Source organism: Gymnogyps californianus, chromosome 6 (genome assembly GCF_018139145.2).
Source record: "Gymnogyps californianus isolate 813 chromosome 6, ASM1813914v2, whole genome shotgun sequence".
Taxonomy (NCBI): Eukaryota; Metazoa; Chordata; class Aves; order Accipitriformes; family Cathartidae; genus Gymnogyps; species Gymnogyps californianus.
In genome coordinates, this window is record NC_059476.1 from 11,264,228 (window position 1) to 11,336,316 (window position 72,089).

A 72,089-nucleotide genomic window follows, 5' to 3' on the forward strand; every position below is an offset into this window, starting at 1 on the left:
TTTTTGGTCTCTTGAGATTGGTGATGATTTACATGAGTATCCCTTGAGTCTTACTGCAGTGCTCAGGATAGGACATTTTGACTGATTTTAACTGTTCTGGTCTCTCTGTCCCTGCCTTTGGCCATGCTTCTGAAAGTGTCTGGCATGACTGCTCTTGTTTGCACTTCTCCCCCATCTTTGTATGCCAGATAGCTTTTGCCATCTTCCTGACCTTGCTGGGTAAACATTGCACTAACACAGCTTTTGCATAGCATTCATTTGGTTTTGAAAAACATCGAAAGGCAAAAGAAATGCAAGCAGGTAAGTGAATGAGAAAAAAGAAATAAGATGGGAGGCCAAATTAGCACAAAGCAGTGGGGGGATATGCTCTTAGCACAGACCAGAAAATTACCATGGAGGGGTGTGGGCTCTTCTTCAGTGTGTGTATGATGCTGTGCAGATATGTTATCCTGAACCAGGACAGAGGTGCCTGCCTGCCGCCGTGCATGTGTTCAGTTGTGGGTTTTAGTACACCCATTAGCTAAGCACCCACCTGCAGATATGTGAATCAACAGTGCAGCGACAGTGAGGATTTGCTCACTCGGGTTCTCAGCTCTAGAAGGGTCTGGTCTTTCTGGACCACTTGCACGGTGGACCTGACTGCATCGATTTTGTTCCCCACAAGACTCTATGCTACTCATGTCTAATAGGTATTTAATAACATGCATGGGCTCAGTAAAATACTTTATCTGCTATTAGATTCCCTTTCATTTTCACCACGTTACCACCTGGTGGATCTGCATCAGGAAAGACCAGTGCATTTCTTTCCAGTTTGAAATACTTGTCATTCCTGTGGTGGCTCGTTTCTGAGTCACATCTTTTCTAATCACTATGAAACTAACATTAATATAGCAACAAGCAATTAAAAAAACCCAGAATCTAATTGGCCCACACTATCAATTGAGTGTGATGCCAGGGCTGTAATTAACTATGCAGTGTTTGAAAGTGTGTTGTGTCCACCACCTGCCTCCCCGTGCTGAATTTCTACTCCCTGTGTTGTTCTTACAAACCCAAACAGGAGTAAAAAGCAAGGCTCAGAACTGAGACATTTCCTGATTGAATGTCAAGGAGGCCAGGAATTCTCCTGTGATATGGTGGCATGTCTTCTGCTGTTCTTGTTGAAACAACCCACAGTGGTGGCTTAAGTTTTATGATCTTAACATTGAAGGCATTGATTGTTTCCAAAACAAATTGCCTGCCACCTTCTTTTGGGAAAAAACTAATTCTCTCCCACCTGTAAAATAGGTAGCTGGTAATTCACTTATAGATTATGCTCTGCTTTTATGTGATAGCAGTTGTTTTGTCATAGATGTAATGGCCTAAAGATACTGCTTTACTTATATCATGTTCATCATTCTCTTGTAACTGCTTTTGGTTAATAATCTTTGGCTCAGGACCCTGGTTAGTGGACAATATACCTGACAGCCAACACCTACATAAACTGGTTATCTGAACAGGATATAGCTGACTGTATGGGCATAATTTCATTAACTTCAATATTGTTCCCTTTAAACTGGCATATGAAAGGGAATTGCCAATGAGTCATGTGTTATTTGCAGATTATTGCTATCCAGAACCTGGTGCCAAGGAAACTAATTTATTCTCTGTTATTACTGTGTTATTCATTGCATTGTGCAATAGATCAATTCCAAACATAAATACATTGAGTAGTCCATGGATAGGAATAAATCCTGTTACATTCAAGTACGTACATGCTACATGCTAGCCCTGGCACAGGGAATCAGAAGTCTCATGTCGTTTCTTTGTATTTTTCATATTCTGTTACTAGTACTTTGATGCAATTTTTTTCATTTGGCTGCTTCATTTTTGATGGTAACTGTGAAGAAATGACTTGAACAGAACATTTTGGACTTTGTTCTGAAACTCACTATGCTCACTGGGGGTCTCTTGTGTATTTTTGAGCTCTGGGTATCTTTGACGGTTGCATAAACTTTTGAGAGGACGTAATTTCCCCTCGACTTCCCCACCAGGATTCAGCAGTTAAGGTATGTTTATTTTTGTATTGGTTACGTTTTGTTAGGTGTAGAAGACAGAATCACTCTGTGTTATTATGTAGAACATATTCCTGTTTCTTGCAGCTCCTTGCATTCAGACTGGAGGCACTCTGGGAACTTTGGTGTAGTACAAAACCCCTTTCCAGGCCTTTGTGGCCAGTTCAGTAGGGATTTCTGCAGTGCCTTGGACCTCTCCTAAGGCTCACTCTGTGATTTGCGCAATGGTTTCTGTAAAACAACTTTCTGATTCAATTTGAGACTACTCATAATCAAATTCCACTACTGGTTTCATCAGTCCTCAGACAGTGCTGGTAAGGTCAGTCATTTAGAAGCAGATTCTGCCGTCCGTTTTACAGAAAAGTAGCCAGCAACTCATGCAGTCTTGCACTGATTGAGATCTTTGGCTTCATGTTAACTTAAGGACAGTGTGAAAGACATCATTCCATGCAACCTTTTTTTCTACAGTCTCTAGAGGCTTTTCTCATTTCCACTGTCACTCTCTGGGCTGTATTTAAGCAGTGCTGTGGGGACAGGGAACAGTCCTTGGGCACAGACCAGCCGTGTGATCACAGACACGGAGTATCACCCTGTGCCTTTGGCTGCCCTTGAGCCTCTGCCTTGTATTTTTAGCTTCCAGCCTCCTTAGTGGAAGAATTGTCTCTTCTTACTGTATTTGTAGCACAGTGGGTGGATTAGCAGTTCTGCCCACTCCTCCTCTGGTCTGTAGTAAAAAGTAAATATTAAAAAATGATTCCTTAATTGTGATTAAGGAAGAATTGTATTTTCTAACACGTACATGACAAGGCATCCTTGTTTAAGGGAATTTGTTTGAACTGGCATCCCAGCTTGGATGTCTTTGTCATACAACAGGTGCTTCAAATCACTAACCTCCTGCAGTCCAAGCTGATATTTATTCCTGTTCAATGTCAGATCCTTTTGCTTGGCATAGCAGAGCATACAACGCAACCCGCAAATTGTGCTGGCGAGCATATTTAATCATACGTCAGCAGATTACCTATAATTAGCTCCACCGCAGCTAGATCCTCGGAGATCTTCAGTGGGAGGATAATGTCTACTCCAAGGACTGTAGCAACCCTGCAGGGAAGATGGGAGCCCAGCTGCAAAGTACTGCTGGAGTAGATTTAAGCTGGTTAAAGCCTTTGATGATCAGTTTGAAGTTGTTTATAGTTTCATATTTCAAAGTCCAGGCTTTGACTTCCTTGAGCTGTTCCAGTGGGTAACTACAAATATCGCAGGGCTTCATGTCAGTCCTGTGCATCTAGATAAAATCTTCATTTATTTGCTTTGTACCGTACTGTCGAGGCTTGTCAGCTGGGATGGGGTTTACCCTGCCCATCACTAGAAGTCAGTGGTTTGTCTATATTTGGACTAGTCACCTTAAACTGATTTTGTATTCAGTGCAGAGAAACAGGGTCCTTCAGAGCCTGTTACAAGCAATGCATCTGAATGTTTGAGGCATCTACCTTGGGATCAGATGAACTGTGCCCTAGAAATGAATGTTTCTTTCCAGAGTGAGATACAGATATAGCTATCTAAGCTTAGCTGGATGAAACTCACCCAGTACGTTTGCCCTTCAGTCCAGTTCGGCTTTTCTGTAGTCTCTCAGTAATCTCTCAGTATTAGCAGCTCTAAGCAGGATGTAGGATGATTCCTCTATGTTGTAGGAGGCACAGAGAAAGCAGGCAGAAAAGCAGGGTGTGGGAAATCATTTATATAACTTGTTCAGACCTTTAAGTCCACTCCAGTTTTGTGTTATTAATGCTTTTTCAAAAAAACTCCGAATTATCATCCCTTCTGAGGGTACTAGAGCAACACCTGCTACCTCGTAGACCTTGTAGGTCTAGTACATGGCCAAGGAGACAGAATCACAGCTCCCCTTGGGCTAGAGCTGGGGTTACAATATTGTGGTCATGATATATGCAATATTGTCCCAGATGATTAACTCCTCTAGATTAAGAACCCACAATGTTTTTTTGTGTTGCTATTTCAGACTTTCCCACCTGATTAGCACCAAATCTGTTTTCACTCATCTGAATATCTAGTAGTCACATTGTATCTTATCATATCAGCAACTGGATTTTCCTAGGTATTGGTATCTAATAATCTAATTTCTTGTAGGGATATATTTAAGAAGACTAAAAACTGAATCTTCTGATTTGGAGTGAGCTGTGTCTATGCCTGCCCCCCCCCCCAACTGACCAAGCTGCATCAGGATCACTTTTGTGACTTGAAAATCAAAATGAAATGTGTATTAAAAATAGAAGCAAGGAGACATATCTGAGGATGAGAATAAAGGTCAAGAATATAGGAATAAAATCAGGAGGGGTAAACTGATATATATTTGGGAGGGTATAAAAAAAGCAAGAAGAAAAGATTCCATAATGAAAATGTAAAGGAAAGAGAAGGGCAAGTTAGAAGTTTACTACTTAACATGAAACGAGATCAAACAGCAGATGATAAGAAAGTGAAATTATTCAAGGCTTTCAATCTGAAAGTTAGTTGTGTCCAGAAGTTTAGTAAAATTAATTCTAACTATGTGGTAGGAGCTTAAGTCAGAAAACAGAAAGAACAGGTTAAAGAATATTTTAAAGCATGCATATAGAAAGAACCAGAATATGAAAAAACTGCTCTAGGATATTTGAGGAATTAGCAAAAGCAGTCACTGAATCGTTAGTTATCTGTGGTAGTTGTGGAAAATGAAAAGACACAACACATTTCAGCTTTCTCAGCACCATTCATCAGTAGATTTCCATCTCCACTGAATAGTGAATAGTGAACCTACTTTTTCCTTCCTCTTACTCATGCACAGATTTCTTTCTTATTGCCTTTTATGGTCCTTGCATCTTGAATCTTATTCTTTCCAATATGCATATCCAGGGGTTGAAATGGAAATTTTGAAGGCCTGTTACAAACATTTAGACATGCTGGTGTAAAAATGTGAGAACTCCTCATAGCCTTCATTCTGCCCTATTTCCTCTCCGTGGAAAGTGCTGGTTTGAAGTATGGCACAGCAGCAGTTACCAGCTCATCCCAGTTGCTGTGGAGAGGTGTCTACTGCAGTATATTGCTCTTACACTTACGCTGAATGCTTGTAGATTTTTGTTACTCCCACTGCTGTATAGTTAAAATGCACGTATCTGTCTAAGCCTGCCATTAAGAGAACTGAAACCATACACGCATAATGAGTTGGAAGTGAATTTCCAGTCTTGCACCATGGCTCCTGTGAGCAATACATATGTCACAGGCCTCTTCAGCATCACAGAGATTCCTCTCCTGAGAGAGGACTGTTCAGCTGAACAAATGTTGGAGGGTCAGGACTTGAATTTATAGCTATATTATCTATTCATGCTTTTCTGCCACAAACTGCCCTGCATGGCTGAACTTACTGGAAATATTGTCATGTGTATGTGCAATGCTGTCTCTGTAAAGAGAACAGAGAAAAGTTAGTCTGTGTTCACAGATTTGTCCGAAGATTTCTGAGCAAGAAAACCGCAATGCTTGTCTATTCAGAAATATCGCTGCAGAGACCTGGAGAGATGCATTTTGGTGCATGAACTTCTATCTATCTCAGACAAAATCTCTCAAGTTGCATTATGCCAGGGCAGATGTTGCAGAACATATAACCTAGCCAAGGATCCTGGCACAGAGAGGAATATGAAGACAGGAAGCATTCGAACTACATCTCTCCTGAAATACAATGATGTCATTGATAATACACTACTAAACTGTGAGCTCATCCTCCATCTCCATAAGGCAGTGTTGCATTATTTCTAAGCTAACATCTTAATTTTTCAGCAAGTGATTGGGTCAAAATTACTTATGTTTTTGGATTAAATGAGAGCTGAACAACAACAAAAGTTCCCATAAAGACTAACTTTATATAATACTTGCCATCCATTCTTTCATGCAAAAATATCCTACCAGCTCTAGTGCAAGACGTTATTAAAACCTGTTAAGAACATTTTAGAATTGGTTGGCTCTTACATCTGACCACACCATATTAAGGTTAATGTATTAAATTAATCTTAAAGCTCACATTGGTTACAGCTGAAATAGCGAAGATATTTAGCATGAAGATATGAAAGGTGGAGCCCATAACTGCCCAAAGTCATCTGAGTGGGTGCCTTGTGTGAAACTGGCACTGTTGCCATCAATTCCAGTCCAACCCCTCTGATTTTTACGAAGCTCAAATTGCCACCACTAAAAGTTGAAATGTATTAAATACCTGCTGAAAACATCCTTCATTACATTGCTGCAATGGTGCTGCTGCAGAAAGTGTCTTTGGCATCTGGAATTTCATGACATTTTCTTCTTGTATGCTTTTCCTTTCGTACCTTTATTGGTCACAGGTTTTCTGTCATGAGGGTTTTGTCCAGGTATCTACAATATATCCTTGTGACTTTAAAACCAAGAATAAATAATAGAAGTTGGTTTAGAAAATAAAATGGTTAAAAAAAATTTTTCATAATGACATCTGAAGCAAATTACTGTTGACTAAGCTTATTGAGCATGAACACGTATTGACATCAGTAAAATCATAGAATCATAGAGTACTTTGGGTTGGAAGGGACCTTTAAAGGTCATCTAGTCCAGCTCCCAAATGATGGGAGATACAGTAATGCATCGTGTTAGAAGGATGGTACTAGATGAAAAACATTTAGATTAAACTGGAATACTAGGTGTTTTAAGGGAAAAGATGTCAACATACTGAACACATTACTTTTCACTGCCAAGTGTTTTCCAAACCCATTATTAATTTTGAGCAATCCAGCCTTGCTTATTTCTTTTGGCTACTGTTGTGGTTTAACCCCAGCCAGCAACTAAGCACCACACAGCCGCTCGCTCACTCCCCTCACAGTGGGGTGGGGGAGAGAATCGGAAGTGTGAAAGTGAGAAAACTCATGGGTTGAGATAAAGACAGTTTAATAGGTAAAGCAAAAGCTGCTCGCACAAGCAAAGCAAAACAAGGAATTCATTCACTACTTCCCATCGGCAGGCAGGCGTTCAGCCATCTCCAGGAAAGCAGGGCTCCACCATGCGTAACGGTTACTTGGGAAGACAAATGCCATCACTCCAAATGTCCTCCCCTTCCTTCTTCTTCCCCCAGCTTTATATGCTGAGCATGACATCATATGGTATGGAATATCCCTTTGGTCAGTTGGGGTCAGCCGTCCCAGCTGTGTCCCCTCCCAACTTCTTGAGCACCCCCACCCTACTCGCTGGTGGGGTGGGGTGAGAAGCAGAAAAGGCCTTGACTCTGTGTAAGCGCTGCTCAGCAGTAACTAAAACATCCCTGTATTACCAACACTGTTTTCAGCACAAATCCAAACCACAGCCCCATACCAGCTACTATGAAGAAAATTAACTCTATCCCAGCCAAAACCAGCACAGCTACCAAGGCCCATGAAGCTGTAAAGGCTGCACGGGTGATGACGTGGGTGCGCGTTAACCACGTGTGGATATGTGGATATGATCAGTGGATCATATATTTTTCTCTCTTGCAGGACTTAGCATTCAACAGTCTTAAGAGCTTCTCCAAATAATAGTTAATTATCTTTCCCAACATCCTACCAGGTTGGTAAGTATTTTGCCATTTTTCAAATAAAGATAATTATAAACATGTTAGTACTTTCTGACTGTATGGTATCATATGGGAATCATAAAGGATTGTATAAAAAGTATTATTCCTCCACTTGTGGCAAAGCAGGTGTATAGAGTTTATGGACTAAGGGGCATACAATGTGTTAGCCAGCCAGCCAGCAACGGGTACCTCTACAGGAGAAGCTACCAGGTGACATCCAACCATCAGCCTGAACTTACATCACTCATAGTAGATGTTAACATGTCTGTGTCCCACACAGAAATCTCACTGCTGGCCTCAGTAAATTAACAAGATCATATTAATATGTTTATATTTTGGGGATAACTTTTTGATGCACATAAACAGGTATGTTTTACTTCCAAATCAATTTCAGGTATAACGCTGCTTTAAAGCATGTTCTGATAGTCTAACTTTGAAAACCTAAAGGCACGAGTAGGTTAGTGACATCTTCATCTAATAGAAATGAACTCAATTTCATGGCCACATGGGCAATGGGGGAAATACAGTCTTATTAGCCACTCTATGATTAAAATAATTGACTAAAATAGAAATTTAGAAGTCTTGTTATGAAATACATTTATCTTGACAGCCATAGCTGAAGAGCATTTGAAGTGCACCAAAAGAAGCTGCTATAAGTCAAACACCAGTTCATTTCAGCCATTGGTTCATACCAAATAAAACCTCCAAGATGGGACTTCTTGACTATTTTAGCATAAATGCTTGAGAAACGCTTGGATACTTTGGGAATGGGGTTAGGTGTTGATTTATATAGAAGTGGTCGGTAAACACCTTCTACTGATCAAGAGCTTGTGAAGCTTGTGCAATGATCTGTTCTGCTTCAAACTGCTGACCTGGGATAACCCATGTAATCTGTCCACCCTGTTTGAGTGTTGTAAGAATAGCCGTATGTTCCTATATATTCTGGCATCATAGTAATGGGAGCCATGTAAATGCCTTAGCAAGACAGATAAAATAGTAGGGGACAGAGATCATCCCTGGCACGTCTCCTGGGTGCCTCCCCTCTAAATATGAATCATGCTTCATCCAGGCAGATTTGATTTATGTCCTTGTTCATGACCACACGTTTGGCAGCATTGGCTGGATGTGGTGAGACACTGGTTATTTTGTCAGTAGTGTTTTGCATAAAAGGAAAAGAAAATACAGTTAGAGGTGCCCATACAGTGCTCAGGATACTTGCAAGCAGAGGGAAGGTTAGGAAATAAATGGTTCTCAGGTGTCTTACAATGGGCAAAGTGAACTGAATTATTTGGGGCAGAGCAGCTTAATTTCTGTCAGAATCACTGCCTGCTTTACAGTTATCTTTTTATGTGTTCCTTTATTGTTGCTTTTTAATCAAGGAAGAGAAATCCACCATTAAAAATAAGTCTGTGGAATGATGTTTTGTATTTATCTGTTAGTTAAAGCAATGCAATTAGGATGTTGTAGACGACAGACAATTCTGGAATAACCAGTACAAAGAAGCATTTAAAAAGTTAAGAGATGAAGGTAAAAGTAATTCAGAAGATAGTAAATAAATGCTTCATCACATTTCCCATATTATTCTGTACTCATAGATCCTTAGTTTGTATGCAGAGGTTTTAACCATGCATATAGAGATAAAATGGCAGTTTGCCAATAGTAGGCAAGGAAAGAAAGCAGCCTATATGACAGTATACTGGTTTCCAAACTGTAGGTGGTAGAAACCACTTTGGAAACCTATTTCATTAAGAAAAAAATTATGTTCCTGACCAACATAATTATAGTGTTTTCAAGCATGGCTGAATTGGATGTAACTTGTAGCAAAACATCAGATTGAGGAAAACACCTTGTTCAAGAAAAACATGCTTTGGTGATTAATCCCATTGACACCACTGCGCTCTAAAGGGCTTTGACAAATGGAATTTAGTTTTAATTAGGGAATGAATACAAATATATTCTGGTAAATTGAATTGTTGGCGTATGAGGAAAACTGATTAATTTTTTTTTTTTAACTGGGTATTTAAATGAGGGAAAAGGCATGTTGTGAGTATTTAAGTTATTCTCCTTTTTTTCACCCCCAGAAAACAAAACTAAACCTTAACCTGGATAATCATGTAAAGAATGTACTTTTTAAAGCCGCGATTTGACCTCATTCTCCATGAAGTCTGTTGTCCTCCTGGGGCTCTCCCTCCCCCGTGTTTATGTTCTCATTCAATAACAGGAAACAATGCTACTCCTCACAAGCAGTAGGATGTGACTCTTTGAGCACAACTCCACATACATGTCTTTTAATGGCCCTGCCACTTTGCGCAGCTCCTGCCCCTCCGTCGGTTATTCCTCCCACGCTTCCACTGCCTCTACGGTTGGAGCAGCATGATGGTTTTGATGATGACTTATTTTTCAGGTGGATCCTTTCCCCCATGTAGCTCTCTGCACACCTCCCAGCTGAGGGATATATTTTGTCACTAGCGAGTTTTAACCAAAAAACCCCAAAGGAATGGTGTATTTTCTTTCTGTTGAGAGAGGAAGGAAAAACAATGGAAAAGGTGAATCAGGTGTCAGCTTTTCAGGTGATTCTTAAACCTGGTCTTTGGGCTTTGTTGGGTAGGCTTTTCAGTGACTGAATGAATGTATTTAAGTATTTCCAAGTGATTGTGTTTGGAGAAATGGAAGCCTAAAAACAGGAGACTCAACAGGGCAAATAAAATGCCTCCTTAGACTAGTGGGTTAGAAGTAAAGCTGGATGGGTGGATTCTTATCAGGCTGTGAAAAAGGTGAAAACCAAACTTTCCCTGCTTTCAGCATTCCTGTCCCCCTGAATGCAGCCCAATTCTGTGTGCCCTAGTCATCCAGTACTACTATTTTACTGCTGTTTGAATATATTTGATTCAAACACATTACCTCTTCAACCATTGTGAACGCCTCAGTCAAGGAAGCAGGCAATGCCACAGATTAAAAGAAAGCCCTGTAAGTGTCTTCTTCCAGGCCTGACGGTGTTTAAAATACTTGAGTGTTTTCTAAAGATGTAATGTAGTTAAACTGTGATAAACTATGCATCTTTCAAAAAGTATTTCTCACCACACAGTTATATCTTGCCATGCATGTGAGTCTTTTATAATGGCTGAGGAAAAACATTCTGTTTTGTTATATCAGTAGAAATTTGGAGTCATCCCAATTTCTATTGATGTAAAAGTGACCAGAATCTGTCCCATAAAACAGTTTGTATAGCACTTCAACTTCTGCAATATAAAGTATCTAAAAGTGGTCTTGGAATGCTCCTTTTGTACAAAATTAAATTTATCAAGAAATTACATCAACTTTAAAAAATATTCTGAAGGTAGTACCAAGATAATTGGATATCATTTCTTGAATTTAGAATGTATGTATCTACAGGCATGGCTGCCTGAATTTAGACATACCCTGTGACCTGAGTTAACACCTGAGATAAAAGTATTGCCCAAATTAACAGTTATAATTAAGGGACACTAATAAACTTTGTGCACAGAGAAATGGAGTATGTTCTTCACCCGTACTAAACTTGGGAAAGCTACAAGGTCCTGGCATCATGAAGACATACTCAGACATCAAACTCTAAGCATGTGAACAGTGAGTGAAAAACGGGATGACAGGAGGAGAGAGGCCCAAGTAACCACAGTGCACAAAAGTATCTGTTTGCTAATGACCTGTTTGTTTTAGACCAAAAGTTTATTATTGCAGTCAGTAAAGATATGAGCTGAATTGCACACACATTTTGTGGCAGTGTTGGTCAAAGTTTGTATTAACAGGTTTTGAAGGTGGTTTTTTTTTAAAAAAAAAAAAATTTACAATAAAAAGCCACTTTGTGGCAGACTGTGTTAAGGCTACCAGCAACTGAAATGCAGAGCATCCCCTGAAATGCACTTAACACGAAAAAATGTTTTCTGCAGGTAGAATTTGCTTTCTGGCACTGCTTTGATGATTACTCAAGTTCCTGTCTGTGCCATGGATTTTCATCTGTTGGTGGTGTTTGCATTAAGTTGTGTAACTGCTTCTTAATGCCTGTTACGTAAGGATGCATAGATTGCAGCTCCATGAGATATCCTGCACAAATCACAACTGATAATGTAAGCATGGTTTCAAAGGTTACTCTCGGTTGAATTAATTTTACATTAATTAAAATCCTCCCTGCATAAGTCAAATGCTTGATTAATACAGAAGTGTACAGTATAAGTTCAAATAGGGCTCAGAAAGTAGGTAGCTGTGGTTGTCCTGTAATATAGTATATCAATTTTGTGATATTCATACCATATACCAGTGTGATGCAGCTTTCCTGGTCTGGGTGGGAGTTTTACCATTGGCTTTTGCCATGCCATGATTTTACCCCAAGGATCTCAGACTGTATCAGCTAAAACACAATAACATGTAGATAGAGAACACATCAGTAGAAGACATAGTCAACATTCACAAGGGGGTTTTTATTTATTTTATACTACATTTACTGTGTTAGCCCTTTTTCTTGTATTTAATTTTGATTAGGCTAAGTCAGGATCTGTACTGAGGAAAGAGAGTCTAAAGATGTCTTGGACGTTGCACTAAATACAGAATTTAGCCTGGAATGGAAGAAATGGAAGAGAATGGAGATGAGGAAAGGAATCTTAGTTTAGCAAAAATGAAACAAGTATTTAAATCTAAATCAGAAGGATTATAGACAGTTGCAATTTGAAATGTTGTTAGCTGTAGTAACACTTACCTCCTTTCCTTCTCTAACATTAATTTAACACCTTTCTAAATGATTAATTTGAATTCCCATAGCAAACCCCACAAGTTAGATTTAAGGCATTTCTCCACTGGAGTGCTCCATCAGCATATATTTTCTGGTGTGGTCCTCTGAAAATGCACACCTTGCTTTGTATGGGGCCTTTTTCAATTCCGAATATCAACTGACCACACGAATATGAGATGTGGCACACCTATGGTCAGGAAACATCTGACATCGATTTACCAGAGGAATAGATAGAACAGAGAAGCAGAGAGAGTGGATCATGCTACTGACCACAAAGTTGCAAAATGGCATTCGGACTCTTTGATCGTGCATTGTTCTGCTTCCAAATTTTGCAAGTACAGAGATACGGATGACTTTTTCTCCAGATCTGCCTGACCCAGGTTTTATGAGATTTAACAAGGCCTAGATTAGAAAATAAATCATGTTTCAAAATATATTGGCTCTCACTTTGAGAGCTGATCAGGAATAGATAACATACCTATGCTAGTGCTTGAAATATTAGTTAAAATATAGTAACTAAGACATTTTTAGCAACAAGTGTTCCTAGTGTAAACAAACTATGAAATTTTGCTCCATGTTTCATCATACTAGGATTACTGATACTCCTGGCCCATATGTACTAATGATCTACCAGAGGAGCTGAAACTGAATGAGGAATGGCCAAAAATGTCAGGATGATCCCATGATGTAGGTTGGACTTGAGGCTGATATTTGCCCCACAATCCTCTTGGAAGGCTGTTCCAGAAATTACTTCTTAACTGCATAGGAGCCTTCTCCAGTTTCCAATCTGGCCAGTGCTTCCCAAGTGTTTTTTTATTCATTAACTTAATTAGCACATTCTAAACTTGTGTCATATAAGAAATACTAAATACTAGCTATCCACAAACACGTATCTGAGAAATGTCACAGGTGAAAATGCACAGAAAGTTCTATGAAAAGAGCTAGTGGGGAAACACCACTCAGCTTGAGTGGTGGAGCTCAGTTTGATCTTGGAGACACCGCAGTAGCACAGATAGATAGAAAATGAGAAGAAAACTTTTTGCAAGGAAGACCCTGAGGCAGATGCATGCCCAGTATATTCTGACCACTAAAGCAGATTTCTGAATGCACATTCAAAGTGCACTGGCCTGCTCATTACTTTTTATATTTCATAAAATCAGACCAGTGTAGTCAATCCATAACATTGAAAATTAAAAAGATCAATCACAAAATGCGGAAGTGGTATCTATAGTTTACTAGTTTTTTTCCAGCTTCTCAGAAGAAATAAGACACTGTCACTTCAAGAGGCTCCTCATCTTGCCTTTCAACCTGAATTCTGTCACCTGTTACACCAATTTTATTTTACCTAAACTACTGTGAGACTTTTAGTAAATCATGCTGATGGATAGGTGCTCCAATTTGCCCAATGTTTTATGCTGGATGAAATGGGTTTTTTGTAACTTTGTGTCTCTGAAAGACAGGCATTTTAAAGGCAAAAGCTGATATAACCTTCTCTTGTACCTCAGGTTAAGTTGATTAGGTCCTAATGAAAGGCATCAGTCATTTCTCTTCCCCAAAAAGACCTGGCTCAAAACACCTCTGTCCTACAGCCTAGGGTACTTTGTTGCAGGGAATGTGTAGTCTAATCTCTCACTGCCCGTAAAGGTAAAACAAACAGGAACCCTCCAGAAACCACTGTTGCTTTATCCCTCCTATGGAGAGAACGAAAGGGGAAAGTGCAATAAAAATAAACAAGGCATATATGATCCTGCATGATCCTAAATCTGAAAGAGCTGTGGAGTGACTCAGTCCTAAGCCTACAAACAGCTTCATGAAACCGGCCTGTCATGCTATGCCCCATCTAATTTTCCTGAAGCAATGGTTGGTCATGTGTGAAATACCAAGCTAGTAATATGCACTGTTCTTTTATAAAGGGGAAAGGCCAGAGCTGCAAAAACATCATCTCTTAGCAAGACATTATATCCTTTTCAAGACCTCTGCCATTCCAGGTGAATATCCTGGCATAATTAAGTAATTTAATAGTATAGGGTATACACATAAAAATATTTCTGCTCTCACGAATGTATAAGGTACTTGGGAAAGTATTAGGTTATGCTTCAAACAGTTAAAAAAAAAACTAAGTAGGATTTTATGTTGTGAGTTGAATATCTGTTATTTAGTAACTGAAAGGTGTGCTTTTGCCAGGTCAGTTGGTATCGTTTTGCTCAAATGATCAGTGATAGTTCGTGAAATCTAGCACTGCAATACAATTGTTGGCCAGGTCTTAGGACTTAAATAAGGATATTTTTCTGCAGTTCCCAGATCCAGGAGACACATAAGTGGGAGTGGGAAAAAATGCTTTTGTTTGGGAAACACACTGTGGGAAAATTGCTCAACATGATTTGAATGTCAGAATTGGAATGTAACAATTGGTGTAGCCAGATTAGTGCAAAGAGAAGGCCAAAGACAAAAAATGGCTTTTGTCAGGGTTCTCAGTTAATTTTGTAGGGCTGAAACAAAATGTATAGTTTACTTTTTGTTGGTTGTGTTTATGGATAAAATTTCAATTACATAAAGTTAATTATATATATCTATGATAAACTAAAGCCTGGAGACCTTGTATTTTTTAGTGAGACTGACATAAAAAAAAAAGAGAAATATGTCTAGACATCTGTGGGAAGTTTTGGTTCCTGTTTGCTTTTTGCAAAACCTAAATCAGCAAATCCATTTTGTTTGTCTGGGTAAATTGGGGCAGGGTATGTTGCCCTTTGGAGATGGCCCTCTGTTCATCTGCAGAAGAGATAATCATATAGGAGATTGGAAAGTATTGGGGTTGTAAAGCCTTCATTGGAATATATGGCAGTCTGCATCAATAGAACGGATGCCCTGACACTCTCCTAACCCTCCCAAGGTGTTTGCAAAAGATGTCCCCAAAATTCTGAGAAAATTTCCCAACGAACAGGTCTTATGTCTTGCATGTCAAAGGCATTAAGACTCTTCCAGTGGCAACTCCTCGATTAAGGTCCCGAATACCTGTAATAGCGGGGAGGAGTGGGACATGATGTGATTCAACACCTGGGTCGTACCATCTGTTCCAAAGACTTGTGCACTGGCGGTTGAAAGAGCTGTCTGTGATCCCAACCTCCAATACCTACACTGCTTTAAATTATAAGATATGACAAGTCCTTCTAAAGCCAACAACTGCACAGAAGAGCAAACCTGAGCAGTGAAAACCGCCTCCTTTTGAGGTACTGATGAAAGACTTGCCTAGCATCTCATAATAATTACAGGTTGTGTTATTCTAGAACAATTTGCAATCCCTCAAGGATGAGTCACAGCAAATTTGATAAGATCACGATTTTGTGATTTTTTTGTGATATGCCGTTTTTTCAAAATGGTCCATACTGCCCTCAGCTCTCAGATTTCTTTATTTCTATTCATTGATTGTTTCTTTGGAGGGATAGAAAGCAGCTCTGCATTCCTGGAGAGGGAACCAGATGAGAAGAAACTCATCTTCTGTCTGTCTTCTGCAGGGAAGTTGGCAACAAGTAGAAGTCCATTGGGCCTGACGTAAAATAAAGCCATTAGTGAAACTTGAAATATCTGCAAACACAAACCTGGATTTATCCTTTATGTAACCAGAGTCCCCCACACATACTGATTTTTAATGATTTACAGATGGGTAATATTTTTGAGGTATCCAACAGTATTTAGGGCCTATATACAGTAAATTAGTTGTTTCATCTGTTATTTTTCAGATAAAATCAACTCTTAGATAAAATGTCAGCTTTGCAAATACCCTCAACAAACAAAAGCAGAGAACTGAAATAACCACCCTTACAAAATGTACCCCTTATTCCCAGCAGGCACGGGGAAGCTTGCATTGTTATGGCAGATAATTGCTTAAGGTCAGAGTATGGGAGGATCTTGTTCCAAATTCTGTCAGTCAGTGTTCCTAAATGAAAAATGCTGGCCAATTCCTTTGGATAGTTAAGATTTTCTGATTTGTACGTAATATGAGTATGTGTGTAATTGCTTGATAGAGAAATGGTGCTAAGTTTGCAAATGTAAAAGTTAGTTATACTGGTTTTAACCCAGTAGTGCTTTCTGTTAGAACAAAAGTCTTTTTTGTACTAATGTGAGTAACAAGTTCAAGGGAAAAGCTAGGAGCAGCTTGGGCTGAAATGCCCTTATCTTTTCAAAATTACAGTGATAAATACAATATTTGAATGAGAAGAAATTACAGAAACACAATGTCCTATATTACATAGGAGAGAGTCACTGTACTCTTAATGAATTTTGCATTTGTTCTCAAGGTAAGGGAGATTAAATAGAAGAGAAGGAATCATTTGTCTTGAAAGGAGATATAAAGTATACCCAAACCATTTCTACGTACAATCTTATCAGTCCGTTTCATGGCCACTTGCCACTCTTAGATGCTCTTAATACATTGTATGCCAAAGGCAATATTGCTGACATAGAGTTCTGCAGCTGCCAAATTGCATATTCATTATTGTTCATAGTCATGTGAGGTCAAGTTCGGTCACTGCAAACAAAGAACCTTTGTCTGGATCTTTACTCCCTCCTCAAGCAGTTTTTGGTTTCCTAACTTTTGTAGCACTCCACGGGTTGAAAGTTTCTTTTTAAAGAGGATGCTGTGTACTCTTTTGTAAACATGTCTCCATTACTAAAAGTGACATCATGGGAATCGCTGGAAGCGAGCTGGGAGCACAGACCCGGGGTAGAGGCGATGTAAAAAGAAGTCCCCCTCATCCTTTCTCCCTCCTCCTCCCCACAGCATTGTCTAGCAAACAGGTACTTTGTTGAACTCCATTGGAAGCATCATGAGGAATTTAAACATAGGAAGGACTAATCATTATTTAAAAAAAAAAAAACGAGTCCTGCCAGCTCTTTCTCATCTGCAGGCTGCTATGCACAATGTGGTCAGCAGCTTATTCACACAAAGCCAGGGTTCTGCTCATTTGCCATCAGATGCAAATTACCTCCCTGGTCTCATTGGCACAGTAAACACCTCGGTTTAAGAAGTTTAAAAAGATGGATTGCAAAACTTAGGCATGCCTCCGCTCCTACTGAGATCAGTGGCAAGCCTCCCATTGACTTCAATGGAAGCAGGATAGAGTCTCTCTTTGCTGGAAGCAAGACCCAGCGGTATTTGAGCTTTTTGGAGCACATGCAGCTCTGAAAGTCTGTTCCTGTAGGGCATTCCAAAATTTTTCCCATTTGCTTGATTCCATGGCAACACAACATCACCACCAAGCTCTCAATACTGAAATGAGATTTTACTACTAAGCCTGAGGATTTATACAAGTGGATCCTGTAAAAAGATCTTGCTGAGCTGCAATTGCCATTGGACTAATTCTGCATCCTTTTCAAATAAGTGACAAAATTATCTCTGGATTTATTTTACAATAAGCCAAGAATTTTCTAAGGTTAGAAAAACAAGAAAACTGCTCTACAATCATACCAGAAACAACTTTTTTTTTTCTTTGATTACACAGAATCGCTATGTTTGAGTAAAACACTGTATCTATTTACTATTCTTTTCAAAACAGTCTAGAGAATAGCCTAAGCAGTTTTCTCATAAATGATACTAAAATCAGACTCTAGAGACTGCATAAAATTATGATAAAGCCATTGAGGCTTTTCTTCTGATTTTTGTATTACTTATATCACAGAAATAACTGGTTTGCAACCCGAAAAATATATCAGTGTAAAAGCGTGCAAGGAAGAAACATGCCAAAAGATCCATATTAGATTCTGAATGTACTATAGTTCACCTTTTATAGAGGGAAGCAAAGCAGACAAGCTTGCTTTACACTCAGGGGCTGAGAGTTTGCTCTGAGTTACGTTATAGCACACTGAAACTGAGTGCACTGTTTGATCCCCTATTTTTATGCGTGGAAGGGGAAAAAAAATCAAAGTGATTCCATACCTAGAGAAGGTAAAGTTGTGCATAAGCAATATCGATGGTCCTTTATAATGTAAAGTACCTACTAAGAAGTTCCCAAGTAACAATACAAATGCAGTGGAGCAATGACATTATTAGACAACACTAATAAGAATTTTAACTGCCTTATGTTTCATGTATTTTCTTAAGACTCTTAGACATTGCCATCTCTGTTACATTAAGTTTTCATGTAATCCAGTTGTTGAATCATCTCCTCCAGTGTGATTTCTGAGACAATTCTGCCACTTTAGTCACAGCTCTGGCTTCCCCCATTGCACACAGTCTTACATAGACAGACCCATCCTGGAAGCAATGATCAGGATGTGGGCTGCAGCATTATATTGGGACTTTGACTCCTTCTGTGATCGGCTCTTTATGCAAAGAGAGTTACAAAAATACATGACGTAACACTGGATTTCACTTTTCTGAGCGGAGTTTAGAGTTTCCCCTTCTGATGCTTCCGATGCACCTAGGACAAACTCCACGCAATCCTGAGTGTGGGATCGGAGACGGACGTCTCCTTCTCTGGGCTCCACAACTCCACCAAGTCAATGAGATGTTCATTATGCAAGCGAAGCTGAGATGAGGATGTAATAACTGAGATCACACAAATCTGACAGTAGCACTGTGATACTCTGTCAGTGAAACCCTTATGTATTTTCTTTCCATATCGATGGCCTCCTGGGCTAGGCTCTGATTAGCGAAGCAGTTACAAATCCACTTAGCTGCAGTAGACCCAGATGAAAGCAGAATCTGCCCCTTCTTTCCCGGCTGACCTTCAGCAAATCAATTCAAGAAAAAGTTGATATAAAGTCAAAAGCTTTGTTATAAAGCTGGACAGTTATGGGCTTGTATTTCAGAAGTGGCCAGAGATTCTGGCTATGTTGCTTTTCAAGGCTAAAACTTGAAAGTGGATGTTTGGCACTATTTCAACCAACTCTCCTTCACGAGAACTGACACGCAGAACCGCTAATCAAATCTGAAATTCTTGGCCCAGACGATGAGAAAACTGGGAGAAAACTTTAGTATGGGAATGTGTTGTAAGAAATACAATTAGACATTGTCCTTTCTCTATACAAAATACAATGCCCTAGAAAATGGTGCTTTGCTATACACTGCGCACAAGTGCTGCACTGTATATTATGCAGAAATACAAACTTTTATATGAGTTGTACATTTCACTAGATCACAGCTTATTGTATTTTTTAAATGTGAAAAGTAGATGTTTTATATTCCAAAGTCCACCTTGCAACAAAATATTTTTTCTTGCTAAACTTTTCTTTTCTCACTTTTCTCACTTCTAAACTCACTTTTCTTGCTAAACAAGAGGAACATTGAGGTCCAAAATGTCTTCTGACCCATAAACTGCAGAATGCTCTTCATAAAGTATCAGCTCTACTACCCCAGTGATATTCCCCGGGAGGCACTCAGTCGTGGGAAGTAGGGCAACTCACATATGCATGTAGCAGTTTGCTTTTTGTCTATCACATCTCATGCATTTTCTTTTATGTGTGAAAAGCATTTGTAATTCTTACTTGGCAATTCTTATTTGTAATAAATTCAGAATTACATCTAGAAGTGAGACCTCTAGAAGGAGAATATCTCCTTGGGTTACTTAAATTTGTAAGCAGAATAGTTGCATTAGCGTAAAACGATGTCTTGCATTTTGTCACTGTTCCTGTGTTGCACTGTTTTGAATAACCATGAAGACTTGGACATTCAAAGAAGAAATGTAGGCGCTAGCCTTTCCATAGGTCTGTAACTCAAGCCACAGAAAGACTATCTTTAAATAGCCCAAGACTGCCAAAGCCAAAAAATACCCTAAGCCCATGTTTGTTTATATGCAGCAATCTCAATCAACATGTACTTTTGCACTCAGTAAAAGGCAAACTGGCATTGCTGCAAGGCCAGGTAGGCAGATCGATACCTGTCCCGAATTTTCTGCAATTGTTCTCATTTCAACGGCAACTCAGATGCAGCTCAGAGTCGCTGCAAACCCACATAAACACGCTTTTACATAACTTTTCCAGGGTTTTTCTTTTTAGCAGCTCTGATTTGAGAGCAAAATAACCGTTAGTCACTTCTACCGCCAGAAGGAGAGGGCGGGCGAGGCGGCTGGGTGGTGGAAACGGCTGTTCAAGGATGCCCCTGCCTCTGCGGTGGCTGCAGACGGTGACACCTGGCACCGAGGGGGAGAGGCCGCGCTGGGCTGCGGTCCAAAGCTGGGGCGGCCGGAGCTGCTCAGGGCAGCGCTGGTGCCGGCGTGGGGACGGGCACCACAGCGGGTGCGCGGGGTTGGAAAGGCGTCGCCGGGAGCGGGAGGGGTCAGCGGCGGGGCCGCGGGCCTGCAGCCGGCGGGACCGGGCGAGAGGCAGGCGGCCGCGGGGCTGGGCGGGAGGCGGTGGGCCCGCACCATGGCGACGGGCGCTCAGGAAGTCGCGTCAGGCCCGGCGCCGCCGCGCGGCCCGGCGGGCGGACGGGCACGGGGGCAGCGACCGCTGCGGCGCCGGCGGTGCGGGTAGGGGTAGGGGCCGGGGCGGGGCCGGGGCCGGGGCCCGGTCCGCCGGTGCTGCCCCCGGCGGCGGGGCAGGGCAGGGCGAGGGGCTGCCGCGTGGCGGGAGGGGGCGGGCCGCCGCCAGCAGCCGGCGGCGGAGCGCGGAGCCGGGGCGCGTGGGCTGCGCGGCGCCGCGGAGGAGCGGCCGGCCCGGGTGCGGAGGGCGCGCGTCACGGTGCCCTCTGACGGGGGAGCGGGGGGAAGCGGCGGCGCTGCCGGTCCCCGCGGCTGCCGTGGAGCCGAGCGGGGGGCGAGTGGGCGCGGGGAGCCTCGGCCGTCCCCGCGGCGGCGGCGGCGTTCGGAGATGCGGGGGCTCCGGGGCCGGGGGCGCTGGGCCCTGCCGGGGCCGGGGCCGGGGCCGGCGGCTGCCCGCGGTCGGCGCCCGCCCCTCGCGGCAGCCGGGGGCGCATGGGGACGGCCCCTTGGCAGCGGGCGCCGGCGCTGCCCGGGGACGCTCCGCACCCGGTACCCGCGCTCAGCCGTCGTGCTTTTATTTATAGGAGGTCTTGCGAGCGTGCGGGATACTCGAGCCCTGCTCCCAGCCCGTGAGGATGGCGTGCCTCAGCGGGATGGCAGCGTGAGCGCCGCAGCGGAGAGCGGGCACGCGGGAGGGCAGATTTTGAGAGAGGTACGTCTAAAGTTGCTGTTGCTCGAACAGGCTTTTAATGACGTATTTTTTAAAGTCAATCTTTTATGTATGCCGGCGCAGCCAAGGTCACCTTGAGCACAAGGAGGGCGCGCTTTGCTTTCACCGTTTAGGTGTTCGTGAGCCCTTTTTTTTTATTATTTATTGCGTGGTTTAGATATTAATTTGCCTGAGCACTAATTAAAAAAAAGGCAAATTGAGCATAAGAGCCAGCAAAGAAAAAAGGATAACTTCGGTACTTAGGCTGTGCAAAGATAAGCGTGTGTGTGGCTATACTAGCTCAAACTCCAGTTTGTATTGGGAACGCTGTAAGTGGAGGTATTATTACAGGAGAGGTTTGTGTCTGCTTGGGGGGACAATAAGAAAGACAAAATGTTGGACTAAAGTTTTAGGCCTTGCTCTTGCAAATGTTGGCGTACCGGGTGGGAACAGTCTCATTCCTGATGGCTCGTAGCTTGGCTGTAATGTAAGTTTCTTTGCAGTGACAGATGGAAGAGACGGTATTGCCACTTTACAGTTTCTCTAGATGAAAATGCTGGGATTCCGATTTCAGTGGCTCTCCGTAACAAAGCAGTTTAATTTGTAGTCTTTTGCAGAAATACCATACAATGCTAAGTTGTTTTGATATGTTTGGCCTACTTTCTTTTTTCTTTGGCCAAGGGAGAATTATTTACTGTGCTTATTACATGAACTATAAAACTTCCATTTTAAAATAATAGTGCAAGTTTAGACTTCTTTACTGCTTTTTAATCCCACAAGCCCGTAATGTCACTTATGTCAGCAGCACGTTCAGATTTAGGGGTGTGCTTTTGTATAGAGCACTCCTTCCTCCGAGGAGTCTGCAAACTGGTTTGACTACAGCTAGATCAGACACATAAAATATACTGTGAGATATAGGATTGGGAGAGAACATTAATTAAATTTTTTGTAGATAATAGGTGTCCTTGAGAATCAAATGATGAAAGAGTGAGGTCATGGAGTGCAAGAGAATAGTAAACTTTTGAAAGTGGCTGAAATGTGTATCTTTGTGGCTGAATGGTTTAAACCATGCAGTGAAGAACAGTGGGAAGGCATAAAGGGACTATACTGACCTGTAATGGGAAGAAGAGCAGGGAGAGAAAAACATGCAGGTAGCTGATTGGTGTGCTGTGTTTATGGAAATCAAATGTGCTGGGTTTTTTATCATTAAAATCATGCTGATTTCTGACTGTAATGAAACTTCTTCAGAACCTAACTTCTACTGAAGGGTGCAAAAATACCAGTTTGCTAATTTTTTTGCTAGATACCCATCACTGAAATTGTGTGTGTGTATATGTGTTTCTGTGTGTGTATGTGTGTATATATAGATGTATGTATGTATGTTGTTATTTTGCAGCTTCTGATCTTCAGTTCAGCTCCTGTGTCATGGATGAAACTGCTTTGTCCCTTGGAACAATAGATGTTTCCTATTTGTCCACCTCAGCAGAGTGCAGTATCAGTAGATGTAAGCATTCCAGTGAAGAATGGGTAAGTAAAAATTATGAATGTTACTGGCCGTATTTATCTTATTTTTATTTCAAGTCGAAGGTGGACTTTTTTTTATTATTATGAAGAATGAAGATAAGGCATTACCTCTCTCATGCGTGATACAGCTTGGTTTTAATTTAACTTGAAATGTAAGGAGGAACCAACAGTTCAGTGCTGTGCCAAAGACTAATGTTACTAGAGAAGAAAAACCCTATCAAACCTTATTGATAGTCTTACAGTCTTCTGGTGTGATGTTACTAATCGTTTTATATAGCAGTAAATGTGCAGAATCCCATTCTGGAGTAGACTGAGGTCAAGCAGAAAGTCAAATAGAAAGCTCGTTGCTGTTCGGAAGGATGTAGTTTGAAATGCTCAAGTGAAAAGGAGCGTGAAGCTAAAGATGCATGGTCATGTAGCCATTGTAGCTGGAGCTTTTCATGCGATACAGGAGACTGAAAATGTGGTGGATATAAAAAAGGAGCCTATTAAAAGTCTGTGTCCTCTGTTGAGTGAGTCTTGGGATTTGGAGGAGACGAAGGGGGCAGTGAGCAGAGAGGGCTGGGTGGAGCAAAAAGAGCCACATGGGGACTGGGCTGGTACTGGTTGGTTTGGAAGCATAGGTCAGGAAGAATAAGACACGGCTCTGGAGAGGAGGAGTTTGAACTTGGTACAGAAGAAGATTTGGAGACATGGTCAGAGTTGAGGGAAAGGACAGATGTCCTGGCAGCTGGCTTTTCTATCTAGCTAGATGTAAGTTGCATCGGACAGCAGGCTGCGGTAACTAAGAGATCTGTGAGAGAGTGGGATAAAGGCAGGTGAGACAAAAGAGATAGGAAGGAGGTTTTGTAAGAAAGTGGTGGTGAGTTCAGTCAGGGCTTGGAGGCAAGCAGAAGGGAGACAGTATTGTTACAAAGTTGGTTGATTTTGGACTTAGCATTATGGAAGGTGATAGAGAAGGGATTGGGCCAGGCTTGGCATCTTGATGCTTGTTTATTTCAGATGGAGGACTTAGCCTTGGAATAATTGCCAATTCATACCACTTGCCAAATGTGATATATGCACATTTTAGTTTTTAGGCATCTTTAGCGTTGCTTTTGACTTTCTGGTTGTCTCTCACTGGGCTGACTTTCTAGCTGAGCATGTGATGATCTGTATGTGTGCTGTCCAACCCTTATGCTGGTTTAAGGTATTGGTTCTACCCTGCTTCTCTTCCACTTAAATGTGCTATTTTAAACAACGCATTGTTTTGGTTTGGTTTGTTTCTGTAACTTCCCTTTTATTAAAAACTTGGAATTTACGGTTCAGAAAATGGCAGTCCAGTGCTCATTCTCAGGCAAGCAATAATTCAGTAGACTTTAATGGGAACAATCAATGTCTTTGTAAAAATTGTAGTTAAGTATATTTTCATTGTGTCCTAACATAGAGAATGTGTTCTGTGAACGCAGTTACTTTGGATTTTTTGGTTCTGTAATCTTTAGAAAGACAGCGTAACATTGGAGACGGCACAGTGGTTCCTTTTTCATATCACTTTGCATGAAACTGCTGAAAAAGAGCCCACAGAGTCAACAGAGTTAGTATTTTGCGTACATTCAGTCTTCTTGCAATTTTACAGGGTGATGTCCAGTTAAAGCTTAAAATACATTGCTCATATTACAAGCACCCTTACATTATTGAGAGTGTAATTTACTGTTAATTGCTTCCACTTTTGTCCGCTGCCAGTCTCCTTGCTGTTTCTTATTAGAGTTATTATTTATTTTAAAATTTTGTGTGTCAGCAAATGCTGCAATGCTTAAGATACATAAGTACAACACTGTGATTTTGTTTTTATTTTTTAAAATCACATCATCTGGAGATAATATAATTTATTTTAAAAAAATCTTGGGAAAATTTGTGTTAGGTTTACGTAATTTTGGGGGGTAATTTTTTGTGTGTGTGTCTGGCAACTCCTCTTACTCAAAGTTTTCACATGCCCGGTAAAACATGTATTTCTGGATGTTTACACAGTGGTATTTTGTTCTGCAGGGAGAGTGTAACTCTAGGCCCACTCTCTTCCGATCTGCCACTTTAAAATGGAAAGAGGCTCTGTTGAGCAGAAAAAGGCCATTTGTGGGACGATGTTGCTACGTATGCACTCCCCAGAGCCGGGTAAGAAGATTACAGACTGGATTATGTTTGACAATAACACATAGTTGCAGTGTAATGAAGTTTCAGTAATTTTCTTACTTTCAGAATTAAGGTCACAATGTTCTTACTTCATAAAGGAATATAGTTTTTCACCTTTGTTTGTAGTTATATTTTCTTTGTCATGGAATTAATGGATGACACAGACCTGTTGTGATGCTTTGTCTCCCCCTTTTCGGTGCAGACTTATTCCTTGCACAAAACTCTCCAGCTCTTCAGAATTAGCACTAGGTAATTGTATGGAAAAAATTACCTCCTCTGCTAGATTAATAATGGCAATTTGGTGCATATGAAAGTGTTAAGGCTTACCTTTAGGACACTTAAGTCACTATCCACAGAAAAAGTACAGTTTTGAAAGTAAGCAATATGCTTCCCTTCAAACTTGAAGAGATCAGTCCTGTGCTGGAGAAGACAGGTTGGTTTCCTACACCTGGCTGATTCCTGGCTTCTCTGCCCAGCCTGGAAACAAGGAGTGCCACTTAGGGTAGTGGGGATGTTTGTCTGCTGGGAACAGTGTCAAGATGGTGGCTCTAGAGAGGTTGCAAAAGCTGATTTAACATGTAAACTTTATTGAACTGCATTGGGCAGGCTTTCCATGAGCTGAAGATGCAAAATGCTGATAAATGTCATAATATAGTTTGCAACCAGTTCATCATATAATTTGACTATGTGTACACCCCGGACTTTAAATTGCACTCAGTTACACCTGGACTGAGCTCCATGATTGGCTGGACTAGAGTGAAAATTTGCTTGTTTCTTTGACCAAGGAGAAGTTGTTATTTCACTCTATTCCTATGCCAGAATAGAAAATTGCATCAACGACACACAAATGTGGGATAGAAATCCAAATGTGCTGTGAAGGCTCTGTATGATACGGGCGACAAGACAAGCAATTAGGTAAATGGACTACTTCTAACAGACACTTAAGTGTTTTGACTTGTAAAAAGGTGTGTAGGAATCCTCAACTTAGGGCTTTATACATTTAGTAATTAGTCTGTTAGTAATTTAGGCTGTTCCTCTCAAGTTGGGAATTACGCTTTAAAAATAAAAATCTTGTTCAGTATTTTTTCCATTTAATAAGAAACTAATTACCTATCCTGAGATCCCACTTAGGAAAGGGGCATGACCTGATTAAGCCCTTTATTGCCTTCTGCCACAAGGAGAAAATACCATCCTTGCAGCAGACAATAAGAAACCAGATCCTCTTATTAGACTCCAGATATTTCACTTTTTTTTGAGCTGCCTGTTTCGTTAATTCTCTTAAGGAAAAGGGATGGATGAGTGAGACAAATTTCCTTAAGTGTGTTGGCCAAACTAACAGCTTGCTGATGCTGGGAGTGGGAAGTCTTGCTTCTCCCTCTTGTTTTCCTTCCTGCTCTCCTGAGGGCTGATCAGGTTCACTAATCAAGCAGAAAACTACTTACTTTGTTTATTCATTTAGTCTGGCTGTCTTAGTTTTCTGCCTTGCCTGAATGAAGTTGGCTCGTTAAGGGGTGTGATGAATGCTAGAAGTGGTGTAAGTTAAGAGGCGAGGGATAGTGTTCAGTGGGAAAGGGTAGGATGTGGTGGTGGGAGCTGGGCTTCTTCCTCACGGCAGCAGGGAGATGCTGTATCAGCTCACTTGGTCTCACAGAACCACATCCTCTGCCTGACATAGGATCAGGGAACAGTTAAGTAAGGAAAAGCTAAAGTGTGACATTACAGCTGGAGGATGAATTTCACAGAGCGAGGTTATGACCTAACAGTTAGAGCACTGGAGTGGACTTGAGCGTTCAGTGGTACTTAACTTTGTTGCTGATTTTTTGGGAGACCAAGAACAATTCATTTCACTTCCCTTTGCCAGAACATTTCATCTAGCTTTAAGATCCACAAAAAATTACCAGTGAATAGTCAAAGAAATTAGTATTACCTTGAAGTTTCCTCTTAAGAGCCTAGAGCAACAATTTGTTGATTGTATGTACTACGCAGGTATGCTTTAACATGGGGCAAAAGACTGTGTGCTCCCACTGTAGCACATAATTTCTACCTGATTTGCAAATGACATAGGATGCTTATATTTTAATTTGTGGCAAATGGTGCATCCTAAACAAAATACAAACAAATGAGACTCTTATCTGACTCCCATTGCAAAATTGGTAGCGAGGCTGTTCTGCAGCTATGCTGTTGCTGGTAACCATCTTTCTCCTTCACTGTCCTGTTTTTGTCTTCCTTGATGTGCACAGTCCCAGTGGTTTTAGTTGTTATCCACTGTTGCCATGGTGCCAGTTTTATAATTAAGTATTATTTGGGCAGAAAGAAACTAGCCTCTCAGTCAAGGTACTTACTTGGAATATGGAAGATTAAAGTTTAGGTCTTCTGGCAAGGAATATTTGTTTATCCAAAGTGGAACTGTTCCCAAACTCATCCCAGAACAGTTAATAGCCTGGCATGCAGAGTCTGTACCAGGGATGTAGAAGGCTGGATTGAGTTTGTTGTTCAGGCAGAGCAGGGATGTGGAGATTTGCCACCATGGATATCCTGACCCTTGGGCTGCCGTTATGTGATGCCTGATCTGCTGGCAAACTGGATGTCACAGACTGAGCATCGAAAGGCTCATGATTATACTAATGCTGAATGCAGCTTAATAAAGTTCTGTCTCAAAGATGAGTTCTGTATTATGACAGGTCCTGGTTTATATTACATCAGAATATGATAAAATATTCTGGCTTGAAGAATACAACCAATACAACCATTTCTATATGCAGTAAAGCCTAGAGAATACTTCGAAAGTATTGGAGTTGGGAATAGTGACTTTCTGAATTTCATTTTCATTTCAGAACAGTTTGTGTGTACTTTATAAGCAAGTTCAGCACTTCTCTGCTTTGGCTTTTGTTCATAATAGAGGTTAAAAACATTGGATTATCGTAAATGTTATGATGAATGTAATGACACAACTATTCTTACGTAACGAAATACTCCATCAATCTGTTTTTTCTTGGTTTTACAGGATAACTTCTTCAATGCTAGTATTCCTTCTTTGGGTCTACGTAATGTCATATATATCAATGAAACACATACGAGGTAATGTAGCAAGTCTTTCTTTTGCTTTTAAAATTCAATGCGTTCTGATCTTATGATAGGGAAGTCTCTAGAATAGACCGGACTGAGTGAATATATATTGCTGTCCTAAAACACAGGAATTGGTGCTGACTTCAGGAAAGTAATGTACTTGTTAAATCCGGCTGTGTGTATTTGGGAGCTGGGCAAAGTCCTTTGGGGTTATAGACAAGGAGTGTAAGGGTCAAACCTGTTTCACAAAAAACAGAGCATGTTTCAATCCTTTCTCCTTTAGTACAAATGGCAGCATCCGTAGCATAATGCTGAGAGGAGCTGGTTTATTCCCATGCTTAAGAATGACTTCAGGCTGCATTTTAATTTACTGAGCAGATCTGGCTCACAATTTACGTGTTGACTAGTATCACTAATGACAATTAAATCTGAACATGTCTTGCAAGACTGTCTCTCCTGTGCCTCAGTGGCAGAGTGCAGCTTCTGAAGGGCGGTGTACATGACCTAAAAATGGTGATGTATCTTTGCGCTATTGGAAATATATCTTGTGTTCTGGGATGAATATACTGGAAGTACACAAAAATCTTTATTCTGTTCTTTGGAAAGTTAATAATGCTTGCTAAGGTTTTTACACTAATCATTAGCATAAGCAGGTCCTGCAGTGTTTGTCATAGAGTCAGAGCAAACAAAGAGAGGCCAACAGCCTGAAAGAAATGAGCCAAAGTGTCTGAGTGGAAGAAAGGCAGCATTGTGCTGTGCTTGAGAGGGAGGAAGCTAATGTTAGAGGCTGTTCTTTCTTCAGTTTGAATTAATTTTGGTTTTTTAAGAGTTGAGCTTGTAGTTTAGAATACAGAAAAATAGCAGAAATAGTGTTTAATTTTAACTTCTTTTAAAAAATTAGTTTCAAAAGTCTAATGCTTGAATGGTTTTGAATGGTCAGAGTTACTTAAATTAGAAATATAAGGGCAACAAAATATGGGTTAATGAATTATTCTGAAATAAAATGCCTTTAGCTCAGAATTTCATTAGTCTGACAATTTTAATGAAGTTCTGAGGTCCCATGGGCTTACGTAGTCACATTTTCTTGGCCTTAGAAAGCAAGAGGGATTCTCTTTAACTGTTAGCATGCTGTACCTGTACTGAGACATTACCACAGCCTTTTTCTGAGGTGTGAATATGTCAGTTTTATAACATATCTTGACTGGTTCTATTCTGTGTCATTTTTGTCTTCTATCATTGCTACACAATTAGAAAACAGATTTTTCTAATTATACCGCGTTGTATCTAAGCTGTAAAATGAATGTAGAAGCCTGTATACCTTGACAGATCCCTGCCATAGCTGTATGCTGTTGTGATGATGTGTTCATAGTTACCAAAATTGTTGTCAGAAAGAAGCACGTCCTTAACTTTGCTTTTTAGAAAAGTCAATAAGGCTCTCAAACTCCGATGAGGAGGGGAAAATGGAAAAGCAATTAAAACAGAGTCACCAGTCTACTTCCCTGAGAGCATGAATAGCAAAATTCTTTGTCCTTTGAGATGGTCTGAATATTTGTATAACTGTTACGTGTCAGACTGTGCCAATGGCTTGTGCCTGTGCACTCATCTTAATTGTAGTGCAAGTGGCCTGTACACTCAGATGGTTTGGCCTTTTGCAGTGTAAAAGTTCCTTCTCATCTTTCCTAGCTGGTTTTGACACATGTATAAATTTACTGAAATGTGGTAGGGAGGTTTAACAGCCAAGATCAGTAACTCAGGTGACGACAAGGAGTGAGACCTTAGCGGCACTCCAGCATGGAAACCAGCATGAGCATTGCCACCCACGATTCAGTTTGGGACACTCGCTGGAGCATTAGCAATGCATTGCACCAGCAGTCCTCAGGACAGGGTTTTTGCGTAATACTGAGTGCTCTGGTCTTACGAATGGCCAGAATTTAATTTCTTCTTCCAGCTGTTAATTCTGCCCCATCACATCAGCTCTGCTGTTCAGGGATCCCAGCCCTGTTTGGTTTGTGGAGTGACCCGCATGAGCGGTGGCTTGTCCAGTCCTGGCCTGGTGAGTGAGGATGGTGAGGAGAGAAAATACTAATGAATAGTCACTGCTGGGGACTGGATTTTAGCCCTTCCCGTGTCACATGCATCTTCTGTGACGTTAGGAAAACTGTTCAAAATAACATTTTCTCAGGTGATTGCTGCTTATATGATCCAGAGAGTAGAGGACAGGGTTAATTTAAAAGGAAGAGACTGGCTGCATAAGCTAAGTTGCCTTACTTAAATGCATTAGAGATTTACTGATTATTTAGTGGTTCTAATCCTGTTAAAACTTTGCCAGGAGAAGGTACGTAGGAGGCACATAGACCTAGGTGTTTAAGAACACTGGAAAAGAAGAAAAGATTATAAAAAAAGTGTTTTTAGTGTCGGTGGCTAATGCAAACGTTTTCAAAAGTGTCTGTGAGAGTTTACCATGTGCGTACAATGTGAGCAACTTTCCCAAGAGTGTTTCTTGAAGAAGTTGACAAACCTCTTAGCTGGGCATTTACGTTCCTCAGTCGAAAGTCACCGAATCGGAAATCGGCACTACCTCTTCTTTTGTCCTTGCTGAGCTGGGGAGTCGGTTCCAGTGGACAGACGAAATGTATATGCTGGTTTGTAGCTACTTTCCTGTGATACTATGGATGTTTTAAGGCCAGTATCACCCTGAATTGAAGTAACGCAGACCTCGGTTGTCTCAGGTATTTTGTGCTATGCATCAGTTATTTCATCCATAGCATTAACATCTTGGCAATTTACTGGAAGATACAAAAACTTTTAGGCAGCCCTTCATAAAACTCTACTTACTTTTACTTCTTAATTGTATTTTTAGGTGTTTTTAATATTCTTCTTTTGGCAGTGAGTTATTTTGAGGGTCATGCTCAAATACCCTTCATATTTTTGTAGGTACAGAGGGTGGCTTGCAAGACGCTTTTGTTATGTCCTTTTTGTGCAAGAGAGGGATGTTCATAAGGGTATGTTTGCCAAGAATCTGACAGAAAATGTGCTGAATAACAGCAGGTAAGATAATGCAAAATAAGCTATTTTGTGAATGACTGATACACTATAATATGATTTAAGAATTTGGAAACGGCAGGTTTTGAAAATCAGACTATTTAAAATATTAGAAGATACAGTATCTTCAGCACAGCCTTTCAGGACTGTAGCTTGCAATTTCTGTTTGAATAGTAAAAGAGGGGAGATTAAAAATTATAAATCTCCAAATGAATGATGCATAGTGGGTGGACAGCAGACAGTACACAGAAAAATAAATTTCTACATGGGAACTCTTCAAACGTTTATCTAATTCATGTGGATCATTACCACTAAAGTCATACTGCAGTCATCAGAAATTGTCAGTGTTTCAGAAATAGTAGGAAAGCAGCATTTCAGAGTACCCTGAGTGTACACCAAGAGCATGAGGCAAAACTGGAAAAAGGCTATAGAATGAAATATCCACCCTTTACTTTGTGGAGCTTGTTTTCTCTTTCATATACCACATTTTAAATGGCATGTTGAGCCCCTGATTAGCTATTAAGGTATCAGTTTTCCCTGGACACAGAGAAATTCAGCCGCATGCCCACTGCTTGAGTCTGCTTTTGTCGGAGGGCACACACTGCCTACATTAACATTCCTAACTCTCCTGAATTTTTAATGTTCGAGTCCCATCTGAAGATGGTAGTGTTGCTTTTGAAAAGTAAAGCAGGCCGTCTTGTGCCACAGTTATGGTGTGTTAAACCACTTAATCTCTCTTAGATATGTTTTAAATGGGGAAAATAGCCCTTATAAAATTTAGTTACACTTCATAAAACTGAGAATTCAAGGGGGAAGATACTGTAGAAGTGCAAAATAGCAACTGCATAAATCTGTCTAATGAGGTAAGTGAAACTGCTATGGCAGGAAAAAGAAAATATTAACAAAGAGGAGATTTCAGCTGTTCTTTCTGCATTTTTAACCTTATTAATCATTTCTGAAAATTGGCAATCACTTAATATCAGTACCTGTGAACTGCTTACATACTGTTTTATATGGTCAACTCTAAGCGCATTCATCCATCATCCACCTATTTAATCAAAGCTTAGAAAACTACTGAATTAAATTTAATGCATTTGGAGTACACAGTACTTCAGTGTGCATGTTCTTTTATGCCTGCAAGTTACTCCTGTAGTAATATATAGCTCATTCCCAGCAGTTGTCTGTGTCTTGAACTCTTCTGTTGCACGACTGTCTTATAAGTTTTACTTTTTAATGTTAGAGTCCAGAAGGCCATTGTAGATGAAGCTTCTGAACCCAGTGCTCCGGGTAGTTTTGCTCAAACGGATCCTAAAGCTATCAACAAAGTGAAGAAAAAAGCTAGGAAAATTCTCCAGGAAATGGTAGCAAATGTGTCACCTGCTTTAATCAGGTAAGAAAAATGGCTCATCAGTATTGCCAATGGGTAGAAGGACGGCCAAGCTCTCGCTGTATTAGACCAGCAGAGCTTGTAACACGTTATTCATAAATAATGAATAATTATTCTAAAAAATAATACATTATTCATAAAGATCCCTTTTCTAATGTTAACTGATGAAATGGTAGTTACTCTTCATTTTCAGATGCAGCAGAAACCCTCTGCCTTTTCAAGGGATAAATCTTATGATAAGATTAAATACAGACTTTTTTTTTTCCTCCTGAAACTGGGTTTGGTGCTAATGCTTAGACCAATTATAATATCCTTTGTTGTTTCAGGCTGATACAGGCGAGAGCAGCTAGCTGCAGCATCTTAGACTGTGAAAGATCTTTTTTCCAGTAGCCCATTGAATATCATAACCTATAGTTATAAATATCTCAGAGAGAGTCTTATCTTAGATAAAATCTTCTACTGTGGTGTCTACCTTTACTACTAAGGATAAACTTGTCTCTGTCATGTTCCTAGTCCCCTTCACGAACCTTTGTGATGCAAACCCTCTATTTTTTGTAACTATATTAAGTTCTCCCACAAGACCAGATACATGCTGTCACCTAACACGTCACCTAACTAGCTTAATTATAACTGATCATAGGACCTCCATTAACTTGCCCCATACGTAAAGTGGTCTCTGCCCTTTGAACAGCCTTCACTGAGGTTGACACAAGTTTTGTGTCATAACTGCAGGAGGCTGAAATGTGGTTACTAACCATGGCTTAGCTGATAGGCAAAAACTTGTTAGGCAATTGGATTTTATAGTAATTTTGTTTGAATATAAAGTAATCTGATTTTATGGCTTTGCCTTTAGTCATATAGAAGCAATATAAAACGGAGGTAGAAATGCATGAAGCTTTTTGAGTTGTGTTTGTTCTTCCTTCAGGTTGACTGGCTGGGTGTTACTGAAGTTGTTTAACAGCTTTTTCTGGAACATTCAGATCCACAGAGGTCAAATAGAAATGGTCAAAGCAGCAACAGAGGTAAGGGAGGGCGGGAAAGAATCTAGTAAGGTAGATTTCTGATGTAGTTTCTATTAATGGTTACGGCACTTTCTCTTTTTAGGAGAGGTCTGCTAAGTCTGTGTGATATCAGTTTGTAGATAGAACTGTCTCATATCTGTGAAATAGTATTTTTAGTTAAATATAATGCTCTTTGAGTTGTGTAACCTAAAAGACTATGTGAACTCTGGTTTTACCTTTGTTTCAGGATCAAATTTTAACTATCAGGCTGAATGATTATCTCAGATAACCTGCATCCAGCATTATTTCTTTTTTTGTGCTGAGGCAGCCAGTAATAAATTAGTAGGTCTATTTAGGGTTTTCACTTTTACCTTAATTTGGAATAAAAACCTTTAAGAAATAAACTTTTCCTATTTCTTACTCGCAATCTGTTCCCAGTCCTTCGATATTTATTGAAATTGATCAAAATAACTCCTAAATTCTGCCATTTTCTTTACACTCAAAGGGATTGAATCTTTTTGCAAGGTTTATCTTAGAAAGATGGATTAGATAAATGAAACAAACAAACAAAAAAGGTTCCTAGTATTTTCTGTTATCTTTTGATTACAGTGTTTGGGAATCCCACTATTCATAGATCCTTGCTGATATCTAATAGAAAGAAATAGCAGTACTTTGGTGACACTGATGATTTGGCTGCATCCCTTTAGTTGTTTGATTGTTGTCTCAATACTGTGAGTCTGAAGAAACTGGGAATATTAATCATTGTTAATGATTATACATTTAATTATGTATTAATGCATACAACTGAAAACTACAGTCCATGAAAATTAAGAAGTACAGTTAACTAAAATGTTCTCATTGTCACAGCTGAATGAAAACCAGAAGTAAACAAACTGAATGATGGTAACCAGAAAATACCGTCAGTTCTGATAACACGATGCTAGCAATCTCAATGATGGATTTTAGAAAAGGAGTAATATTCCATGTTTCTTACCAACTGTCTTCTCTCTTTTTTCCTTCTCCCCCCACCATAGATGAATTTGCCTCTTATCTTCTTGCCTGTTCACAAATCCCACATTGACTACCTGCTCCTTACATTCATTCTTTTCTGCCATAACATCAAAGCACCCTACATTGCTGCAGGCAACAATCTCAACATCCCCATCTTCAGGTAATAACCTCTTCTTATTTGAAAAAGACGGAGGTGGGGGGGTCTTCAGGTGAGCTATCGCGCAGTGTATCTTATGTCCAAGTGTAAGATCATCTGAGTATTATTGGGCCATCATATAGAACTTCTTTGGTTCCTGTTACATGCTCAGAGAGAGAGCATAACAAAATCCTTCTGAGAAACTCTGTCATAACCTAAGTAAGGTAAGGAAGGATATTCCTTTCTTCTAGGAGTCTCAAAGTGAGTAGGTGACTAAGGAGAGATGAGTATGTGAAAAAGTGTTGTGAATGGACAGCTCTTCTTCATGAAGTTTAATGAGCTGGCTAATGGGCAGCAACAGTACTGAGCGAATAATACTTTGTGGGAAAGTACTCCAGTTTGGTCTCTGTTTAAGTTATATTTCTGGTGGCTGAAGAACCTAAGGTCTTTTAGGTAGTATTTCTGCCAGTGAGACAGATTTGGGGATAACTGATTTCTGAAAAGCCACTGGATATTGCAGGAAATGATGAGGAAAGAAAGGGGATACCTTGACTTAGAGAGTGTTTTGCACCACTGGGTGCTGGTCTGTGATGTTCCCAGTAAGAATGGCATTCAGACTCTATAAAGTATCAATTAAAATGCTATTTATTAGAGCTAGCAGTATAAAGAAAGAGAGACTAGCATAGGTAATCTAACGTCCCTTTAGACACTGGGAACCCTGAGTTGTGCAGCATCCAGCGGGCCTCCGATCCACACGCAGCACGCCGTGCAGACCCTGTCTGCAGAAAGGATTACCCCATTTTGGTCGTATGAGCTAGCATAGGATTTTCTTACAAGAAAACAACTCTATTCATCGTTTCTTCTGTCAAGCAGAAAGGATGTTCTCATGAGAACTTCTTACTGCACTGTTAGATGACGGCGAGGCCACGCAGGTGGCGTAATTGCTAGTGCCAAGTGGGAGCTGCCTGCAGGCTCCTCTGCTAAAATTAGCTGGCTGAGCTGATCCTGCAGCCAAGGGGTATGTGCAGTACAGCACGGGCACGAAGGCCATGCTGTATGTGCAGCACAGCACAGTCTTGGGCCAGCTCAGGTTAACTGTTATGTGGGTCACTGACATCTCAACGTACAATAGTCTCCCGGTCAGGGTCACTGCAGAGGGTAAGTGGTCTGTCAAGGGAGTGAAATGGAGCAAGACAGTGTAGAGAAGCCTGTTTCTTAAGTGGAGTAATATTTGTGTGATCCCATCATGTGCAAATAGTGTAATACATTTTAGTCTTTGAGAATTTCAGTAATTTCAGTTCCTGTTGCGTGCTAGGAATTTTGTACTGGACGTGTAGTAGTTTCCTGCAAACTAAAATCAATGAGTATAATTCTTCTTTATTATGTAGCACATTGATCCGCAAGCTAGGAGGATTTTTCATTCGTCGAAAGTTAGATCAGAGTCCTGATGGTCGTAAGGACTTCCTCTACAGAGCTTTGCTCTACGTGGTACGTATTTCTTGCCTTTGTTTCTGTAGGTAGCATTTCAGCTGGGTGGCGAGTGGGAAAGAGAGTTCCATCTGTCTGGGGATGTTTTTTACTGCTTTGAATTTGTCTTAGGTTTCATGCTGCAAAAAAAGGTTACATTTTTGTGTGAAGTCTTGACTGTATAGAATAAAAGAGAATTGAATGCCCAGCACCTTTGAGGATGAGCGGATTTTCACCTTGCGTAATCCTTATTAAAGAAAGTGGAATTAATACTCTCTGAAATAATGTTAAACTTAAGCCTTGTTTCTCTGATATCTTTTGTACTGGGGCATATCTACACTGATTCTGTTAACTTAGTGGAAGTCTCTGTTTATTATGGGTTGATGTAATCCTTTGTGCCATTCGGTATAATGGCTGTATTTGTGTCGTGGAAGATGGGATGTACTGAGGAACCAGAAGGAGAGATGTATGCAAATCAGCTAGATCAACTGTTGCTAGAGATGCGGTTCTTGAACAAATGGCATTATACTGCTTGTATATTCATGCAAATTCAGTTGCAGCTTGGTCTGGGTTTGTGTCAAGCATTAATTACTGCTTTTGGTTTTTTCACAAGTATTCATGCCAACTCATGATCTTCCAATGTTTCTAAAAGGAAATGGTTGCTGACAATATATTTCAAATGTGAATTTGCCAGTATAATTAGATATTTATTTTTTCCTCTTTTCCAATCTTTTTGTATTTAGCACATAGAAGAATTGTTGAGACAACAGCAGTTTTTAGAAATATTCTTGGAAGGCACACGGTCTCGAAGTGGAAAGACATCTGGAGCTAGAGCAGGTCTTTTATCTGTGGTAGTGGATGCTCTCTTCTCAAACGCTACTCCTGATGTCCTAATTATACCTGTGGGAATCTCCTATGATCGCATAATTGAAGGTCACTATAACAGTGAACAGCTGGTAAGAGCGATTGAACAACTTGTTTTGCCTAGGGGATTTTCTGCTTATGTGCAGGAAAATGCGTTACATAGTTAAGTGATGTGCTAGTAGTCCTCTGTCACATGTACTTGAAGTTAGTGTTAAAGAGTGTAGAGCCATGAATCACAAAACCTGTGACAGGGAGTGCTGAGGTACGGGTAACATACTTCTAAATGCAAATTCATGACATAACAAATAGTATGTTCAAGTGGGTATCTATGGAAAACAATAGTTCTCTAGATTTACTTGAAGTTATAAGGTGTGTCAAAAGATTCGGACTTGTTTTGTCTACTGTTGCATGCATTTTAATTTTAAACATAACCTTTTAATTGCAAATTGGAAAAAAACTGAAAACAACCACCTATATTTTCCAGGGCAAGCCTAAGAAAAATGAAAGTCTTTGGAGTATAGCTAGAGGAGTCTTCAGAATGCTGCGGAAGAATTACGGGTGTGTCAGAGTAGATTTTGCACAGCCGTTTTCCTTAAAAGTAAGTTTGATATTTTGAAGATCCTTTTGAAGGTTTGACATTTTTGATGTTTCAATAGTGGGACACATTTATTTTGATTTTTCTCTTTGTGGGTTATCATCACTAGCATTATCTGCTGAAGTCCATTCCAGTGGGACAAAAGTATCCCTGTTTTGCTGAATGTGTGAGTCTTCGGACACATTTATGTTAAGCTGAAATAGTCTCAGAGTTGATATAAAGGGTTATGTTAGTTTTGAAATGGCGTAAGTATTCTCACGGGGATTCTTTGTTTGTTTTGTTTTAACAATCTTTAAAATGATCCTTGTACCATGTAGTGATTCTTTACGTTGTAGAGACATTTGGAGTTGAAGCAAAGTGAATACTGTTCTTCAGTTTAAGTACCTTAATGGCTTACACTATTGTTGAGGAAGGGCATTTGTCTCGCTGGATTTTTAAAATTGCTAAGCAAATTAGTAGCTATAAAAGTATCATGGATAATACATCATAAAAATCTGCATATTCTTTGAAAGTCATAGTTCATGATTAGTTTACAACTATTACCTACACTAGTTCACCAGATACTGTTGTGTAGTCTCTCAGGGAATGGTGTGGTGCAGTAGTATCTGCCTTCACTTTTTAAATTTTCTCTGATCTCTTTGCAGAATCTACTAGTACTATATTTAACTTACCTGCATTTCGCTAATCTGTGTTCTGCTACAGTATACCTTATTTTTAGTGTGACTTTAATAAGATTAACTACTGTAACAACAACCTACTAGAACATTATTCAAATTAATTAGGTGTTCTTCTTTCTGCCCTACTTCTCTCAGAAAAGCAGTAGGTTGGAGAGCTTTGGAGGGTTCAATTACCACAGCATGAAATTATTGTGACCATCTGCACCGCATTATAATTAGCGTAGTAGGGAAAGAAAGATACTCACTTCAAAAGGAGAAGGCTTGGGCTATTCTTGGTAGGGAGTTAACAGTTGTTCTTGGATCAGTATAAGGAAAAGAAGGTTATCTGCCCTCTTAATCTAGTGAAATGCTAATCACTCTATACCTTCCTAGCAACCTCTGTCAGGTCTCATTTGTATGCGTATTCATTTTTGTACTCCAGAAAGGTAATAAATGACATAAATTGTTTAAGTATGCCTTAACCAAGATTTGCAGAAGTGTAACTGCATTTTTAAATTGATGTAGTTATGTCACTGCAGGTTTTTCTAAAGGAGATGAGCTTTGGGGGTTAATTTTGGGTATCTGCAGTTCTGTGAGCACATGCTTAGAAGCCGAAGAGAGTGAGCTGGCTGTGAAAGTCTTTTAAACAGCTTTCCTGGTAGGGAACTGTTTTCCTGACCAGCAGGTTAAGTGGCTCTTTAGTTTCCCACATAAACTAAAAGAACACAGTGTCCTGAAAACAGAATAATGTAAATGCTAACCTGTGGAGGAGGGATGTTTGGCTTTTGAGAAATTTGGGATTCAGGAATTCCAAGCATGCAGTACCCTGCCTGCTTCCTGGGTGCTTTAGTTTGTGGCACTGTGAGGGGTCTTGCAGCTGGAGTTTCTACACTAGTGTTTACCTATGGAGAAGTTCCCTATCCTGGCGTTTGAGGAAAGCAGCAGCAAGCAATAATTACAGTCTCCGTGTTGGTTCTGAATGGGTATTAGACTTTGCTCTCATTCATGTTAATGAAGGCAGTTCTCATTAATTTAATCATGGAGAAGCTAGTCTTAAAGGAGTTGTTCCCAGCAGGGTGCTGGCAGGGGTTATGTATTGTTTTTGTTGCAATGTTTTTCCTGAAGTATGGATTCCTTGCTGTGGAAAGTCTGCCTTTTCACAAAATAAAATCAAAAGCAAATAGACTGTTGAAAACTTTTAATTTCTGTGACCTTATTACTGCTGGTTTAGTGAGTGATTTTTAATCACAGTTGCATTTTTGAATAATTGCGTTTTTCATATAATAATATTATCAGTTGAATGCAAGAATTAAGTGGAAAAAGTACAAAAAATAACAGGTCTTCTCTTAACAGGAATATGTAAACAGCCAAAGCCAAAAACCTGTGCCTGCTCCTCTTTCTTTGGAACAAGCTTTGTTACCAGCTATACTTCCGTCAAGGTAGAGAACTTTTGGGTGTTGGGGAGAGGGAGGACAGATTGGGGGTTTTTTTTGTTTGTTTGTTTGTCTTTTTAGTGTTCTGCATTACATTCCAAGCAGTGCTTTAACTCCGCAAGAGTAATCTAATTGTGCATAGAAAAACTAAAAACTTAGACAATTGTAACTGTGCAATTTATTATGAGAGTTGCATTCTTTCTGGGGAGCTCTGTTTAAATAAGCTCAAGGAGGCTTTTTTTTTCTTTTTTTAATTTTAATTGTCGTGGTTTAACCCCAGCCAGCAACTCAGTACCACGCAGCCACTTCCCCCTCCCCCCTCCCGGTGGGGTGAGGAGGAGGAAAGGAAAAAAAAGAAGTAAAACTTGTGGGTTGAGATAATGTCCTGGTTTCGGCTGGGACAGAGTTAACTTTCTTTTTAGTAGCTGCTACAGTGCTGTGTTTTGGATTTAGTGTGAGAATGATGTTGATAACACGCTGATGTTTTAGTTGTTGCTAAGTGGCGCTTATCTTAAGCCAAGGACTTTTCAGTCTCCCGTGCTCTGCCAGCAAGCAGGTGTGCAAGGAGCTGGGAGGGAGCAGAGCCGGGGCAGCTGACCTGAACTAGCCAAAGGGGTATTCCATACCATGGAACGTCATGCCCAGTATATAAACAGGGGGGAGTTGGCCGGGAGGCGCGGATCATGGTTCGGGAGCTAACCGGGCATCAGTCAGCGGGTGGTGAGCAATTGCATTGTGCATCACTGGTTTTTTTCCTCCCCCCCCTCCTTTTTTTTGTTGTATTCCTTTTCATTACTATTATTCTTATATTTCATTATTACTATTGTTAGTATTATATTTTACTTTAGTTATTAAACTGTTCTTATCTCAACCCATGAGTTTTACTTTTTTTTTTTCCTTTCCTCCACCCCACTGGGAAGGGGGAGGGGGAAACGGCTGCGTGGTGCTGAGTTGCTGGCTGGGGTTAAACCACGACAGATAAGAACAGTTTAATAACTAAAGTAATATATAATACTAACAATAGTAATAATGAAATATAAGAATAGTAATGAAAAGGAATATAACAAAAATAGGAGGGGAAGGGGGGGAAACCAGTGATGCACAATGCAATTGCTCACCACCCGCTGACCAATGCTGGAGCCGCGATCTGCGCCTCCCAGCCAACTCCCCCCCAGTTTATATACTGGGCATGACGTTCCATGGTATGGAATACCCCTTTGGCTAGTTCAGGTCAGCTGCCCCGGCTCTGCTCCCTCCCAGTTTCTTGCACACCTGCTTGCTGGCAGAGCATGGGAAACTGAAAAGTCCTTGGCTTAAGATAAGCGCCACTTAGCAACAACTAAAACATCAGAGTGTTATCAACATTATTCTCACACTAAATCCAAAACACAGCACTGTACCAGCTACTAAGAAGAGAGTTAACTCTGTCCCAGCTGAAACCAGGACAGTGACCTCTATTGGTTTAATTTTAAATTTTATGGAATAACTTAGGGAAAAAATGACACACTTAATGAAAAATGAAGGATTTGTTTTTAAACCTCACAAACATTTCAGGTGGGTTTTGGTATAATTCCAAAGCAAATAGGACTTGGGAGTGAGTACCCCTTGCTCAAGGAGGTGACTGTCACTCAGAACTGCAAAACTGTGCTCAAGGGCTAGATCTGCATTTGTTACGCAGATACGCATTTTAGTTGAGGTCTTTGCTGGACTTGTACAAACCTGTATGGTCCTAGTAGAGACTAAGTCAGTCATTTATCTTTAGAAAGTTGTAGGTCCATACAAAAGACCGTTTCTAGTTTGTAGAGAGGCTGGGCTGGAAACTGCCCTTTAGGCAGATTTGCTTGATCTACTGTTATCCATATTCATTGAAGGGAAAAGAGCTGTGGGGTGCAAATGATGTAATGGCCCAGTCATGAATAGCCATAGGACAAGGTTGCAATTTTTGTTTTGGTAGTCTTATCTTGGATTGTTGTTCAGTGTGAAGAAATAATCTGGAAAAGTTGGTAGATGTTAAAATTTTTGTGGAGCTTGTAACTCATAACATTTTTGTTACCAGACTGCATAGTGGTGTTTTGCGCTGTAGTTGTTAATGTATTAAAAAAAAAAAAAATCAGTCTAGGCTATTTTACATTTTGATCAAAATCTAAATGTCATAATGTGAATTTTTATTCTGTATTCAGACCTAATGATACTGTGGATGAAGATACAGAGGCCTCACTGCCCAACTCCAGGGATATCACCAGTGAACCCTTCAGAAGAGAGCTGATATCCAACTTGGCTGAGCATATTTTGTTCAGTGAGTGTTATAGTACCACTGTCAGCTACCTGTTTTGTTTTGCTGATTGCATGAACTAACTTGCTGTTTGTTAACGTCATACTTCCTAATTCCCTCCATTCAGCTGATCGTTTCATGACTTCAAATGCTCTCTTGAGAATTCTCCATCCTTTACCTCCCTCCCTCCTCTTCAAAGTTTAATAAACTCTCTTCCTGATTAGTACAAGCTTTTTATTCTGGTTTTTTTGTTAACTTTTGTATTTCTTGGACTAGTATACTGAACTTGTTGTACTCTGAAGTGTTTGATTGTCATATTGATACACTGATTTCTTATCACTTCATGTAAGAAATTATTGCAGTGTCTTAATGGCATTATTTAAGATCATACTCACATGAACTCATCTAGCTTCATGGACCAGTGTTGCCAGGTTTTATAGGTTATGTGGTGTATGCTTCAGTCAGTAGATCTGTGATTTGTGGTATAAGAGATGCACACAAAACCATACTTGGCTTAGTAAACATTTAAGCTTTACTCAGCCTTCTTAGTTCAAGTTACTTTAATTTGATTACTTTAATATTGTTACTATATAGCCATAATACGCTTTGTATTTCATTCAGAAGGTACAGTTCTGTGCCAGTATCACCCTTTTTTTTTTTTTTTTTTTTTTAAATAATGGGTACTCTTTCATTTGTAATGATGTTCTGAACTTCTCAGGTGCTTAACGAGTTTATCTTGTTTACCTTTAGCTGCTAACAAGTCCTGTGCTGTGATGTCTACCCACATTGTTGCCTGTTTGCTGCTGTACAGACACAGGCAGGTAAGGCTTCCATGCTGCTTAAATAGCCAAACATTACTTTGGCCTTGTTAATTAAAAAAATAGTATCACGCAATAGTAAAATGCATACTAATAAAAGAAGAAAGATGCATTTAAATTGAAGTGGATTTCAGGTAGTCTGAGTGCTAGTATTTTAGTTAGTAGTGGATGGTTGAAGATAAGCCATTATTGATGGGACGATAATAAATACTTATGTGGAAACAGATCTTTGTAATTCAAAATGTAGTTATGCTTTTTTTAAAAAATACATGGGTTTGGTTCATTGCATTATTGTATTTTAGATCTCAAATTCACCATTGAATATGCTAGAAACTCTTCCGTTAATTTTCAAATTAGTTTTGCTGTTCCTCGGTACTAGAATATCATATCACGATGGCAGAATGATACTGATGTTTAACTGAAGTCTTGTGCATGGGGCTTAGAAGAAATTTTTTTTTTCTCCTACAAGTGCTTTGCATTTTTTCTGAAATTCCTTCTCCCTCTAATCTGAAGCTTTTACTGCACATAAATCGAGAACAAATTGAAAAATATTGATCAGATATGTAATCTTGCTTGTTGAGGACAGTATCACCATTCCCGTCAGTCCAGTCTTTCCAATTTCCTAAAATAGTGGGATCAAAGAAGCATTTTACAATGTGATCTGAAGCCATCTTGACAAAAAACAAGGAAAGGAAGTGCTTGAGGAAAAGCTTTTCCTCATGTCCCCAACCAATTGAACAGTTCTGTTAATTACAATATTCCCAGTTAATCATTCATTTTATAGCATAGGTAATGGAAATAAGATATCTCTAACATGTTCCTGAAGAACAACTCAAGTCTCTGCAGGTTGTGAGATAAACCAAGAAGCAAACAAAAAACTTGCACTCCCAAATAGCTGCATGGCTTTAAAATATAATTGCATGTAATTCAAAACTTGTGGACTATTTCAGCAAAATCTCCATGAAAACAAGTTTTTCTAATATGACTGTTGTGCTCTGGATTATTGACAATTAGTGTATTGTTTATGTGTTTGCTATATACGTGATAATGTGGTTTACAGATAAACTCCTGTGCAGAAAAATTGTTTCACTGTGTGATTCTGTTTTTATTTCTAGGGAACTGATCTTTCCAGGTTGGTAGAAGATTTCTTCTCCATGAAGGAGGAGGTCTTAGCCCGTGACTTTGACTTGGGATTTTCAGGGAACTCGGATGATGTTGTCATGCATGCCATCCACTTGTTGGGGAACTGTGTAAATATCACAAACACTAGCCGAAACAACGAGTTCTTCATCACTCCCAGCACAACGATACCTGCTGTCTTTGAACTCAACTTCTACAGCAATGGAGTACTTCATGTATTCATTAAAGAGGCCATTATTGGTATGTTTTAGGGTTTACCAAGGAAAGACTTTCTTGTAACCCATGCAGTCAAAGTATCTGCACAAAAAACCTCATCAGTTTTTCATGTAATTTACTTTTATGTATTTCTTCCCTCCCTGCTTCAGCCCATGTTTACCCTAACAAAAACAATTTTCAAGTGAACTTGTGTTTTGTTTTTGGAAATGTTTCCACTCGTTTTTCCCATTGTCCTTTATCTTTCTTGGAAGTATTTGTGTATTGGTCACTGCCATAGGCAAGGCACTATCAGAGTTTTGAGCCAACATGGCAAAACCTGTGCTTTGATCAGCAATATTTTAATGAGATTTTGTTTCGATCTGACATTAATTGGACACAAGCAAAATAGTGGTGAATTCTGTCTTTATTCTTCAATTGTATGTGTAATGTTTGACTGCTTTTGGGCCTAGAAATAGACAAAAGTTTTAAGTGTCCTTTGCTATAAAGCTCTTTGGAAAAATAAACTTTGCTTATGTTTGTTTCTGCTCTAGCCTGCAGTCTTCATGCGGTTCAGAGTAGGAGGTGCAGAAATGGTACCAATGGTCCTTCTCCCAGTTTGATTAGTCAGGAACACCTGGTTCGAAAAGCTGCCAGCTTGTGTTACTTACTTTCTAATGAATTTACTGTATCTTTGGTAAGTAAGTGATTGCATTAGTTGTCCACGTTTCAAATTTTTGTTCTGCTTGTAACTGCGTATGTTACTTTAATTGATGCTTTCTTCAAGTGTCATAGCTCTGATATGTTCACTGTAAGTAGAGTCTGATGGTAGTGGGTATCAGGAGGTTGAATATAATTTGAAAAAGGAAGACAGTGTTGTTCCCATTTGCTTCAAGGAAATGTCTGAACATTTGAACGACTGTAGTTCCATCAGAACAGTTCATCCAAAAGATGTCTGGCCTAAGATAGCATGTGAATTAACTTGCCAAACTGCTGTCACTACCTTGTTTCCTTGGCAAGGTGTGACAAAATCAGTTCATCCGGTTTCGGGGATACATACTGAGCGCACGCCTGCTGTTTATGCAAGTGCTAAAGTGGGTGATGCTGGGGTGAGCCTGCAGCATTTCTGCTATGCTGGCTTTAGGCCTTTCGTGAGAAAGAAAAGCTGCTGTCTGTCTCCGTCAGCTTCCCACAACTTGAGGTTGGGCTTCTTAATGCCTTCTAACACGTTTTGTGTTGCTTATGTCATTAGACCATCACAACTATATCTGCATTCTGCTCAAACTATTTAAATATTTTTTTTACTTAAAAAAGTCTTTGAGAGTACCCAACTCATATGAGTTTGCATAGATAATTGAAATTATGCTGGGAACTAAGGCCCCAGATTCTAAAGATATTCTTAATTTGCATAGGAGTGCAATAGTCACAGTGTGCCACACCTAGTACTTAGGGGCAATTTTAAACATGGCCTGACTTTGGTTTTTGTTTTGTTACAAAACACTGAAGAGAGCTGATGTTATCTCAGTTTTCAGATGCTCTGTATACTTACACTCTGTATACTTGCAATTTTAAGTGCTAGATATTTTTTTTTTCTTATGTTTAGAAGTTACTTAGAATTCTAGAGATTCTTGAATTAGTTCTTAAATTTGTACACATATTTCTGACTCGTGCCTTTTTAAATGAAGCATAAGCAGATATAGTATTTTTGTGTGGGCATTAATGCCCTCACATGGTGGGGTTCTTTAGTAATCCTATCATTCTGCTTTCAGAGTTAATAGTTCATTATTATTTTTTTTTAACTTAGAAAATACTTCCTACGTGATTATGAACAATGTAAAAGATGTTGGTTTTTTATTCAGAGTTTCAAAACACATAAGGGAATTTCTTAAAAGTGTACTTTCCTTTAAATTCCAAATAAATCACTGGTATGAGTCTCAATGATTTTAGTTTTGTGATGATTTTATCCCAGAATTGTTAACAAACTAAAATTTGGTTAGAGGTGATTAAAAGGGAGGAATATTTAATGTGGTTTTCTACCAGTGTAGTAATGCATTTCTTCAAAAATCTTGGACAAATTTTAAATATCCTATTTCACTGTAATTTTTTCAATGTCTGCCTGTCTGCCAGGATAAACATAAGAGTGGTACATTGGGATTGTGCTGGTAAAAGTTTTAATAACTTGCTTAAAAGGAATAATACTGCTGTATCTAAAACATTCATACTAAACAGGGAACTCGTGTTGCTATAACGGGTATAATGGCTGTGATTTTTTCAGTGCATTTCTTTTATGTTGTGCAGCCTTGCCAGGTGGTATATCAGGTTTGCCATGAATCTGTGGAAAGGCTGATACAATATGGCATTCTTCTGGTGGCCGAGGTAAGGTGATAGAGATACGAAATGGGGTTTGTTCCTGTGCTTGACTTTAGCCATAGGTAGTTTATGCTTCTTAGTTGTGAGTCTTGTTCTAAATATATGCTGTTACTGAAAGCTTGTAACAACTTAACAATTCCAGGACTGATACTACTTCATTCCTGCATTTATAAGCGTCAGACATTGGGTATAGTCATCCTGTGATGCTATGAATGACACTGTGTGTAATTTCATTGTACCATTAAACCTACTAAGGAAGACACATATTTTACACTGTCTTGTAAAATGGGCATTTATTTTATTATTGGAGCCCTTTCAAATCGTAGCATAGCTACATGGATGTTTACTTTCTACTCTACAGGAGTCAGTAGTCAGATCTTTTGTCATCCTTTGATTCCTTTGCATCGATCTCTAAATTACTGTAAACCTCCTCTGCTAGCACAGTGTGCAGTTTCAGGGATGTACTGGAGTTGCTGTGTGGTGCAGTCTGCCAGAGGTGTACAGTGTAAAGAAAGCCAGGGGACCAGGGGGCAGCTGACTCAGCATACCTTTGCTTCCCAAACTTGTGCCCAGTAAACAAACCTTGGCGCCCAGGAGGAAGCAACCAAATTTAAAGAGCACATGGAAAAGGAGTTACGTATTTGGCTGCTTTCTTCTTGCAGCTCTCCAGTTTCAAAGGAGGCTAGAGCTTCTTCTGGTGTATTTGTTAATGGCCACTGCTTCACTCTAATCTTACTGCATACCTTTGATACATGCTGCCATTTTTAATATATGTAACCATAGGTACTATTTACTTGATATACCTGGATATTAAACATTCTCCTCCTTTGGAGTTACTACTGCTTGCTCTTTATCTGAACTACTGACGTGTTGTCATGCATTAGATTGTACTCATTAATAGATAAATCAAAAAATGAATGCTAATCAGCGGATGAGGAAGAAACCTGTATGTTCCATGCCTGGGGACAGATGAGGAAAATAGGTGTGGACAGCAGTAGATATGCACCTCTGTCTACTCAAGCATGAAACCTGTCTTGAGGGTTCTTCTGTAAGTTTTGGTTGCTGAGTCTGGTACTTTGCTGTTTATAGCTGGGATATAGATAGCTGTTAGGCAGTATATAAGTATTTGTCTGTGTTGTCTGATATACACCATCTGTGCAACATTTGAATGCTTAAAAAGGAGATATATTCCATCAGTAAATTTCTTAACTTAGAAAACCTCTGTACCTGCTTACTACTTCTGAAATGTTAAGAATTTACATAATCAGTGCAAACACTGTAAGCAGTGGTTGTTTCATGACTTCAGACAGGTTGGAAATGTTTGTGAGGTTTTTACCACCTGTTCTCTAGGTGGTAGCTAGCTTCTGCCCCTTCTAATTATTTCAGTTTACTGCTGACGTTAACACATGGATAAATTTCCCATTAAATTGAGCTTGATTGACCCATGCCTTTTTTAAAATTCTTTTCCTGTGATTCTAGAGTCTGCTTCAAAAACTAAGAAATATTCCTAACACATAGTGATCTCTTTGGTATTTTTTTTAAACTTATTTTGTGACCTTTGTTTCATTCAAAATGAAACATTTGATCAGAATGTAAGATTGGAAGGATGTAATTCTTCATTTGCTGCAGAGGCCTTTTTCTTTGTCATGAGAATTATGGCAGTAATCACATCTACAAGATGTCTGTTATCCATTTGATTTTAATCTTGTCTGATTGCCGTTTCTAAATGGAATAACTGTATGGGAGTCTTTCCTCAGTGACTTAGCACTGGTGACCTTTGAAAAATCTTTCTGTTCTACTACTTTGAGCAAAACAAATAATGGTGAATGATTGACACTAAGGCTTCCTTTATTCTTTTGAGTGTGTGTTTACTCTCTCTAAAACTCATTTCTGAAGATGCATTGTTGAAATTGAACGTTGCATCAAACATTGATCGGTCAGGTGGAATATTTCTGTTGCACCTCAGTTACTGTACACCTGAACTTCTGACATACCTGTGTCAATGTAATCAAGGTTTAAACAATTTGGGGCCTTTGTGATTAAAACTGGCTCATTCTGTTCCAACCAATATCTCACGTGGCAACAAATGCAAGAACAGCGTCGTTAGAGGCAGTAAGGTACCACTTCCAAATAGCAAACATTCTGCATTAATTGAGATTTTAGCTATTGTAATATAGTAACACAGAGTTTACTACTCTGTCTTTAAGGCAACAGTAGTACGGAGGTTAGCAACATCCACATCCAGATAGCATCTCAACTTTCTATCCTAACACAACTGAAAACACTTTCTTGGCAACTGCTGCTGCATGGCCTCTGGTAGGAAGATTCAGCAACACTTGCAAAGATTTTCACTTTTATGTGACAGGAGAACTAAAGAAAAAGTCTTTTTCACCAAATGTCCCTTCTCTCTGCTTGTCTCAACCCTGTCTATAATTGGATCTCACCTGCTTTTGTTAAATATTGGTTAATGAGTAGACTGATTAAGTCAGATGAGATTATAAAATAAACCTATTGTTTGCCTGGATTTGGGTTTTTTATCTATTTACCACCTTGTCTTTCAAATTTAAGCAGGATGATCAGGAGGATGTTAGCCCCAGTCTTACAGAACAGCAATGGGATAAAAAACTCCCTGAGCCATTATCTTGGAGAAGTGACGAGGAAGACGAAGACAGTGATTTTGGAGAAGAGCAGAGAGATTGCTACCTGAAGGTAATATTATCCTAAGGCTATAACATTGAAGCCTATTGCGAGAGATACAAACTACTTTGCTAGTTCAGGAGGGGTAATGATAATTTTTTTTTGCTGGTTTGCAGTGTTAGGCTCTTGTATTTTGCTACAGTCAGTAAAACACCTTTCTGTCCTTCCCATGAGGAAAGCAGCTGAAGAAACATCAAATAATCTTATAGGGAGGTGGAACGGCAATGGTTAGCATCATGAAAACTGATAAAGGCTCAGGTATCTTAGTGTCTGAATGTTTTATTCTTTACTGACAGCACACACTCTAAAAGGGACACATCCAGCTTGTATTTATTTTCAGCCTAAATTTCACTTCATAGATTGATCATGTTGATTTTAGACATATTACCAGTTTCCTCACAGAGCTGACAAACACTCTTTAGGATATCATGTTAACACTTGGAAACTTATGTCCGTCTCTGTGAATGTATGGCAACCCTTCTGTTGGCTGCAGAACAGTATGATGTCTTTAATTTTATCTTAGGAAAATAGTTACTGATATCCTGGAGGAGAAAAAAGTAGCATCGATCTGTGATGTGCATTGCCTATTTTGTCCCTCGTGGTAGACTGCTGTTTTGCTATGCTTTCATAATGTGCTGTGTTGTGCCCCCGTACTCCTTTTTGTACTAAGAATTATTTCGGCTGCCGTTTTGCCATGTACTGTGTTGCAGGTCGTTTCTTGTTTCACTGGTCTCTGTCACTTACGCTCTTGTTGCCCTTTCTTAGGTGAGCCAGTCTCAAGAGCACCAGCAGTACATCACTTTCCTGCAGAGATTATTGGGACCTTTACTGGAGGCATACAGCTCTGCTGTCATCTTCGTGCACAATTTTAGTGGTCCCATTTCAGAGTCTGAATACCTTCAAAAGGTACACAGGCACTTAATAAGCAGGACGGAGAAGAATGTTGCTGTATATGGTATGTTAAACTGGTTTTGGAACTGGATTTGATTCATTCTGTTCCTCCTAGCACCAGGTAGCCCAAATTCAATTGCAGGTTGTTTATCTCTGGGTTTTCTTTCTTGCAGCTGAGAGTGCTACCTACAGTCATGTGAAAAATGCAGTGAAAGTCTTTAAGGAAATTGGGGTAAGTGTTCGGTGATCAAAGCTGGAGACTAAGTTTCATTTTAATAATGAGCACAATTTTGACAGTTCATGGAACCTGTTCAGTGTCAGTTTAAAATCTGTGAATGTATCTGTGCAAATGTATTGTGGATTTTGAGGATTTTGCTTTCCTTAAGGCTCAGGGCTGTAGGTGAAGTGCACACATTGCAGAACAGGTCACTTCTTGCCCCTGAGAAAACCTGTCTAGATGAGGACCAGGTGACTAGACATTCTTATTCACAGCAAATGAAGTTCATCTGCTCTACTCCATGTCCTTATTGGACATCGGTGACAATGTTGGAAGGCTGAGAGCATGCTCTGTGCTTAGTAACAGCTAAATTTAATTTTGAAGGACTACTTAAGTCTTCAAAAAGTATTAGTTATTGAATTTTGGCTTAGCCGTGATTGATGCTCCAGGAGAACCATCCTAATAGACCTCTGGTGTCCACCATGAGGATACAGATGTTCTTTAAAATATAGAATCAGTTTTGCCCTTTACCACTAGCATTTTGAATTTTAAATCACCTATCTAGACTTTGCAAATGAAGAAATTTTCTTTCATCAGAATGACCTGGCTTCCTGAATGCCAGATGGGATTTAGCATTATAATTTTGAAAGCATCAGCATTTAGGCAAAGTATTGCTAGATAAGGGTTTTGAAGCCTTTGTCTTTAAATTCTGATGTATTAAATAAACAGTAGTTAGCCTATAGTAAAACCTATAGTAAAGGTATCTTCCTGTAGACTGTAAGAGCCATGAAGAAAGCACATATCAAATTCAGCATTTTAATTCTAGTTTATTCTGCCTTTGGAAAAGTGGAACCTAGATAGCATCTGCTGAGCATCTATTCAGAGCATAGCATCTGAATTCATGTTTTCAAAGTGCTTAGACTTTCAATTCAGATACCTTTTGAGTGCGTGTTTTATTCCTCGCTGTTAAGAGTTGGCTGTTTGTCATATGCTGTGCTTATTTCTCAGTTTCTCTTCTGTACCACTTGAAGGGCTCCAACACTGAGCGAATTCTAATAATATCTAAAGGCATTGCCATCTAGGCCTTCACGAAAGGGAAAAAAAAAACCTCTTGTAAATGAGGGCAAATTTAGTATAGACCATAAAATTGTAATCACAAAAGAAAGGAGATTCCTTTAACATGGTGATACTTACATATATGCATGCTGTGCTTTAGGTTTTCAATCAGACGAAACAAAGAAGAGACACCATTTTGGAACTAAGCACTATGTTCCTACCTCAGCGCAACAGGCAAAAACTACTGGAATTCATCATGAGCTTCATGGTATTATAGACCACATATAGCACCTTTGTCCAGGGACATGAAGACAGGTTTTGAGACTGTGTCAAAGCCTGGGGACATTTGCTAATCCTTCAAAGTGTAAGGTGCCACTGTCTGGGTAAGGCCTTCTCTGACTTGAACTACTGGAAGACAAGTGCCTTCTTATGTATGCATTTATGGGTTTCTTACAGTCCCAATCCTGTTGTAATACAGTGATACTCAGATGACACTTTGGATACAAGTAATTAAACGTTGCAAAAAAATAAGATAAATTATTAGAATTAGATTTAAAATGAAGAGTGAAGTTTTATCAGTGTTATGTTTTAAATATACTTTTAAAGACTGTAACAGATGCACAAATACACGTATTGGTGATCTGTAGCTAACCCTGAGATCTTGAGTTTAGTGGCAACACAGCTTATGGCATAAACAAGTAACTTTCATTCCAATTCAGTTTTATTGTTTTAAATAAATGGTTTAAAAATTTTGCTTAGGCAGGATATATATTTCATGGATAAAGCCATAGTTTTTCATAAACGTTAACATAAATGCCAAAATTCTAATGAGAATAACAGTTACAGACATCTGAGAATAATGATCATGTAGCAGGTGATTGTGAGAAACGTTGTCAGCAGGCACACCTTGCACTATTAGCGTTGTGTAGTGCAGTGGTGAATTGCACTAATCACTGCTGTCATGAAGAATGTGAGAGTTGCGTTCTTGTTTTTATTATGGCATCTGTCATTCAGCCAGATGAAAGTCAGGAGACAGTTGCCTGAATGTGAATATCTTGTAAAATCTTAGATTATTATTTAATTGAAAAAAGCTATTAAGTTTGGGTTGTGGGGTTTTTGTTTTTTTTTAATTAATAGGATGTCAGATATTTTTTTTTTAAAGTGGGGTAAAGACTTGATTTGGTGAAATAATTTTTAATTTTGGCCATAAAAATTTCAGCAATAACTTTTGCAATTCTTTGGAAACAAGTGTTCATATTGTATTCTGTTGCTGAACAGATCTAAATTGGCATGAAGTAGTAACCTCTAGAAACACAGAAATATCATAAACAATGTACATTTGACTCTGATCTGACTTATAAAAAAAATTCATAGACAAAACTGAACAATGAATAAATTCTGTCCTATGAAACAGGACTCTGGTCTTGCAATTTGATCCTTTTGCATGGAGGACTTGCACTGTAGATTTCATCTTCTCTTCATGTGAGTGGAGATTAGATTGCAACCTGTAGTCCTGTATTTTAGTACAGCTGATCTAGCTGAAGCAATAACTTGGTGGTATGTGAAGCTGGTTTGCTTGTGAAATGTGATTTTCCTCATTTAGATTGCCTTCTATATGAGGGAAATAAAACATTTCAATGACTGCAATGTTCCGCTTCATTCTCGCGTCCTGGTCTTGTGAGCAGAAAATCCTGCAAACTTCATCGTGTAATCTCTGTTGCTTAACATAAATACGGAAGAGCATACTTGAATCCCAGCACTTGCACTGTTACGCCAGCACAAAACTGATGCACACAATTTGAGTTTGTGGCCAAGGAGCTTGCATTTGTACTGCACATTTGTCAACAAGAATATTTCTGTAAATTTTTTTATTAAATGCTATTAATATTTGAAACCTGCAGTTTATAGTTTATTAGCATTATACTGTTAGCACTGTGAGACGCATGTGTTTTGTCACTAAACCAGGTGCTCTACAACACTTAAAGAATTTCTGAACCAAAGCTACGTTAATACAGATAGAAACTGACCCTAGAGTCGCTTTTGTTCTTATGTCCTTCAGCTGTCTCAGCAGGATAGTGACTACATGACACATAATTTGTTTTGTGAAACCTACTAGCTATTTAGAAAACAGTTTCATCTCATACTAGCTAATGTGCACTGTTCGTTAACCTGATGAATGCTCCATGCAACGGTTGTTGCTGATGGCTTCCATTTAATGTCAAAAAAAGACTAGGTGCTTCTGAATAACGAGCTCTCATAGTTTACTGCATTTCAGTAAATCTGAAGTGTACTAACAGCAAAGATTGTACATAAAAAAGATTTTTAAAAATGAAGCAATATGAAGCAAACAAAACTTGAGTCATTTTATTAAGAATGTTCTGCGAACTGACGTATTAGTTACCATAAAACCCAGGAGTACTGTGGTCACTGGAGTGTTCTGGCGAGGTGTTGCAAATAAGATAATTGATGGCTTACATTAAAAAAAAAAAAATCTGGTTAATATAAATCAGTGAGCGGGTAGGGTAATAATGCATGTGAATACACATTAATAAATACATTCAGTATGCAGAGGGAGGGGGCACCTCTAAAACTGGTTTTCTGTATGAAAAAATCCTGCATGTGAGAAGTCACTACTACGAATCATATGCCACTGGAAACCTTTGCATTCTGCAGCAAGTGTGTACGTATACATATATATGCAAGCGTGTATATTATGACACATGACAACTATGCTTTTCCCTGAAAATAAAGCACAGAATGTAAAATTATCAGGCTGTAACAGTCAAAAACTAAACCCAACACTTTTGCACTGTATTTACACCTTCAGTGTCTTCTGATTTTATTAACCTCTCATGTTTCCTTTGCTGATAGAATGCCAGGTTGAGTTAATTTTGGTAAAGTTAACCAGTAAAGAAGAAAGGACTGGCCCTGAATTATCACAAATGTATTTTAAGACTCTCCTCTTAGAAAGACTTACACGAGTCTCGTCATTCTTATGAGTGTATTACTCAGGTGTGCAAGTCTTTTGGGGCCAGGATGTTTCATGATATGAGAAACTTTCCATATGCATCCTGTAGATCTCACATTTTTAGAGTGATGAAAATGTAGAATTCCACTTCCCATGCCGCCACAGCTACCCAGGCCCCCAGGGATCATAAACTTGTTAATACATTTACTTTCTACTCACACTGACATCGGAGGCATACCTGTCTTCTCTTGGACAGTATAGGGCTTTATTCACCTATCTCCCACTGGGAAGCATATACACACACTTGCATTCAACTGACTGCCTGCTCCACAGAGAAGTATCAGAATCACCATGTAGAAGAGGGTTGAGCTGGGAGGTGATGTAAGATACTGTTGTTCTTGTGTTTCTGTGCTAATGAGCCTGATACTGCTTCCTTGAGAATGTTACAACGTTTTACCTGTTACGTGTAATGCCGTGTCTGTTGTAGAAGCACAGAGGTGTATTGGAGTCATTTTAATAAATTAAACTGTTTGCTAATATGGCATTTAACAAGCTCTTCTAGTGGTTTGTTTGTTTGTTTGTTTGTTTTGTTTTTAAATAACCTGCTAAGATAATTCATTCAAGAACTTTGTCCCATTCCAGGTAGTTTCTGAAATTAAACCATGAAAAGCTTTCATTGTAGATATATCTCTACCAGTGTATGTACTGGAGCAGAACCATTCAAAAAGCAGACTGAGGTGACATCCTGACTCCTGAGTCACTGTCTGTTCTGTTGCAAAGCAGAGGTGCCATTTTGCTTCTCTGTTTCCCCATCCCCGCAAGGCTCTTGTACGTGGCTTCCTCTTTTAAAGTTCCTCTCGCCTTACGGGGACGGGGGGGTCATTCAGGAGTCTAGGACTGCTCTGGTGCTGCAGACTGTCCCGTCTCGTGGCGCTTTCAGGCTGACCTGGAGTGCAATAAGCACCCGTCAGCAATTCTGACAGCATCTGGCAAATGTGAATCAATTGGAGTGGGGCTTTAATACAATAAAACCTGCATAGATGATCATTACTTAAATTGAGAAGGAGGGATGCTGTTTCACTCTTCAGAAAAAAAAAAAGAGGTTGTAATCAACTGATTCTTTAAGAGGCCTCTAGCAATGTTCACATGCAAGCAAGGCTCGATTAATTGACAACTCCAGGCTGAGGCAGGAAACTAAAATTCAATTATTGTCAATAGCTTGAATAAAACCCAATTCTTATTGGTGATGTCCTTACATGTTATTCTTTCTGTAAATGTCTTCCTATTTCTCAGTCTTTTAAGATCCCAAATGTCAGATAAAGCACTTATCTCCGGTTTTTTGCTTAATTCAGTTTTCTTATAATAAAAGCTTGTCGGGCTTATTTAGAAGGATCACTTGATTTGAGCGCTCTGCTTTGCTCTCTTATGGTACACCAAGTTTTCAGCAGCCCTGTATTTTCAAGGTAAGATCCACATTGATCTGAATTGCTGCTTGAAACATTTTCTTCTCAGTCTGTTGTAGATGTTCATTGCACTTTGCATTTGCTGGCTGGGAAGTATCGTCCTTATTAATTCTTCTGTAAGTTCGCCCACCTGTTAATATAATTGTCCAAAAAGTATTGCAGTTGATGCTGTCATTAGAATAAGGAACTTTCTGGCTTTCGGGAAGAAACATGTATGGAATGTTCATTGCTGTGTGTTATGCTGGAGTTCAGACCTGAGAGACCGTAAACCCCAGAGAGACACTTAGATTTCATCTGTCATAAAGCATTGACAGTTACAGAAACAAAAGCTATTTAATTAATTATTGCATAGCTACTAGTTATACAAATACATGTGTATGTAATTATGCAATGCAAAATTTCAATAAAAGATGCATGGCATAATTGCTACAAGTAGTTTGCATAAAAAGGGTGTTCTCCAGCATAGTAATTATATTAGTTCTTAAACTGATAGTATTTGCAATCTCTTGGTCTCAAATGTTTTACAGAACGACAATCTCTGACAGATGAGGAAACCTAGACGTGGAGATCAGATAATGTGTCTAAGGCCATGCATGGGTTCAGTGACACCTATGAACCTATTCTTTTGCTCCTAATTTACGTGTCACTTCTGATGCTGTCTTGTATTTTCATTAGCAAGTGATGGTAGTTTGAGGAAAGCTGCGTGTGTACAGGTACTAAGTGGATTTTCTTTCTCTCCTTAAAGCACAATTCACAGAATGGAAGAGTTATGGAGTGGAAGAATTACTCTTGGTAGTGGACACGATTGCACTAGCACCTGTTCTGAGTCTCATCTATTCAGTATCTTCGTTAGTGACCTGGGGAATGGAAGAGAGAGTTTGCTCTTTACATTTGTAGTTAGCAAGATGTGGGAGAGCCAGGTAGTACACTGGAGGTTGCCATGATCCCATGGTAATGATACATTTTGGAAAGATCTGAAGGCAAAAAGAAGAATGCAATTCAACCAGGGAAGTACAAGGTAGTAGAACTGAGAGAAGAAAAACTAAATGCGCAGGCACAGGAGGGGAAATAAACTGGCTGTGTAGCAATTCTTTGGAGAAAACTCCAATTTGCTGGCAAATCACAAGCAGAACATGAGTCAAAAGTGGCGTGCTGTTATGAAAAGGGCAGACGTCATGCAAAGATACCTTACGCCTGCACATGAATGACAAACACAGGGCAAAACTTTCCAGTCCATTCAGATTGATAAGGTCTCGGCTGGGATACCATGTTCTCTTTGAGGAGCTCTATTTGAAGGATGGAAGGGCAAGATGGAAGGGAAAAAAAAGGCTTTTTTTTCCCCTTGTGGAGAAGAAAAGAATCTGGATTATTCCCTGGATATGGGAGTACCCAGGTTGGATAAAAATAAAGTAGTGAATTTAGTCTTCAGTTGCAGTAAAAAGAATAAGATACTGTAAAATCTTTTTACTGTAAGCAAAAAGCAGCACTGAGATAGATGGCCGGGGGGGTCTGACGTTCCCCTTGTTCTGGGTACTGGGTTCCTGTCCCTGCCGGTTGTGCCATGCTGTGTGGTGGTGAGCAGAACGGACGGGAGATGAAACTCTGCCTTCCAGGTCTGAGCATCTTTCCTAGGCGAAATAGAAAAGGGTTTGTGCAGAAGCAGCTTGGTGAGGCTGCTTTGACTGGTGGTCTGGCTGGCTTTTTATCCCTGAGTCCCAAGATCAGGAGGAGCTCTAACATAAATTACACGTTTTGTTCCTATAATCGTTCAGGAATAAAATATATGAAGCCTTTATTAAGGTTGTTCTGTAAATATGTTTTCTTAGTGTCTCTGCTGGTTAAAAAGCACATGGAGTGCCAGCAGTGATCAGGAAAGGAACAGAGAAGAAACTGGATAACATTACTGTGCCTCTGCACTGCGTCTTGACTGTTCTGTGAGCATTTTCACGGAGACGTGTAGGAGCCTCCTACCTCTGCCAGTAGTGAAATCCGTGGTGATTGGAAAATGGGTGAGGAATCCTGCCCCGGGCATTTTCACCTTCCAGACTGTTCCTGGCAGATTACAATAACAAATTACAAATTAACCCTGTAATCTGTTAACAGATTACAGTTTAACTCTGGCCCTGCTTTGGAAATGCTGAAAGCCAAGTGCTATTTCCTGAGTTTTGGGTTCACTGCTGCCTCAACTGTTGCGTTATCACAGGAGTTCAGGCTCCAGTGGTTTTATCTACCCAAAGAAAAAAACAGCATTTATAAATGCCATGGAATTGACAGTGGCACTGTTTTAGCATAATGCGTTTTCTTTGGAAGACTTTCCAGGATCCCCCCAAAAATACTTAAGCAACCTCTTTAAGTGAGCTCTGTACTGTGTGATGGCTGCTGTGTAATTGGTACCCAAGATGGCTTGTTAACAGCTAGCTGGAGTGTGTCTATAAAACCAATGCCTCACCTTTGATTTGTTGTCCTCCTTCAGATGAGGCTAAGGAAGGGCTGATGAATTGGTTTTGTTCCCCCGTTAAGCATTTTGCATATCTGTGGAAATTTTTACAGGCTCACCTTATGGCTATGTTAGTATCTGTGTTCTCTAAATTTAGCTGAAGCCTAATTTAGCAGTGGTGCTAGGCATCTTTTTGAATCAGCCTTCCTCTTGTCGCTGCAGGATGGAGAAGGCCAATTAAACTACTACCTGTCAGAAAGCTGTAAAAGCCCTTCTTCAGTGTTGATATTTCCCCTTCATTAAACTTAATTACCATAATTCAGCACCTTTGCCTACAAATCTCTCCCTTTGTCTCGCTGGCTGGCTGGCCATTTATAGCCTCCAGTTTCCCCAGTTTCTTCTTCCTGTGTGCTGCAGGTTTAGACACTTGTCATCCTTGTGACCATTCCTGTTCCCAGGTGCTTCTCATCGTCCGTCTTAACAGCGACTCTTTGGTTGGGTGACTCAGCTTTCTCATTCAAACAGAGCCCCCAAAATATAAAAATAAGCTCCTTTAAAATCCAGACATGGTAATTAAAATTAATGACTATTCTTTATCTTTTTTTTTCCCTATCAGAAAATCCTGTTTCCTTAAAAATCAATATGTTAAAAAGCAGGTGTATTTCTCTCTGTGCTTCCTTATTTTGGCAAGGTGTTGGTGAAACAATTAAATCTGAAGAAAGACTTTGCATTGAAGTAGTGGTTTTGATCAGTTTGAGGTTTTGAAAGTGAAGGTAGAATAAGCTTTTTCTCAAAAGTTTTCCATAAAACCTTTCAACAAAACAATTGGATTTGAAATGTTTGTGATGTTTCATTCAGCTGTCATTGAAACGTAATTAATCTCCTCTGCTTTTTGGAGACTAGCTTGATTAATCCAGTACTATTTGTTTTCCTGAATAAATGTTATTTGTTATTTTTGAAAATGATCAGCCTGACTCAATGAGATGAACTTTAATGCTATGCTGCAGAATAGTATATTCTATGCAAAGAAATTATGTTTTGAGGAAGCCATACCACAGGGCACATTCCTTGAAAAATATTTTTTAAATCCCCAAAAGAAATCATTACATGTAATAAAGTGAATGTTCCCTGTCTCTAGGAAATGAGGAAGTTTAGACATGTCTTGTGTTTACATTTTTGTAATACTTAAATAGTAATGTGAATTAGTTCTGGTGCTAGCTTTTAGAACTCCTCCATTCTTCCCTCAAAACTGCAGATTCTGTCCCTTTTACCCCAAAATGTTTCTTTTTGTCCAGGAGTCTGGGAAAACTGTTTTAGATATTAGGAGAATTCTATCCCTTTACCAGCTGTAATCATTAACTGATGTTGTAGTTTAAGGAAGTCTGAAGCAAAGAAGCGTAGAAGTATTCGAAGCTGGTATTTCTGGATATACTCCAGAGAGTTAAGAGAGTGAACCAGGGCAGGAGGTTGTGTGCGTGTTTTTGTCTTTTAATTGGTTTATATGAAGTTATCCCTTTGCCGATGCAGAAGGCAGTAAAAATGAAAAATGTTGGAACCAGTGACATGTGTGGTTAATTTTCTGAACTAAGTAAATTAAGTACAAATTGGTTATTAATAATTGAAAGCAAAATGCTAGATAAGAAATTGGAGCAGCTTGTCTATCATTTTCAACCATTAAATGATTAGTCTGAGCAAGGCAGTCCGAGGCTCCCTTATCTCTTATTAAAGCCTCACTTCTTCATTTATTAAAGAATCAGATCCAAATGATGCAGCAGGCTTGAGACATTGCTGTTGCAATAGCCTGGTGCGTCAGGCCCTGCTGCAGACTCGGCGTAAGCTGGAAGGTGGGTTCGGTGCAGGAAATTTTGGGTATGTGGGACGTCCTGGAGATAGCCTGGTCACTTCCTTGGGGATTGTTATTGTAGGTCATGTGAAGAGGTGAGGAGCTGAGAGGGCAGGGAGAGTCGGGAGGGCTGTGCACTGGAGGAGGATTGGAGGGACGTCACTCTGATACATGGAGATATGGAACTCAGCTCCTGGCTCTGAAATGGTCTCCAAATGTGACCTTGGCATGGTCACTCAGTGCTCTGTGTTTGTTAGAAAGTCCTTCAGTGCCCAGGAGGTAACAGCATGGTGCCCTGCGGCACCCAGGTCCTGGGAGCAGGGCTGGAGGATGGACCGATGCCTCCGTAGTTGCACAGATATTAATGTGCACGGTGCTATGCCCTACTGTGCTAGCCATCCCGAGGTGCATCTCTGCGTGGGGCACCTCTGCCCCATCCCTGCCCCTGAGTGGGACAAGTGGCTCCTGCTCAGCCACTGCACGGCAGGGATGGAGCGTGTGGCGTGCTCAGAGGGCTGCCAACCTGGGCAGGTCCTGGCCACCCAGCAGCATCACGGCAGGTAGGAATAAATGAGGGGAGGGGAGGCACAGTGAGAATCCCGGTCCAACTAGCTCAGGGTGATTTTCTTCTTTAATACAAAAAATTCAGTTCTCCCTGTTGTTGCTGTGTGACTATAGCAATTTCCACTGTCCGCGTGGGCTCTGGTACAGTGATTTCTTTCTCCCAACTCATTCTCATACAGGGGGTTAATCTGGAGTCTGACTGCTCCCTACTGTGTTAACCACATACGGGTTTTTTGTTTAAATTGCCGAAGAAAACACTCTTTCCCCACTGTTTGCCTGCTTTTGCATTCAGACTGTACTTTGTAAGGTAAGAATTGCCTCTCAGATCTATCAGGGCTGCAATAAAATGAAATAAAACAGACTTTCCAAAGGAGATGTGTAGTTGCCACTTATGTCCATGGGTACAAAAATTTCTGATGGCTAGAAAACAGGGAGTTAAGGACTTTGGTCCTGACATTTTTAACTTTTTTCTTTAAAGGGATTTTGTCGTTTTGCTTATAGACAAACACGGATGAGCCCATCTCCTTCTTCAGTGTGTCCAGCAGATGGTGGTGGAGTTTCATCTACAGCTGCGATTCCCGCCGAGGGCCTGGACACCACCATTCCCATACCTCAGCCCCCAGGCTGTCCGTTAGGAACAAAACATCATTTCCTTGGCAGCCAGATGCAATATTTGCTTAAAATGAAATGCACTTCGTTTGGAGCTGATTTTATCTCTTGCTGTGATTGATTTTTACAGTTGCAGGAGTCAGGCTGTGTTTGGCACCTGACACAAACACCACCACCTTGAAAGACCATCTTTAATGCCTGTGGGCATGGAGTGGTGTTTACGGTGCTTCAAGAGAAAATTTGCATTAGGAGAGAAGCTCTTCACCTCGTCTTTCTCCTGCAACCTCTGGTCCGGACAGGCATTTTAAAGAAACGAAGCCATCACTCCAAGTCCAGACCTGAGCATGCCTCAAGTTTGGAAGTGTCCCAGATGCAAGACTAGACTTCTGGGTTGCAGACCTGTATCAGATCCCCCCACCCTCCTACCCCATGCAAATCAATGCCCATCTACAGCTGTGGAAGGCAGAGAACTGGATCTTCTGCAAGGTAGGTGGAAAGGAGAGGCTGTGTCCTCTGGGTGTTTTGGAGAGACTGGCAGGGCTGCCAGCTCAGCTTATCCCCCTTTAGATGTAAACCTTCCTCTCATGCTGGAGGGCAACTCCAAGACCTTGACTGAATGTGGGTACAAGGTGTCCTCACAGCATCACTACATCGCCTAAATATTCTGCAAAGCATTACAAGCATTAATTTAATTTTAAAATATTCTGCAGGCTTTTTCTTGTGAAGATAACCTTCTTGAACTCAAGTGTCCCAGGAAGAAGAGTAATTAAAACACCAGTGAACAGCCTAATTGATCAGCACACCGTGGTTTTTTACTCAAAAACCTCCTGATGCACCCACCAGTGCAAAGCAGATTTGAACCTGCCCTAAATAAAAACTGAGGAGTCCCCTGAGTTTAAGAAATCCTTCAGGGTAGGGGAGACAGTGCAGTTCACTCTACTGCACAGCAAGTAGGTGTGGGAGGGACAGGGAGATGGCTGGTGCCCTGCTGAGCACCTCTGTCCCAGTGTCCAGATGGCTTTGTGGAGCCCAGGAGATGTGGTTCATGTGCATTTCTTGACAACAATATTGACGTTGACAAATCCTGCCCTTTCCCCTTCCCTGTCCCTGCTCAGTTCCTCCCCAGTGCCCGTGTCCCCTGTTCCTAGGCAGCTGGTTTGAGGCTTTGCTGGGAGCACAGCTGAATGAAATTCTGCAGCTTCCTCCCTCTCCATCCCCTTTTCTTCTGGATTAGTTTTCAGGTGGATCGAAGTCTCAGTCCAGCTCCTTGCGAAGGACCACTGGCCACTGTCAGCACGGTGGAAGGAGCCAAGCTGGTGGCAGCAACAAATGATGCAGAAAGGTTGAAAGGAGGGCAGGAGTACCTTACACCAGTATTTTTAAGGGCCTCTTACCCTTAAGGCTTTCGGTTTGTGTGGCAATTCAAGCAATTTCCAGCTAGCCCAAAAAGCAAGGTGTGGAGAATGAAGCAACAACAACAGGATCCTTAGGTCCCTTGGCTCCTCCCAGAAGATCCACACCTGGGCCTGGATCTGAGAAAAGAGTAATTGCCTTAGAGATGGTTTAAAAGTGAGAAGGAGCACGGTTCTGGCTGCTAACCCAGAAATCATAAATCCAAAGGTGTGCTCTGAGCTGGAAGAGGCTGCATTTAACTCTCTGTACCTGTCCTCTGCAGCCTGGCCTGCTGACGGTTTTAGTAGCAATAGCAGTTTTATTATTCTGCCACTAAACTGTTGGGGATCAGAATTTGGTCCCTTTAGTCAAAATGACAAGGAATCAATTCTTCTGTCTTAAACTGCTTGTGAGAGAAGTGGTCACTCTGGCACAAGTAAAACTGTAAAAGGATTTCTTCCACATCTGACATAGTAGCTAATCAAGCCTGGAGGAGAGGTATGGACACCAACGCAGCCACTGGAGGGCAGCTGTAAAACTGACAACTGCCCTTCTATCAGCTAACCTGTCCCCGAGTGATTCACTTCAGGCTTATCTTGTTGCAGCAAACATTTCCCTTTCGCTTTCCTACATTCCTTTTCCTCTCAGTCCACTATTGTCAGATCCAGCAGCTTTTCGAGCATCCAGGACGGCAGCTCCCTCTGCTCACCTGCCAGCCGGCAGCAGTGCAGCTGATGCTACTGGTAACACCAGCTTGGACAAACGGCTGTTCTTCCCCTGTCTCCAAGCATCGGCCTGCTCGGTCTGTGCACCAAGTCTCCCTGCTGCTCCTGCTAGAGGTGCTTGCTCTGTAACCCGACAGGGCTTTGAGCACAATGGGCAATTTGGATATTCAGGATGAAGAGCCTTTTGCAGCTCCAAAGCATCTTCTCGGGAGGCTGAATGTTTTCCCACCAGCGAAAAGAAGGACATAAACATCACGCATGCTGTGGTGAAGATCGGCTGCAGCACATTGCAGCCTGGCAGGAGATGCCGAACAGTGGCAGAGCCACCAGCAGCGGAGAGGGCTGAGCTGGTGAGACCAGTTACCAACAGCAGGGCAATACTGGTGGTGGGGCAGGCAGGGGTCTCAGCTGGTGGACAGCCTGCTTTTGTAGGCACAGCGGGAAACGAGTGTTCTGGGGAGACACACAGAAGAGGACAGACTTGATGGTGTGTGAAAACAAACCCAGCAAAACAAAACAGTGGAGACTTCTCTGCCAGCTCCTGGTGCTGAAATAGCCCAGCACTGGACCAGAAACACGCTGGAGCTGGCACCAGGGGAGGAAAGGGAAGGCAAGATGGGCCCACGAGTGCCAGCGCTTCGATCGGAGCGTGGCGCCGAGGCACCGCGGTTCAGGAGCTCGGTCCTGGCGATCCCTTGACTTGATACAGAGCAGGGATGCAATAATTTGAATGTCTCCGGGAAGCGGTTGTAGGCATTGCACATTAAGAAATAAAATAACCTCTAACTTTCCATCTCAGGAGCAGCTGCTTTGGTGCCCCCCAGCTCCCCACGAGGGGCAGGAGCAGCGTTTGGATCAAGCAACAGGAGGCGGCTGCTGGGGAGAGGCGGCCGCATCCCTGAGGAGCCCTGCCTGCGGGGTGGGGGAGGATGGCCGTACCGCACTGCTGGGCTGCTGCGGGAGGAGATGATTGCCTCAGGTTACTCGCTGAATTACGCCATATGCCATTAAATCATTCCACATTAGACAAATCTGTGCTCTGGATGATTTCCCTTTTCCGGCACAGTTGAGTGGAGATACAAACACACACAAACACTCCCTTTCTCTATAATTTTCCTCTGCGTGGTAGATGAGACCTGAAAAAATAAACACGCATGTTTCCCTATGGGCTATGATATTCCTCAAACTGGTGCTTTTGTTTGCCAGCTATAACACATCCCTTCCAGTCCAGTGCCTTTGCTGTTGTCACTGTGATCCCTATTGCACCTCTTTGGTACTGCCCTGCAGCAGGGTGGGACGGTTTCCACTCTGCTCCAGCCTCTGTTAAGCAGTTCTTTATTTCTTTGCTGGCACCAATAGCTGTTTGCAAGAGCGAGGCATAGGTAGAAACCAGATATCATCGAGAGGCCTCAAGACCCTCAGTCCGGTCTGCTCTGCTCTGCTTGGGGCTGTGCTTGGCAATTTTAAGAAATGAGGTTCTTCAGACAGCTGGGATGTCTGTTTTCTTTTCCAGACAATTGCAACCAACTTGCACAAGTCAGAGTAATTGCAGATGTAATAACAAGTTATAATATCATCACTATGCAGTTCAACTCGTTTGCTGTTCACGATGCAGCAGTCGTGTGGCTGAACAGCATGCACCAGCTGACTGGCCCCTCGGCAGTTTCAGATCAGCTACCGCTTGTACCATCGCGTGCCCCATGGGAGACGTAAGGGCTGCGGGAAGATGTACGACAAGGTGACGGTTAGAGGAGACAGGACACAAATTCACAGGAAATAACATTTCCTTGGTTTTGCTGTTCATGGGATGCCAGCCTTTACAAGTATAAATCGGTTATCCTCTCTTTTTAAATTCCCTGTGTTACTGGCTTCTGGGCATTGACTGTTTCCACAAAACCCATAGGGGACAGAATTGCTGAAGGAAAATGAAGGGGAAAAATGAGTCTTTAACTTGACCTGCAACATCAGAGAATTTGAAAAATTGTAGAGCTTTTATATCATCACCCTTTTCAACTGAGCATCCTGAATGCTTTATAAATATTAATTAAGTCTCATGTGGCTCCTCTGAATTACGTAAAGACAGAATTGCCTCATCCATCAGAAGAGAGGATCCAGAAGCTGCTTAACAATTTGAGACAGCATTAAATGACATGAGCTCAGCGAATAAGAACGTAACACCCACTGGAAACTTCTGAGCAGGAGAAAAATTTAAGCAACTGGACTATATCTTTCCATCTTTGAAAAAAAGTAGCATTGGATCATGAAGGGCTACATGAGGACCTCTCTTCCCATACACTCCTTCTGGCTCTCCTTTTGCTTTGTGGGAAAATCTTGTCTCCCTGCGTAAACCTTATCTAAGATTAGGGCTTCAGAAAGGAAGAAACCTAAAGGGAAAACGCTCATAAAATCCTCACCCTCTCTCCCAGTCCTAAGACATTATTGATGGCTGACAGATGCTGACACTGGGAACTGCTGGAAGAGAGGGTTGGACCAGAAGGATGGAGGTGCCAGGGGAGTGTAGCCGTTAAGGGAAATCCATGGAGTTGGCAGCAGTGTGGAGCTGGGAGCAGGACGGTGAAGCCAGGCACAATGTGGAAACCTCATTAGACAGCAGAACAGAGTGATTTAAAGGCCTGTCGATGTAGTATCCGTACACAGGGGTTGCTGCTTTTTTGGGAAGGAATTTCAAGATTATTCCCAGTCATTAGGATCACAGAGGCTCACCCAAAGAGATGAGCTAAGAGCAAACTGCCTGCCAATTACATATCAGGTGTTAGAGAAATTACTTACCACAGCCAGCTGAAGAATTTGGGTTTGGACTCCAGTTCATTAAAAAGTTTAGCTCAAAGTAGAGACTGGCACTTAATGAATGCATAGAGGCATCAGTTATTTACTCAAATTTCTCATCTTCTACTGAAATTATTCTTATTTTCTCTTTCAAATGCCTGAGAAAGGCACTGGATTAATTGTTTCTCCAGCTGGATTTCTCCAGATGTGTCTTCTAAAGCCACTCTGGTTCAATGGTTTCTAATAAGACAACTACAGACCAGGATAAAATTAAAGTACAGTGCAAAAAATTGTTTGTGTTGGAAAATTCAGGGATTTTTTTTCTGGTATACCAGATATGCCAAGGCAATTTTGGAATATTCTAGAATTTCAGTGAGTACAGAAGACATACTAGAGATGTTATTTATTTCTCAGTGCCACTAGCTGACCTTTTATATAGAAATTAGTTATGGAGAAAGACCTGCATGGCCTGGTGGGCATCAAGCTGTTCATGCACCAACAATGCTTGGCCAAGCCATAAAGGCCAACTGCACCGTAAGCTGCGTTAGCTAGAGCCTAGGTACTTCTTCCCCTCTACTGAACAATTAAGAGGCCATATCTGGAATAATGTGCCAAATTCCACCCCCCCACACCCCATCCCCAAAACAAAGGCTTGCTCTATCCTGCTCTCAAGAGGCAACAGACACAAGCTGCAACAAGGAAGATTCCTATCAGATACCAGGAAAAAAATCCACAGTGAGGGCAGTGAAACCCTGCAGCAAGGGCTCGGAGAGGCTGTTGAATCTCTGTCCTTGGAGGTGTCAAACACCAGACTGGAAAAGGTGCTGAGCAACCTGTCCTAAGCTGGCCCTGCTTCAAGGCAGGGTGGGGTGGTGTTGGACCACCTGACTCCGAGAGGTCCCTCCCAACCTAAATTATTCCATTATTTTCTTCCTGTTGGGAACTGGAGCAGACCTGTGGAATCTATATTTTTTAGTTCTCTAGGCCATACTTAGACAAATTAACAGACATGAACAGCCTTTGAGACACTAAGGTTTGTGTTGCTGTAAGAATTATGATCATTGTAAGGTCATGATTGTTCTGCTTTTTTGAAAATGTAAAAATGGAACTGCTTTTCTTATTTTAATTCCTTTCTTCACCGCATATGAATTCTCCCCTGCTGAGTTTTAATCTACTGTGAATTTACTGGCTTTGTTTCCTGCAGAACTTCTTTTGAAGAGCCCTTGTAAAGAATTGCATGGACTTTGAATGGAAATGAAAGGTAATTCAAAGCATAGATCTGTTAATCCTGAGAGTCTCAGTACTACCTCCTAATATACATCAGTAAAATATGCAAAGTTACAGCAATCAGTTACAGCATGGCTGCAATGAATCTGTTATTAGCTCATGCAAGGCACATTACATGAAGATTGATGAAGGAGGAAGGAGGTGAAAGTGAATTTATTTTTATTTAAATGGTCCCAGTTCAATGAATTCTCTGTGTTCTTGGCACGATAACCCAATCAATGATTGGCTCTGTGAAATAAGAGGATTGACACTCTTTTAATGCATTGCATTTTACAGCAGTTGTTTTCCTACACACAATATTTGTACAGGAAAACTAGCAATACTTGACTAAGTAAGTGAAAATGAAGTTAATTATTAGGTAGATTTCTCTGTGTTCATCCTCTATAGGATCTGTATATCTTGGGAAGGTTTTTTGTTGCTTTTTTGTGTGTATAGCAATACTACATAATTAGCATCAAATAAACAGGAATCTCTTGCCTTTCCAGTCAGGAAAAAAAGGGGTACGGCAGTACATTGCAAAGAAACAAATGGCACTCACGGTAAAACAGTGCTGGGAGTGGCTCAGTTAGGTTATAGCTTTGTCCTCATCCAAAGGCGTTTTGGAAGAGCACTGTTAGTTTCCAGTGACATGAAGGAGGATTTCAGCAGTGATTTCACCATTTGTCTTAGTTTCAATTAATGGTTTTGCTTCCAGCTAAAATAACAGAAAACATATACGTACTCACAGCACCCAGCAAATTCTTTCTCTTCATTTCTTTCCCCTTTTCGTTTTTAACATTATCAGGTCCCCTTATAGTTAACAAAGTGTCAGCATTGTCATTAAAAACCTCTGGTTCTGTTTTTATATACAAACTGTAAAAAAATTTACTTCAGGCTTCAAATTTGGTTTCTAGAGTCTTGCTCATGAGATCCTGTAAAACATTCTATGAATTCATAAAAATATGTTAGGCTCTGCTCCAGCTCTTGGATTCAGTCCGTTGAATCTCCACCACAAAACTTTACTAAATATTTTTTTAATACACTTTTATTAGTGAATTTCTTATAAAGCATATTATAAATTTGTTATCAGAGTTTCTTTATAGCTTTATTTCTGCTTATCACAAATTAAAAAGAAAGTTTGCTATTTCTGCTGCTTTAGAAATTGATTGTTGAATCAGATAATCAACACACTCTTAGGACTCTCAGAAAGGTTATTGCATACAAGTATACTTGCACAACTCTCACATTTACCTTACTTCAACCTCTCCAGTCTGTTTGTTTTAAATATTTCTGGAAGGATTTTGAATGGCATGAGCTAGCTGGCAGGGATCTTTAAACAGTGTTACTGTACCTACAAAATCTCCCTGGGGAGGATTTTAGTTCTGCAGAGTACCTCTCCAAAGTGGTTGAGGGAATCAGGTTTCCAGAAGAAGGGCAAGAACTCAGGATTTTAATTTGCTCAGAAGAGCTGGAACAAAGCGAATTATCCACGGTATTGCAGAGTTAACAAACACAACTCTTAACATGACTCTTTAGTTTCTGTGAAGTATAGAAATGCAGGATTTGTCCTGCTGGAAGAAAACCAGGTCTGTGTCATCCTGCCTCTGACAGCTGCCAGGGGCATGTGCTAAGACACAAGTCCAAGAAGCCCCACAGTTAAATAACTCTCCCAAAGGAGAAGTTTTTACCCAGATCTCCAAGTTCATGGCTGAGAACACAGGCTGAAATGCAGGATAGCTTTTATTGTGTGATCTTTTGTATCCCTCAGCACTGCGGCATCAAACGATGCAATGAGTTTCAAAGGCTCATTACCGTTTGCATGAATTGCTCCTGCCTGGGCAAACTGACACGCATTTCCTCCGACCAGTTTGCAATGGGTTCCCAATTCACATTAACTAGATTATCTCCCTACTTTCATAAGGATATATGCAGGAGAGCTCTATTTCCCTTTCCATATGCCACTTGATATTTTACTACTGTATCTCCCCCTCTTCTCTTTTAACTGCTATTCCTGCTCTGCAGCTGATCCGTTGGATTAGACGCTGGGGTGCCCATCAGTGTATGTGAAAGAGATATTTAGCATGGAATAGGCTTTTTGGTGGTCTATATAGAAGTGAAGTTTATTGTTTATTGTTTCTGATAGTGAAATTTATTGTGAAGTTTATTGTTTCTGATACAGTCAAATCTTCTCACAGGCTGCCTCCGAGTTGGTGGGGCACAGGATCACACACTGTCCCAGATTGCTGCAGGAATATTTTTAAGCAAATACCAGTACTATCCTTTACTACTGCAATACAGAAGGATTTAAGTAATGATAGGAAGTGAAACTCAGTCAGTCAAAGGAAGCATAACAGGAATCAGCTCTCGCTCAGTGATGAGATTTGGGCAGCATGGATGTGCCCTGCATGTGATAGCTTTGTGTGTGCAGGAACAAACAGTCCCTCCTAATCCCCCTTCAGCAAGGCCGTACTGTGACCCCATAAACCTGAGTGATGTTACACTTCTGCTTTCATAAAGCAGCATTATTACCTGCTGCCAGATTTAGGAAGGAATTAGGACTTCTTTCAAAAATCAAAGTTTAAATTCAGAAATACATTGTTCTCTCATCATTTCATTCCCCTCTAGCCTCCCCTCAGAAACACCCGATGAGTGTTTCGTCGGTCTAACAGGCTGCAGAAGTCCCTGTACTCCTTCCCAACAGCAGACTGCGGGCCCAGTGTTAGGCCACAGCTCTGTCAGGCGGCACACTGTGAGTGCATCCCTCCTACTGATCATGATACTGTCCTAAATGCCTGAAAGTTTTTTTTTCTCCCCACTTGTTCAGGAGTTAGGCACTTGGATTACCTTCCTGGCTTGGTCACTGAACTAACGTGTTCCATGACTGTAACTGTCCATGCAGAGAACTCTGTGAACCATCCAGGACATTGGAGGTACCTTGAACCCTTTTTCCTCTGAAAGAGCTTGTGTGGCAGAAAGACAGAGTTTTCTTGTTACTATTTGTTCTGTAATAAATCTCTATTTAGATGTTTTATGAAGAAAGGAGGTTTATATTTTTTCTTTCAATATTGCTCATGTAGGGAACCGTCTGAATGCACCAAGTGAAATGACCCTGAGAGGAAAGACGTGGGAGCAGATTTCTTGTTATTTGGGTAAGGAAGAGGGCAGGAGGTGAGGTTACTGCCACCGGGACTTTACAATACCTGTCTGCTAAGGTTAATGAATGCTTCAAACCACATCTTAAGTTCGCCCTTCTGTAGAATATTAAAAACCACCTAATTGAATCATGTGAAAGCTGTGTCCTCTAGCGAGGCTCTTGTGATTGCTGGCACCAATAAGGTGCTCTAGCCCTGAATGCAGATGTAAGATTACCCCAGAGAGGGACCACAGGGTGGGAGGGGAGGCATGGCACTGCTGAGCAGAGCGATGGGCTTCAGACTTATTTGTGCAGAGCTGTAATGCAGGAGCCCCCCGGTGAGTCTCTTTAGTGTGCCAGATTTACAGCACTTCAGAAAGACCTGCGTTATGTAGGAGTCATCTCTCTGCATCTGCAATGAGACTGACAAAAGTACCACGGTCCCAGTAAATTCCTGTAAAATGCCTTATGACACCTGGCAGCTCAATGGCAAATGATGCTGACCTGGCTGATCTCCATCTTTCGAATAAGCTGAAATAAAATCTGAGGTTTGAACACTTATGCTCCTTGAATCATCAGAATAAACATCTGGAGGTTGTGGTATTGCCTTGGGTCCACCAGTAATAAAATATGTGTGAGCTTGTTCTGTTATTTGCTTCATTTCTAGTAGCACTTTACCTGGTGGAAGCAAGCAGAGAGAGAGAATGGCCAAAAGTGATAAATTGCTGTGTTGGAAAGTCAGTAAACCTTAGCCACAGAGTCCTTCTGCTTGTCATAGGCAAGTGATTTAAAACTTTTATCCCTTAGGTTCTGCTAGCACATTTTGCACAGATCATCCTTCTTCACCCCACCTTACAGCTGTCACATGCAATGGAGAGCCCAGAAGTGATACAAAAATCACAGGACACAGGACTAACAAGAAACCACAAAGAAGACTCATGTACTCATCGCTTGTAGTAATCAGTTCTCTCCAGCAATAGCTGCAAATCAGTGCTTTCCCCCATGGCATTTCTTACCAAAAGCTTTCCTTGAAAAGAAATCTTAGGCATGGAAATGAGGGTAAAATGCTTGATGGTCCCTAAGGTTTTGGAGCATTCAGTTCCTTCTAAAATTAATGGAATTTGGGCCTGTAAATCCCTTATGTGGCTTTGAACATCCCGCTTGACTAATATTTAAACTGCTGAAGTTCACCGCAAACGCCCAAGAGGGAGCACTGGCAGGACCTCCCGGGAGTTGAGAATACCAGCAGCTGGCAAGAAGGAAGATGTGCTCCTTCATATGTATATGAAATGCTTCACTTTCATAGCTGCGAAGCCAGAACTGTTGCAAATCTTCAAGGGCACTTGCAAGTCTTCAA

General features: G+C 40.5%; 1 protein-coding gene across 2 annotated transcripts; it reads left to right on the plus strand.

Annotated features, from left to right (window-relative positions):
* The first annotated feature begins 21,451 nt into the window (after positions 1–21,451).
* Positions 21,452–55,072, plus strand: GPAM (glycerol-3-phosphate acyltransferase, mitochondrial). Of its 2 annotated transcripts, none has more exons than XM_050898670.1 (21): positions 21,452–21,547; positions 22,941–23,071; positions 25,094–25,216; positions 28,239–28,312; positions 31,235–31,348; positions 32,583–32,732; positions 33,655–33,751; positions 34,765–34,901; positions 36,266–36,365; positions 37,088–37,300; positions 37,693–37,806; positions 39,813–39,898; positions 42,073–42,188; positions 42,915–42,985; positions 44,098–44,362; positions 44,869–45,011; positions 46,613–46,690; positions 49,253–49,393; positions 50,147–50,336; positions 50,446–50,504; positions 51,706–55,072. In XM_050898670.1, exons 2-21 carry the CDS (start codon positions 22,970–22,972, stop codon positions 51,820–51,822), a joined length of 2,490 nt encoding a protein of 829 aa, XP_050754627.1. In that variant the 5' UTR covers positions 21,452–21,547; positions 22,941–22,969; the 3' UTR covers positions 51,823–55,072. The 2 variants fall into 2 exon arrangements, with proteins under 2 accessions (XP_050754627.1, XP_050754628.1); XM_050898671.1 differs by having other exon boundaries at positions 49,256–49,393.
* The last annotated feature ends 17,017 nt before the right edge of the window (positions 55,073–72,089 follow it).

Excerpts from the sequence above, each read along its gene's own strand:
- GPAM (XM_050898670.1), top strand. The coding sequence starts at position 22,970 with ATGGATGAAACTGCTTTGTCCCTTGGAACAATAGATGTTTCCTATTTG. Across the intron at positions 33,752-34,764 it reads TGGTCAAAGCAGCAACAGAG|ATGAATTTGCCTCTTATCTT; the intron begins GTAAGGGAGGGC and ends CCCCCACCATAG. Across the intron at positions 50,505-51,705 it reads AAGTCTTTAAGGAAATTGGG|GTTTTCAATCAGACGAAACA; the intron begins GTAAGTGTTCGG and ends GCTGTGCTTTAG.